The sequence below is a fragment of the Choristoneura fumiferana genome, chromosome Z (genome assembly GCF_025370935.1).
Source record: "Choristoneura fumiferana chromosome Z, NRCan_CFum_1, whole genome shotgun sequence".
Taxonomy (NCBI): Eukaryota; Metazoa; Arthropoda; class Insecta; order Lepidoptera; family Tortricidae; genus Choristoneura; species Choristoneura fumiferana.
In genome coordinates, this window is record NC_133472.1 from 19,352,232 (window position 1) to 19,424,320 (window position 72,089).

Below are 72,089 nucleotides of genomic sequence, written 5' to 3' on the forward strand. Positions count from 1 at the left end.
GTTCTACGGTACCAAGACAGAGACGCAATGTTTCAAAATTCCTGGCAATAATGCATGTGTCAGTTAACACTGGCATCTGACGAGGGTTCACTGATGACAAGTTGATTTTGAACTTTCGTATTTAAAAAGGATGCACCACAATTCAATGCGATACACTTTCAGGACTTTTTTTTATGAATGGCGTTCACAACGAATTTGTTCTTCACTTAACAGTGATAAATCGAAGCATTTTTACATTATTAACTGAGGTCGGTTTGGTTCATAAGGGTTGAAGTGTCTCTTTAAAGAGAAACTCAAGTTGTATCTATCATGTTCGGAAGTTCAGTTCATATGAAACGACGTGACGTTAAAATAAATTACAAATCGGTGATGTTCACTTAGTATAAGTAGTAGTTGTAACAAATTGTTGGAAAACTAAATTCAAGCGACAAATTGAAACAAAGTCGGGGCAAAATCAATCATAAAACCAATTTTCGCTGTTGTTTAGCCATTTTCGAGCGCTTGATCTCAAAGTTTTTTAATTTTTTTACAAATTGTAATGTAACATGCCTTTACCTTCAAGTATCGAATAATGGTACGAAAATACAATTTTATTATTCGGCTTCTGTTTACTTAACTAAGTACTTACTTTTGGACAATCCTATGAATAATGGATGGAAACACATGGTAGGTATAAAATAATGCGAACAAAAAGTTTCGCATCACTTACAAAGTTGGTCGTTCAGCATTTTTGCTGTTTTTTCGAGATTCCTTCAGCCCCGTTGCGAGTTCATTCTACCAGGAAATGATCTTCTGGAATGAGGATATATTCTCGTTAATTTGCGCCATAAATCATCGGAAACGTACAGTTTTTGGCGGGTCGCTTCGGCTGGAGGGCGTCGATTGGACCTTTTTGTCGCTACATTTTAGAAAACGGCACGTATCGAATTTCAAACATTTTTGAACTTTTTTGTTGCACATGGTCGTTGTAATGAATGGCTCAGATGCGGTTTCGATGCGCAAATATGTTCATTGGTAACTAAAGTTTCTGACTGAACTTATTCATACTTATCTATTCCGTTGCCTGAATAAAATAAGTTATCCTCTAATGTTGTGAAGCAGAAAAAAAAAATATTCGAAATTATTGATTTGTTCGATTCGGGGTTTGATGGCATGGCATGGTTGCGGAAGTATTTCCGCGAAATCGTTCCCAAAGCAGAACACAGATAATATTATGATTGTTTTGGGAATATGCCAAGTGGTACCGGATCCGTGACTTATGCCACCCCGGGGAGCACAGGGTGCGCCGGAACTCCGGTGTGTTCGCTGAAGTGTCGGCAGTAGATGTAGTTCATTTTCTGGTGTGTATAAGCATACATACACGGTAGCTTTGAAAAATTGGCTAATGTTTCAAGTAACACAGGTGATATCCTAAAATATCAATTCTACCATTAGAACCTGACTAGTCAGTCAATAAAAAAACGGATAATGGATATAGTCATATCAATAAAAAAACGTGGGAGTCCCATAAAATACATCTTTAAACAGTCATTAAATTTAGTGGCTGAGATATCGGAATTTTATTCCGGTCTTATTGAAATACGAGTATAGGGATAAAAAAATAACAAAAAATGGAACCGACTACAAAACCCTTGAAAATATTTTTTAGGTACCTACTAGCTCGAAGTAGGTGCCTCAGCACGAGCCAGCAGGAATGGAACAATAGTTAGTCGTCTACCTCACCTAATCCATCCTGCTGGGTCGTGCCGAGACACCGACTTCGAGCTAGTAGGTACCTAAAAAAATATTTTCAAGGGTTTTGTAGTCGGTTCCATTTTTGTTATTTTTTTGAAGTCGGTTTTACTTCTTTGTTAAAAAAAATCTTTATTTCTCACTTTTTAGTGATTTGTGGCCAAAGTAAATTTCACAACGATTCCATTAAGCCCAAACACGGCTTAATTACGTTGTTTTATAACAGAGTTCCGTTGCCTACCTTCCGGCTTCAGCATCAGATCAGTTCGAAACAATCATTAACTTAAAGCTTCTTCTTCTTCTAGGTATATTAATCATGATCGTTTATAGACGAGCGAGCATTACTTAGCTTTGACAAGTTCCATTGGTCATCTACACGGTCTTCATCATCAGGTTCAGTTTACCAAATGATACTTTCTGAAAGAAAATGCTTATCTTAATGCTAAAAATGCCAAAATCACCATAGGTGCGCCTATAAATTTTGAGGTTTGCCCTCGATTTCCCTAGGATCCCATCATCAGATCTTGACTTGGTGACAATGGGACCACCTCAGAAGAATATCCTTTCGATTAAAAAAATAATTTTGAAGGTCATGATTAGGCACCGACTTCGAGCTAGTACGTACTTTGAAAAATATTTTCAAGGGTTTTGTAGTCGTTCCATTTTTTTTATTTTTTTGGAGACGGTTTTACTTTTTTTGTTAAAAAATTTCTTTACTTTATTTTATCAAATCGTAAATGTGTAGGTGCCTATGAGATAAATGTGTAAGTAAAAACATATATGTATAACTAAACAAAAAAAATACAGTTACGCTTATAGTTTTGATCAGTGTCACACGGTTACCTCAATAATTAGTGATGAGCAGTGGTCTTCAGGAAATGCCGAGCGGTTCATAGTTCGTGTCCCGTGGGACCCTGCTCGTTAGCCCTGCAGCCACCTGCGCGGCTGCGCCCGCACTCCGCACGTGGACGCTCTACTTCAAACTTTTTGTGCGCCGACGGACAGGATTTCACACTTTCAAGAGTTTTATCTGCTCGATTGTTCACACCTACAAAATTAAACGGTGACTTCGCTAGAAATCTAGTACCTTACTTATTAGCGCTGGCTCTGCGACTTTGTCCACGAAGTAGTTCCCTTGGGTTCTTGTTTTTTTTTTTTAATACAAAACCAACCATGCTCCTGCTAATGAGAGTATCTCCTTAATCAGCACAAAATCACTGGTAATAAAATAACTTTTTCTAAATTTATTTGTTATAACGATAGAATTTCTACAAATTCAAAGGGTATATAAGTATAAAAACAAATAAGGACTGTGCGATTTACTAAACGGACACTAAAAATAGCTCTACTCATTATTTTTTTACACTAGCTGTTGCCCGTGACTCTGTCCGCTTAGAAATATGAAAAATAGTTTACATCATATTATTATTCTCAAACCTACCTACCAAATACACACAAAAAATTTCGTAAAAATCGGTCAAGCCGCTTCGGAGGAGTTTGGTCACAAACATTGCGACACGAGAATTTTATATATTAGATTAGATCACTATGAAATAGTACTGAGAAATGAAATAAAAAAAAAAACATTTATTTATGCTGAAAAAAAAAACACTAGGTATTACGAGTACGGCAAATTTTTCGAACTTTTGGGCGAACTCAACGCGTAAGTGCTTGCACGTCTCTTTTTGTCACTTTTCGACAAACTGCAAATCACATTTTTTTTAAGTCTGTCAATGTTTTAGCTTCTCAGCCATCCTTTCTTAAGACAATTAAGTGACCTTAAGTTATGTACGATTTATTTGTTTTGTGTTTTGTTTTGTTTTTTTCGTACAATACTGTGGCCCAGTAGCGTCCTGTTACGACGGTGGGTTAGGTTAGGACTTTAATCGTTTTTTTTTTGTATCTTGGAGGCGTTTTCAGCAGGCTGCAATACCGTTTCAGGCCATTTCAGATGATGCTCTATCACATATTAGTTTATCAAAATTTTACCCAAGTTGCCGTCGCTTTCAGGCGCCTGAAACATGTTTTCAGTCCGTTTGAGGCCACCCCCTATTCGATGACACCATAACCTTAAAACCCTGAGTGTTTAGTAAAGTTAAGTAACAGTGTGAAAATAAATCCTACTCTTATTCATCGGTGTTAATAGTACATTGTGTCTTAAGGGCGGTAAATAAGGAATTACGAACGAAAGTCTATTAGAAGCCCGCAGTCGAAGACTGAGGGCTTTAATGAGTCGATGTTCGTAATTCTAGTACCGCCCGTGTGACATACAATGTTTTTCATCACATTTGCGAGTGAAATTGTATATTTGTAAAAAAAACTAATATTTTTTCAAAAATTGCCGATACCGCTGATTGTGCTCTTGGCAGCGCTCTGCAGCATGTGCATGGCGTGCGTGTGCAGCGCGCGCACGGAGCAGCAGCACACCATGCTGTAACAAACTTATTTACCGACCTTGGGCTTCATGGCATGAAAATAAGTACTGGCAATGACTCATTTACGTTTTATAGACGCCGAGGAAGCAGTGGCTGCGTTTCAAAAAGCTGTCGAAGAGACCCCTAAGGACAAGTGGACAAAGCACATTTCTCAGTGGGTTCAACACTGTCTTGAAAATGTAAAATAAAACTAATAACCTGTTAGGTTGCTCAGCTTTTGAATTTCTAAGAACTATCAGTTTGACCCTCATAAGTACGAAAAACTGGAATCTCGATGTCATTAAATTCGATTTTATGTTAAGTAAATGTTTATTTTATATAATAACTTGTTGTTATTTATAATAAATAAAGTTTAAATTATGCACATTGATAATTTTTTAATCTCACCCAAAAAGGTTGGTGATCACTGTGGTAAGCGCTAAACGTCAATGTCCGTTTTTCGCCTGTCATAAGAACAAAGTATAACGGAAATTACAAGACTATTGACAGACAGACTATTAGTAAAATCATAACTATTCAACGGTTTATAAAAATAGTGTGAAAGTCGAAGTTTAACTAGGTTTAAGCATGTCCGCTTAGTAAATTGAACAGTCCTTATTATTTACATAGGTCATATCTTGCAAGTTAAATTTGACGCACTTTCACTACTTTCAGTGGTCGTGCGTGGTCGGATTCACTTGAAATTTGGTATACTTATGTAAATCTGGTGGCAGTACAAAAATCTTGTAGACATCCTGATGTTCTGGCAGAATCGTGTCCGCAGGACGGAACTCCTCAAACGGTTAATAGCATCGACTTGAAATTTGGTATGGAAATATTTAATTTGGATGTCAATGCAAGTAGGTACATTAATACAGTCATCAAAAAAGTTTGTATTAAATGACATTGACATTCTAATGGCAGGAGGGAGTGGATTTCAGAAGTGTTTTTAATTTATTCTTTTACTAGCTTTTGCCCGCAGCTTCGCTTCGCTCGCGTGAAATTCGGTTAACGCGCGCTACTCCCACGGGAAAGGTGCATTTTTCCGGGATAAAAGTAGCCTATGTCACTCTCTGGCCCATAAACTATCTCTAAGTATGCCAAAAATCATGTCGATCGGTCGCTCCGTTTCGACGTGAAAGACGGACAAACATACAAACACACACACACGCATTTATAATATTAGTATGGATGGATTTTAAATCAGTTACTAGAGCTATTTTACAATTACAATTTTATAAATCTCAATGGTATAATTCGCCGTGGCACATACTCGTACATATCTCATTAAAATTAGTTAAATATACCAAAATGTCCGCCTTTTTATGCCTTATGTCACCACAAGGAGGCGTATCTCTTTAATACTTTTGTTCTCCAAATACTCATGTCATGCTGAGGCCTATCTCAAAAAGCTGTGAAAAAAGTCGTGACTGAATGGCGTACATTGAGAAACGCCAATGAGTGATTTTTCAACATTACGACTACGGCCTTCCTCCAGGCTTCCGGGAACTCATAGTGTTTCACACTATTATTCAGAAATAGTAGGAAAAGGTCTGGTTCTGGGCAATAGAAAACCTTGCATGAAGGCATAGGTATATCAGCAGTGAAACCGACTGAATGATGGTTTTACGTCCATCCGTCCGTTCCTCCGTCATTCATTTTAACTTCAAATGTACAGATACTAAACTCGACGCATAACCAAGCATAAATTAAAGTATAACATTCGGAAGCAAACGGAATAGCTCCATCCTCACTACACAACGCAGAAATCATCTGCTTGGTCTTTAACTTATTCGCAGCGCAGGCAGGTGTCATAATCTTGATGTAGATAGATCACTAATACACAATGTAAATACTTAATCCTTTTCATCATCGGGTTCTTGCTTTATCATTGTTATTTCATCACATACTTACTTAAATTTCAATCGATCGGTGGGTTATTGTGTGGTTTTATTAAAAAAAAAATCTTTTGCTGTCTTTATTTCCATCTGAGAACCTACGTGCTCGGTCTCCAGCTTTGGGTTTCCGCACATCATGTTGTTAAAACATACGTACTTATTTACTTTTCATCATCCTAACGCTCAAGTTAAAAAAAAAATGTTTTATGAACATGAAACTTTATGTAAGTAATTTCTGAGAGAGTTCAATGTCAAATTACTGATAAGTCCTTTATAAAGGACTTTGGGCGTTAGGAGGTTAATCCATACCAATATTATAAATACTAAAAGCTTTGACTAAAAGTAACCCGTCTTTCTGTATCTCTTCACCTTTAAACTGCTGAACCGACTTCGATGATACTTGGAAGCTTGAGACCCTGGGACGGTAATAGGATAGTTTTTGTGGCTCCGTAGCAAAATTTCGAAAACCAAAATTTCTAAGTACGATATTCCTATAGACAAAACTGCAAAAAAAAAATTATAATGTACAAAATTCCTAAAGATGTCCGATGTTCAGTTGACCCACGGGCCACGATAAAATATATAATGTACAAAACTGCTAGTACATGAAAATCCTATTATAACGACGTTTATCCTACATTCATTTAACCGACGACTTTTAAAATGTCTAATATACAAAATTGCTAGTCCACGATGATTCTAGCGAGCTCCTGTATATGTGTAGTTTGGGCCTTGGCCTCGATGCTGTACTAACAATCTACATATATCTAGTCGAGGCCTAAATTTTTTATCGTGTTCGATCTTTGTGTTTGTAATGATTTTCGAAGAATAGTCATTAGGCTTTTTGTAAGTAGGCACCTATTTTTAACCGACTTCAAAAAAGGAGGAGGATCTATGTTTCAATGTTTGTATTTTGTGTTTTAGGTACATCGATTTTCAAAATATTGTCATTAGATATTTTATTTTATACAAAAAAATATTGATTTTCGAAAAGAAAGTCATTCGATTTATTTTGCATTAGGACCAGCATTTTTAGGAATTTAGTTAATTATACATTTTGATTTTCGGAGTTTAGTCTTTAGGAATACAGTACTTAGGAATATTGATTTTCGAAATTGATCTTATAGCCGTTTTTGTTCCAGAAAAATATATAGTTCCCGCGCGATAGCAATAAACGAATTCTTGGCAGAATTGCCCTGCAAAAGTTAATTTTACATGGCGTTAAGACGTTCTTCTATTGTTACACTTATTAAATGACCATTCTATGCCAAAAATTGGACAAGCATATTTAAAGGGCAAAAACAGACCATATGCAACCGGAATATTAATTGTAACTCGTTTTTACCACGCATCTGCGTACCTACTGTTGCATCTGCTGAACGTATAATGCTTGTTACCTACTGCCGGTGCGACTTCAATTCGAGAAAGAGTTTTTGCATAACATCTTCAAAGGGGATTTGATTGTGCCCGGTTTGCCTTGATAAGATTATTCGCTAACTTTGAAATTTTCCTTACAATAATAAGCTTATTAGGTATGACGATGTAACACCATTAGATGGAATGAGTAATGTTCAAATAATGAAAAAGTAGCTAGGGTGTTGCATGTACTTAAGTAAAGACACTGAAAATTGTCACATACAATGATATTTCGTTACTACTTTGCAAAAATCTCGTACTTAAAATCAATATGTCAACAAAATTGAACCTTAACATTATGATCATAAAGTTCACTCCGAAAAAATATCGATTTTGAGGTACGAGTTTTTTTTTAAATAACATTTATTGCAACTTAGTTTCGGCGAGCGAACAGTATTAGGAATAAATCGATCCACAAGACTTCTATCTCCTTGTAAATTGTCGGTTGGTTTATAAGTATTTGCTAATTAAGGATAATGTTTTAAGAGGCCGTGCTACTATAAAGCTCTTCTTATTTGCTTTCGGTTTCTCTAAACTTAAACAACTACTATTTACTGCTTTGCTATTGTGCTGTTACTATGAATTGTAAGTACCTAATAGCTTCAATTTGCTCCACATTTTATAACAAAAAGCAATACACCTCTTTCTTGGACAGGTAGTTATTTTTTGCAACGTTAAAATAAAGTCACACAGTTCCATGCTTTGGTGAAAGTTTTGTATGAAAATTGTTACCCAGCAAATGCTTACTAAGCGCTTTTTTAGGGTTCCGTAATTTAAAAAGTAAAACGAACCTTTATAGAATCACTTCGTTTTAGAGTAGGAATGCAGTCAAGATCAAGAAGCATGGCCTCATAGCAACATGTAACAAAAACCTGACCAGCGATGCGCCCCACTTTACTTGATCGCCTACTCACTCTAGCTTCGAAAAACCCTACATTGTAGTTGTCTGGAAATACAGATGATTATTTGATTAATCTTGTTGTATGAGCAATGTTTGGCTTTCCATAGCTGAGAACTTAATGTTATACCTATAGAATCTGAGCAACCAAGCTTTGCGCAGATTTTGCAAAATCGGGAGAACGCATTTTCCCACACATGTGAGTCCTAACTAAATAGTTTTGTCTAGCTTTCGGCTCCTTAAACCCCCTTTGAACTGCTGAAATAATTCAAGAGAAACTATTTGGCTGATAGAAAGCAACGCCGTGCCAGATTAATACTTTATTCCAGAAAAGTTCAAAGTTCACGGGATTCGCAAACAAAATTATAGACAGCAGCTAACTAGTATTGTAATACTACCCTACCCTACCCTAGTTGTTGGTTACGGAACCCTTGGTGCGCGTGTTCGATTCGCACTTGGCCTCTTTTTTATTTACCAATATGGCAAAAAATATTTGGACCTTTCTCCGAAATGTCCATGGGGTGAACAAGACCACAAAAGGGGTTCAAATTTCACAAACAGATGCATTTTTTTTCATCTAATGTTAAACGTGGATTCTTTTGAGATTTAAAAAATATATTTATTAAATCTGTTGCAAATGAGCGTTAGCGTTATTACTTAATTAAGTTAGGCCTTTTTAAAAGCTTTTATTTAACCCATTATAGACTAGCGGTACCATATGGGACCATTTATTTGTAAGTTACAAATTCGCAAAATTAGCCAACTTGCGGCGAGTAAAATAGGCTCTTATTGGTGGGATTTAATCTTGGAGACACGACACTGCCTAGAGTTTACCAAAAACAATACTATTGGCATTTGAGTGTAACTCAAGTTTGAAGTTAGTGCATCGCAAATTTCGCGGAAAAATGAAAAATTCAAGTAGGTAAGTTATAATATTTTGCTTACCTACGAATAAATAACCAATATTATTTCAAAATAATTTAATATAGTAGTGTTGTATCTAAATAATTTATTTCAAATAGCACGGCAGGTATAAATAATATAAATACTGTGCATTAAAGTCGCTGGTACCGAACGGGCTTCGTTCCCTAGATGTGATTTTTGAAATAAAGTTGAATTTATTATATGTTTCGTAGTTTTAATTTTTAAGTAAAATTGAGATAATAATTCAATATTATATTGAATGGTTATAAATATAACTTGCCCTGCTTGTTCTTGTTTTTTGTTTGTTTGGGTCTTATATTGCAAGGTTAATTTTGACTCACTTTTAGCTGTCGGATTGACTTCAAATTTGGTATACGTTATGCCTATCCAATTTATTTCATCACAACTCTTGTATAAACATCCACTAGATCGAATCAATAACACATTAATCTACAGCGTGTATTTTTGATACTACTTTAAGGGCAGTTGGTGAAGGCCCTAATTATCACATTTTATTATGTTTTAATAAAAATAGACTTATTATTTTCCTTACAAAATTAATTAGCTCGGAATGTATCACTACGCGATAATACTTTGTTTTTATTCAAAACGTCGCACTTGTTGACGTGACTGCTGTCACAGACACAGAACGCTTCTGTACGAATTACATAGCTGCTCGAAAATATTTCAAAAATTAATTACGCTCTGGTAGTTAATTCTAAATTAACAATTTGTTTTGATATCGGTTCACAGCACTTAAATATTCGTCTGGTTACAGTTTGAGGTAGTATCAAAAATACACGCTGTAGGCTGTATACACAATATGGCTACGTAGTAGGTACTATTATTTATTCTGTGTTACGGCGTGCATAGAGGGTAGGCAGCGCTAGTGTTGCCTGGTGTGCTGCTGCAGGCGCAAACTACCAGCTGCCTGCCCTGGAATTCAATAATACATGTAGAATCATACATGTCACTGCACGCCAATGATACATGTAGGTTAGATGACAATGTAGGTACAGTCAACAAAAAGTATAGTCGGCAAAAAAAGCTTACATTAAATAAAAAAGGTGTTTTATTGTGTGTAAATTATTGTTTAACCCTCCCTTCTAGAGTTCTTACTTTTTCCAAAGTACATAGATATGAATTTCCGCCTTTTCAAGGCGCTGTAGTCCTACAAGGAACTCTTATAGTTTCGCCTTGCCCGCGGCTTAAGTATTAGCTTGGAAACTGTTAGTGCAAGAAAGCTGTCATTTTGCACGAATAGATTTTAATACATAGAGTAAGTTCCCTAAATATAGACCACCGTATCGTTTTTACTCAATAAAACTCAGATTAAGTATTTAAATTAATTTAATAAAATGAACTAAAATCAGTCGAAAAATTTTAAAATACTATAAATCCATACTAATATTATAAATGCGAGTGTGTTTTTGTGTTTGTCCGTCTTTCACGACGTAACGGAGCGACGGATCGACGTGATTTTTGGCATAGAGATGGCAGAGAGAGGGCTTATGGGCCCGAGAGTGACATAGGCTACTTTTTATCCCGGAAAAATGCAGTTCTCGAGGGAACAGCGCGCGATAACAGAATACCACGCGGGTGGAGCCGCGGGCAAAAGCTAGTCAAAAATAAAAATAAAACAATTTTCTAAAAAAAAATGTTTTTAAAAAATTTGGAGAAAATGAACCACTAGGTTTTATATATGTAAAAATGTAAAATTGTAAAATGGTTTATGGTTGTAAATTTGTAAAAAAAAGTAAAAAAATATATTTGTAAACACAAGAATGCTATACATACAACACAGCTGTCTAACATACAAACTAACACAAGTTTTAACTTGCACTGCGACTCCACAAACACACAAAACAACGATAGCGATATATATATATATTGTGCTTATCGATTATAGAATCCGAAAGCTGATAAAATTCGTTGACGTTTTCTCTGTTGGAACCTTTCAGTCTAGCAATAGATGCGCCTGTAGGGCGACAAAATAACAGTCCTCGGTTCAAAAATAATCGTAGCCACGTTTTACCAGTTAACTTTTTTCTTTGGAGAAATTATGAGCCAAATTATTGTTTTCATCAATTTTACTTGCCTTTTTCGGCTTTTAAACCATACATATACTGGGACCAAAATTACCAAAAATTATAATATGGACCACTCAGTCATAATATGGACTACTGGACCATATTTGAAACCTTTGAACTGGTCCAAATTACAAAACGGTATAGAAAAACCGTTAGATTTTTAAAAAATTACATATCACTGACATAGTTATAGATTGCATGCAGAAAAATAATCGATAAAGTGACGTTTCTAGAATATAAAATAGTCAAGGGTTAATAGTCACAAAAAAGTAGTAATAATCTTACAATACTTGTAAAAAAATTGTTATGGCAATAGCCTCAAAATGGCAACAATAGACACAAACGCACATGTAGCTTAGCAGCTATCGAATGAGACTGACGGGGCGCCGGGACTCGGGAGGGAGAAGTATCCAACATAGCGAACTTTGAGCTGATAGTAACGACATCTACCGAAATATTACAGTGGTCCATATTATCAGTCTGATCCACATTTAGTGCACTAGGGGCTGTTTCACCATCCGTTGATTGAATAGAGACTAATCAATGGATGGTGAAACAGCCCCTTACTCTACCTAATATGTTAACCACACCGACAAAGTGGTTAAATAAAATTTTGATAAATATATATAAAGATCCCACACAAGTAAAGTGAGGATGTTTCTTAAGATTAAGGGGGTTTTTCACCATCCATTGATTAGTGTTAACTGCCGGTTAAATGTAATGCCGTCTCTATTTGTTTTGTTCGAATAGGCAGAGACGGCATCACATTTAACCGGCAGTTAACACTAATCAATGGATGGTGAAAGAGCCCCGAAATGTTTTTTTCCAGCCGGTTTCATTTTCATTCCGTGCATTTACGTTCGACATCAAAATGCAATTCTGACAAGAAAATGTGCGCGTATGATGTTTGATGGACGCTCACCTTTAGCTGCCCTTTGTGCTTGCCCTTTAGCACAAGCGCCTTTCCACTGCATTAAATATGTATAAAATCATTTGCTTCTCCGTAATGCGTTCAATATTTGAAAATAAAAAAGGTTACATTAATATCACGTCACGACGAACGTTTAGAAACTTTAACAAAAATATGATTTTGGTTACCTAATATTCCTTAAATATATATAAGATATATTACGTGACGCGATTTATATAAAGCGTCTAGTTTGTAAATAAAATTTTCCACAATTAATAGCCGTTCATTAGGGCTTTTTTATACAAGAGAGGGGACCATGGACACCTGTTAACACAAGGGGTATCACAGGTGCGTTGCCGGTAGAAATGGTGCGTATTTACGTTACCTGGTTTAGATACCAGGATTTCCTTGCAAGTATACCAACCAGGTACCGACCCGATATACTTGCAAGACTTGAAAGTATTTTTCCATTAAAGTATACTGTCCCTTCAAAGTAAGTATTATATATATCTTATATTCATACACATAAGGTTCAGATTGTGCTTATACGTTAAATAAAATACTTTCAAAGTATTTTACGTCTTGATTGGAATATTTTGAATCTTATCTGTATTACAACAAGGTTTAATTTAAACTTGCAAGTGTTCGATTATTAATCCATTAAACTTGGAAGCAAGTATTCGACTCGTTGCGTTGGACAGAAAATACTTTGAAAGTATTTTAATACCTGATTTCTGCACCTGGTATGAGAAGTTGGACGTACTTTTGTTTAAAACTAAACTAAAGTACTTTTGTCTGGTACGCGATTTAGCAAGTATAACCCATCCCTAGTTGCCGGCCCTTTGAGAGACTGATAGGCTCGTTTTTTAAAGATCCCTAAGCTGTACCGCTCCGGAAACACTGTCCCAGGAAGCTATTGCTATTTCTGGGTATTGTATTTCTGACCACTATTAAAGTCTACAGTTTACCCCCGGCTTCGCACGCGTAAACTACTCGATTTGGTAGTTACAATTGAAAATACGGGATTTTACAAAATTCCCCTAGGAAATCTCAAAATTTATATCGTGATCTTCATTGAGGTTGTGTTAAGAACAACTGTAAAAAATTTCATGACATAAACCCAGCGGTTGTTATGTCGAGATTTTATCCCTATCCCGTGGGAATTTCGGAATAAAAAGCAGCCTATGTGTTATTCCAGACGGCCAGCTACCTGCATACATACCCAATTTCATGACTCTAAGCTCAGCGGTTATTATTTCGAGATTTTATCTCCATCCCGTCGGAATATCGGGATAAAAAGTAGCCTATATGTTAATCCAGGGTATATAATATTATACAGTACCTACCTGTACGACAAATTTCATTCAAATCAGTTCAGTAGTTTTTGCATGAAAGAGTAACGAACAGACATCCAAACAAACATCCATCCATACAAACTTTTGCGTTTATAATATTAGTGTGATACGAGATCTATTACTAGCTCCTCGCCCCGGCTCCTCACGGATACAATATTCAAATTAACCCTCCTTTGGGCAGTCGAGTAAAAAGGTCTCAGTGCCGGTAGCCCGTAGTTTGCACAAGCAAAATTTTCAAAAAACTGGCCAAGTTCGAGTCGGACTCGCGCACGAAGGATTCCGTTAGGTTATTGTATAGATAACGGTACGGAATTTTACATTAGACATAACATAATAATATGTTGGGCTTTAATCACTCCTGCTAGCTCGTGCTGAGGCACCGACCGACTTCAGACTGGTAGAAAATTATTTTCATTGTTTTTTGTAGTCGGTTAAATTTTTTGTTATAAAATCTTTTTTTCGCGCTTTTTAGTGTAAATTATCTTATATACAATAGTTTAGTGTCGACTGCTTGTTACCTTTTACGAAAGATTGCTTTTTCCGAGGCAGAGACGTTCATTATTGAGGAGTCCTGGTGCTTCAACACCTGTTCAATGGTAAAATGTTACCATATGCATTACGAGGAGCATAAATTGCTTGCTTATAAGTAAAATTCAACCCGTGAAATACTTGTTATTGAGTAGTAACTCGGATTGTCAACTGTGGTCTACATAATCAGTTCCACTTCACCAAATGATGATTTTCAAGAGCAAATGCACGAGTTACTACTAAATATATCCTATCCAATGTACTACGATATATATACGATATATATATATATATATATATATATATATATGTATTTATAGGTGTCCCTACAAAATTTGAAGAGTTCTTAAGATCCAATCATCAGATCCTGATTCGGTGCTTATGGGACCTAATTGAAGACATTTCTAGACGAACGCAAAAAAATATCGAATTGGTTCATAAACAACGGACTTCTGTGGTAACAAACAAAAAAAATACAACCGAATTGATAACCTCCTCCTTTTTTGAAGTCTGTTAAAAATTTGTGGCCATGCTGCGAATGTTACTATAATTTTCTACTGAGAATATAATCTATTACAACAGCTAACAGTTGATTATGAAAAAACGTGTATGAGAAATTTTGCAACACTTCAAATGTACGCATACGAAATTATCCGCATAATGATTTAAGTATATTACTGGAAAAATCAGCGTTCGGAAATTTTTATACAAGAAAATAAAAATATCGGAAAATCCATCTAACAAATCTCCATTCAAAAGATATTACGAACTAGCGTTTACCCGCGGCTTCTCACGTGTAAATCATTAGATACAGCAGTTGAATTGAAATTCCGGGATTTTATTAAATTCTCGTGGGAATTCCCTAAAATTACATTGTGGTTTTCATTGACGTTATATTACAACAACCATGCCAAATTTCATGACTACACCCAGCGGTTGATATTTCGAGATTTCATCCCTATCCCGTGGGAATATCGGGATAAAAAGTAGCCTATGTGTTATTCCAGATGTCCAGCTATATACGTACCAAATTTCATGACTCTAAGACCGTAAGTTTCAGTGTGAAGAAGTAACAAACATACTCACTCACTCACTCACAAACTTTTCACATTTATAATATTAGTAGGATAGGATTTGAAAATACCAATGCATTTACGTCGACGCGCCCCTTCTTCGCGCGGGTCGTGTGTAGTGTTTTTTTTATTCTACTGGATGGTAAACGAGCAAGTGGGTCTCCTGATGGTAAGAGATCACCATCGCCCATAAACATCTGCAACACCAGGGGAACTGCAGATGCGTTGCCAACCTAGAGGCCTAAGATGGGATACCTCAAGTGCCAGTAATTTCACCGGCTGTCTTACACCGCACCGTACCGTTACAGGCTTGTCTTTCGTTTGGGAAATGGAGCTGAAAAATGTGTGTGAAGTGCTCTAGATTAGAGACCTTTCGGGTTCCGTACCCAAAGGGTAAAAACGGGTCCCTATTACTGAGACTCCACTGTCCGTCTGTCTGCTCTTATTCTAAGTCAATAAAACTCGACTACTTACGTATTATTTTATATTTTACTTCTTACATTATGCATTGATTCTTACTGCATAGTTAAATTCAATTTTATCTCAAGGCACATCATATTTCAATTCAAACTTATTGTCTATAAAATTTTAATAAATGCGGTTTAATCTCATCAGATGCTTAAAAATGTAAACTACCTATAATAATTATTATAAGACAAATATTTCCACTACAATCTAAATAGTTACAAAATAGCAATTGTCATCCACAAAGCACTCGAGCAGAGCTTTGTGAACAAAAACCATTGGTTTGCTACGTGTTATATATTGTACCGTCTAATGAGAATCAATATAGCACTTGCAGCAAACATTATAAAATATTCAATATTCGAAATGTGATCTAAGAATGTTTACCTTTAAAAGTAAAATATTCACATCATTTTATGTCAATAAAGTAGTGGCCATCAATAAAATACTTATGAGTAAGTCAATAAAACGAGGACGGGGAGGAATTTTGGCTAACCAACACAGAAATTCCTCTTTTTAGATACGTCCTTCTGTATTTAGCAAAGACAGTATTGTATTCCTTAATGAGCTGTTGAGCAGCTCATCTATTACCTATCTAAACAGCACCGTCGAATACCCTTGGTGTTCATTTTCGTTTGTCATAACATAATAAAAGATTCATGAATGGTCGAGTTATCACGTCGGTGACAGTACTAGTACTAATTTCTTAGGCATTATAAAGTTGGATGCCGCACTAAACTATTTACTATGGGATAGTGTTTTATATTTTTTATTGGTTGAGAAATATGAATGCTAGCGAATATTTATTTGCGCTACAACCTACAGTGAAAACGTAGAAATAGATTTAGAGGAGGACGATGGTATAGAACTATTCTGAAATTAGCTAAATCAGACTCTCGAGGTGGGTATTCATTGTCAGTCAGCCCGCTGCCTGTCTTCCATGTTTAACCTAGCCCTACTTTCTAAGACAAATACAAATGAACTTTGCTATTATAGGAGAGAGGAGTGGGTTTTACAGGTTACGTGACGCAAAGCATGCGATGCAGCGTGACATCAGTCAATTAAAAAAATACATACACTTGGCGTATTGCATAAGCGGCGCCATAGATCATGGTAATTTCCATTTTTTTCCGTGATTATATGCTTACACCGTTGAACAGGGATTAAATGGAATCTTTTAGAACACCTAAGTAATTCTTCTTATAAATGTTAACGCTGTCGTTACGTTAAAAAAGTAGTATTATAGAATAAGTAAGTACAGTTCGGGGTAGTGTTAGTGTTACATGTAGAGATCGAAGTCGAATCCGTTGCCCCCGCTGAGGTAGTCGTAGAGGTAGACGGCCATTTCGTCGAGCGCGTCGAAGCGTGGGTCGGGCAGCGGCTCGTCGCGCAGCGACCGCGCGCCGCGCGCCGCCCGCGACAGCGACCTGCTGACATGACAGCACCCACCAGACGTTAATAGCGTAAATAGGTAAGAGTAACCTAATGTGCCAAAAAGTAAGCAATAATTAAGTAAGTATATGCAGTAAATACTTGCTTCCCTTTGCTTTGCTTGCTTACTCAATTTCCTGAACTTGGCATTTTGCCTCTTATAGTCATGTCAATTAAGACATGAGAGAATAATCTCAAACAGTTAAAAATACCAAGAATAACCATCGTTATACTATTGTAAAAATGACAATACTAGTACTGTAGGCGCTGTCACATTTCAGCCAACCGGATTTGAAATAGACTAATTTAATAGAGGGGTATACCTAGAGTCATCCACGAAGACGCGTGATTTTGTCAAAATTAGACATTAATGACATTGTAATAAGAACCACGGCACGCGTCATCGTGAATGACTCTACCTATATTTGAGTTTATTCTATGACTTGTTTTGCGCTGTCCACTTTTTAAGCTCATCTGACTCGAACATCTACATGATCATATCGGATGAAATATACGATGTGGATGTATATGTGATGAAATGTATGGTGTATATTTAATATGCGATCATCTGGGTGACCGGGTCTAGCGGTTTTAGTGGTTACCACGATTCGTTTATTTTTTGCTCCCAGAATATTAAGTGAGAATGTAAACAGACTTCTGGTGATGTATAAATTTTAGTTTTTCAAATATGCATCCCGCATTTGAGAAATATTGTACATCTAACCTGAAATCAGTGTCGGTGTCTAACTCGTCTTCGCTAGTAAAACGCTCTCGAATGTCCTTCATGATGCACGCTTCCAATTTTTTGTGCTGTAAATAATATAATTTAGAGCCTCATATTTAATAAAAATATTAGTTAAAAAGTTCATCCACAAGTTAGTAAAAATAGGTAGCTATAAAATAATTGAGTTGGTGAATTTACCTTATAGCAACGGAAGAAAAACATCGGTTTGATCAGTTCCTGAGACAGAGGAGCCACATCTCTTTTAGCGTCGGGCACGCATTGCTGTAACACAAACAATTGAGTAAGTATGAGAGGCATTGTGAATGAACGTTTCTTTTATTTGCTTGAGTCAGTTTTTTTTAAGAACATGTATAAAAAAAATTACAGTATAGATTAGATTAGATTAGATTAGATTATTTATTCATTCAGTATAAAAGTACATCATAGTTTGTACATGTCAAAGTTAGGAGAATTTATACTGAAATTGTCAAGAATACACAAAAGATTAAAACAATTGAATGTCACAAAATGTTGAAATTGAATAAAATAATAATAAAGCAATAAAACAATTCAAATTCAAAATTCATTTTATATCTAATCTATCGTGAAAAACTTGTTAAGTGAACCGACTGTAATATAGATGTTACCGAGAATTTCTGGCAGAACTGTAAGCCGTCCTGGATGTCGCCCTTGAGCTCGGAAGAGACGGGCAGGTTGGCTATGCGCTGCGTGATCTGCTCGTAGTTGGGCTCGAGGTTGTGGTCGATGTAGCCCAGCTCCTGCATCACGCACGTGATGTTGCGCGCGCGGCTCGCGGCCGGTGCGCGCGCGCCTAGCTCCAGCCGGTCGCGCGCGTCCAACTGACGCTGGAACATTATATATGTAGGCCCGCTGAGTAACACGCTCATTGAAACTGACATGAGTTTTTATGGGGGTGTACACGAAAAACAAGGTCGGTATTTCCATGTCGGTAAGTAGTGTCGGTAGGCCGGGCCGATAAATAGTGTCACCCGGCCCGCTGTTCTCCTTTCATCTTATTGCCCACGCCACACGGAGCGGTGTCTATGGGCGACGGTAATCGCTTACCATCAGGGGATCCGTTTGCTTGTTTCCCCCTATTCTTTCTGTTCTTTATGCTTGTCATTTTTCTCTATCTAATCTTGAATTTCAATCCTTTTTAAATTATAACTGTTGTAAAATTATTTTTCCGTTCAATAGTATGAAAAAAAAAAACGTAAATAAGACAAAATAAATATTGTGTTCAAACGCTAGCAATGTATTGTTAAGTACTTACCGACATTCTATTCGAGCCATAGAAGGCTGGTTGCTGGTAATATCCCGGCTGGAATTGTTGTTGTTGGTACGCGTAAGGGTTGTAGGCCGGCATTCCGGGGGGGTAGAACATGCCCGGCGCGCCGTATGGGAACTGGTAGAAGGGCGTCGCCGGGCTGAACGGCCGGAACTGCGGGCTGCCGGGCAGCGCGTACGGCGGCGCCGCGCCCGCCGCCGGCTGCGGGAACTGAGCCTGAAACACATTCCACATTAACGTCGCTCCACCTCCTACTTGTGATCATATTATATTTTCACATGTTGTATCAAGTTATCAATCCTCAGAACTAATTACAAGACGAATAGAAATAAGTTGTATTTCCTTCCAGAGCTGATGCCGCCACATTTTCGCCTCTCCTTAGCAGGACAGCAGGCTTTTCTCCTTAGCTTAGTGGGAATGCTTTTTACCTGTTCTCATTTTATAAGATTTTGGCTCAATAGCAGCAATTACCCATTTTTGAGCAATTAACTAAAGCTGCTTACAGACTGAGCTGGCAAAACAAATGAATGTTTTTTTTATCAGCCATATGGGAGCCTCACGTTTTTGGCTTGCGCGATATTTCTATTTGTCTTATGATTAGTTCTGTGTATCAATAGTAGCGTAGCATGGCACAGGTAAAATTAAATGTGTGATCGAAGCGGTTGAGCTATACAATAGCCAGCTATCGTAGCTGGGTTAGCTAGAACAGGTCCACGTGAAAAAGATGGAACGAAACGTCGATACTGTTTAAAGATAGGTACCTTTTGTAGTAAGTAGTAACAGACTGCGATATGCTAGGTTACCTACTCCAGCTTAGCAATTAATGCTTAGTAAGTACTTTTTACTTTCATTATTATCGTGTCTATTTAGTTTATTTATTCATCCAATACATCATTACATTATAATTTACATAAATGTCAGTTATAAGAATTTGTATTGAAATCGTCAAAGGTAATAAGATTAGTAATAATTATAACAAAATAAAATTCTAAGCATGTCATTATGTGAATGAAAACAATTAAAATAAGGCTGGTTCCCTCAAGGGATCGTCAGACTGAAAACACTGGCCGTGGTCACGAGTAGACTGAAGTATGGGGGTGTCAAGTCTGCCTAGCAGCGCGAGTCCTTCGAACTACCCGCACTTGATCACAAATAGTACCGGCACCTGTATCACGAACTACCCGCACTTGGTCATTTTTATTTGTCAACCCATCCCCACCACCATTGTGCCGGTACTATTTGTGATCAAGTGCGGGTAGTTCGAAGGACGTGTTGGCACATAGAAAGCAGTACAGAAAACACAGCTACTAGGTATATTATAGAGATTTTCCAACGCTCAAGATAAAGGTTTTTTTTTGGTTACTTGTAACTGCAGAAAATCCCTAATCATAAACACTAATGACAAGTACTAAGCACGTGTAAACCTAGCATAAACAAAGTAAGTAATTTATGTACTGCAGCAAACTATTGTCATATTTCTTTTGTCTCATCCTTAAGACGTCGCTCGTGACGACGTAGCTCAGTGGTACTCAGTTACAGGGACCATTTACACGTTAAAATTAAAATGTACTCGTATTTAAAATAATATGAAATTAAATTGATAAGTATCTATTACTTACACCGTGAGGTCTAAAGGCAAGAACTCCTCCTAGCGGTGATCCTTTAAGAGAAAGTGAATCTTGATTCAAATTATCCTGGTTAAGGATAGCGCCATCTGTGGGCTTAGTGATGGTTTGCGAGCTCGGATCCATGGCGAAGCCGGGCGGGAGTTTACCCAACAGCACCGACGAGGGAATGTGCAGGTTTGGCTGCGACTCGTAAGATGGCGGGGCTGAGCATTTTGCATATGCTTCTTTCATTTCTTGTCGAATTTGTTTCACCACTTCCGGGCCAAAACAGCTTTCGTAAATCTAGAACACCAAAATTAATTTAGATATTTAGCTAGATATTACTAGGTGCTTGTAAGATAATCGATTGTTATTCAGTTCAGTTGAAGTCTTTTCTATTACTATCGATTTCTGTTTTGTACGAAAGTGCACAAATCGGATAAGACTCGATAAATACAATTTTATCACTATTTACTTAGAGCCGTTCAATTACATACACACGGTTCAGTGGCATGTGAATACTAGTTCTTACGACAAGGTTGTATAAGAAATCAGTTTCTGGTCTCATTATTTATTTTTCAAATTGAGGATCTTAAGTTTTTTTCTAAACCTTCTATAAATTTTTAGATGTTGATATACCTACATATCATGTATTTATAACCAGGTATCGTTGTCATAGGCATGTTATTATAATTATTTGGTAAAATAGTGTAGGTATTCATGTTTAAACAACTACAATATTTGGACCAAGATAAACAACTAACATAACTAACTACGATGAATCCGAAATTAAATTGCACCTACCTAGAGTAAGTACAGCTACCAAGTCCAATCTTAGACAATGAAGTGGCAGAACCAGACAATATCGTACCTACACGTGCGTAAGGATTTTCAATAATGTAAGTATGATCATTGATCAAGTTATTTTGCTATAGGCACTTACTTAGGTACCTAACTATACATTATTTCCGCTACAGTTATTTAGGTATTTGAGAAACGATAATACTCGTTACAATGAATGTTTTTCAAGTGTCATACCTTCATCATAGCGTATTTCTTGATGAATCTGTCGTCACTGCTTGCCAACACTTGTGCGGTCCAACATATCAAGCAGGTTATGAGGAGCTGCCTCCGAAGCATCTTGAAACTAAAAAATAAATATAATTAAGATTTAACTATTACTCGTCACTAGTATTCTGAAATAATCATAATTTTAAAACCCGTTGTCCTGTTTTGAAGTGTGGAGTTGCAATCAGCTACATGGTTGCAATCATCTTATTGTCACCTGTACCCTGAGTGTAAGTTTTCGGTTACAAAATACGTCTCGATCGCGTTCGCGTTAAAATCTCAATTTATATGGAAAAACGAACAGCGCCTCTAGCGAAACGTTTGCGTTGTTTGTGTTTCCATACAAATTGAGATTTTAACTCGAACGCGATCGAGACGTATTTTTTAACCGAAAACTTACACTAAGGGCACAGAACTACGCATTAACGTCAATTTCTAGTAAATACCATAATAGAAGGGGGGTGAAAATCAAGTTCAAAGATTCAGTTACATTCATTGATACATTAGTAGGTGATCAATCCAAATGAGTCAGTATGGAGAAACCAGAAACGATGAGATATAGAAAAATCGGGGATCGATTCCCAACTTGTAGGCAAACATTTGTTATAATCAAAGTATGAAATGTTAATGATGCGTTTCCTCGCCCATTTTATTTTTACGTTGTTAAAAGTGAACCATCAGGTATCTACTGACATACAAACACAGACACACGTTGCGCAGGCTTCTGTGTGTGTCCGCCTTCTACGTACACTCCACGAGCAGTTGCCGTTTAACCTTTGCAAAAGTGGCTTGACACAGTGATAAGTCTTCTATGAAATTGATTCTATATATACTCGTATACAGTTAAATCTATGGAACACAAACTTAAAAACCGGCCAAACGTGTCGCGCAATGTAGGGTTCCGTACTAATATGCCGCAAATATTTTTTTTGGTGAAGTTTCGATCAACTCTTACCTAATCGTTTACTTGTAAAGCCATATATGTATATATACTTATTATGTATGTTACTAGCTGTTACCCGCGACTCAGTCCACGCAGAATTATAGTTTATCGGCATTTCGCGGGAACTATGCAATTTTCCGGGATAAAAACTAACCTATGTTCTTCTCCAAGACTCAAACTATCTAAATCGGTTCAGTGGTTTAGACATGATGAAGTAACAAACAAACAGACTTACAAAATTTTGCATTTATAATATCTATTAGTGGGATAATTATAATAGCATGTTGATCTCTTAATCTTAATCCGAAAATGAACTTTGTAAAACTGCAATGTTACTAAGAATGTATACCAACTCGTACAGGCAACTTGTAAGTACTTAACTATTTATCTCGCTGTAAAAATGTATACAAAGCTACAAGGGACGTTATAAAAAATAAGTTTCTGTTAAAAAAAAAATCAAGCTTTTTTTGCTGACTGTCGGACTGAAACTTCAAGTCGGTATTTACTACTAACCATTGAGGAGTTCCCTCCTGCGGAGACGATCCTGGCAGGACCACCAAGATGTCACTACCAGATTATTGTATTGTCACCGACTTTATATAAGTAGGTATGCTAATTTCAAGTCAATCGGACCGCTGGAAGTGGGTCAAATTTAGCTTCGAAGATTTGACCCAAACAAATAAATAAGTAAAGAAATAAATAAACAGGGTAAGCTAAAGAAAAGCTTGTAAAAGCAGGTTGGAAAGTAATAATACTCGCAACTGCGAACAAAATTGGCTATTAATGAAAGAATATTAAATAATCCCACTAACATTGCCAATACGTTTAATAATTATTATTATATTAACGTCGCAAATTTAAATTAAGATACTAAAAACGCACAGCGGATACTTAGTATATAAAATTCTATTCTTGGCTCCATCTTATTAGTACGAAATAAGAAAAACCATAAACTCATTCAACGGCTAACTCAACAGGATACGATTATGCAAACAAATATCATAAAAACGTTAAGATCAATAATTTAATCAGTATTGCAGTGCTAAATAAGTTACCTGGCTCATTTTATGTCCCTAACTAATATTATACCATCAAAGATTCTTCTTTCAATTGCTTTTGAAAATAATTATCATTGATTACCTAAGCTAATGCACACAAAAAAAAAACAAAAAACCTAAGACCGAGATCTTTAATACCAGTTAATATCAAAAAATATTTTGAAAAGGCAATGCATAAACCCATAGTAAAAGAGGACAAGTAAGTCCATTCCGACCGACTTATGGTCGACGTCTATTTTTTTAGATTAATTACCTACCGGCAAATAATTTTAGTACGAAAGTTAACTTAAAATTGTCTAATGTCTGTGTCTAGAGAAATCAGTCAGATTCTTTGCCGTTATATTATTATTATTGTTATACTAAGGGTTTTCACGCTATTTCAAGCATCACTGATATCCGTCACTTAAAGTTAGTCGACAAGTGGTGAAACAGGCCCTTAATTTAAAAACATTATTTATAAATTCACCGGAATGGTGATGGCGACTGTATTCGTGTATTTATATTAACTCATGTTAACCTACACATAATCTATAAGTATATGATATTGTTTATATGTAGGTAGGTATCTATTATTTTTGATGTGTCCTTGCACGAAACTATTAAACTACACTTATATACCACTAATTTACAACTATTTATACCTAATACAAAAAATACGTAAGTACGAGTACGCGAACGTAAAAGGGGATCATCCCGCGAAGCGAGCGCAAGACAAGCGAGCTAAAATCGAAACTTACGGCACCGAGGGCAGCGCAGCCTTGACTAAAGAAATAAGAAAACTTAATCCTCCTTAAATTATCAGTGTGTGCGTGCGGCGGGTGCGTGCGTACCGGCGCCAACCGGCGCGCACACATTTAAGCCGCGCGATGTACTTTTGTTCGTAGTGAGCCTACTTGTCCTCTTTTACTATGATAAACCGCACCAGTCAACGGCCATCGGCACAGGTAATAACCAACATTTAATCCACACTAAGTGACTATCACGACAGCGACAATAGGCCACATTTTCTAGGTAAGTGCGGACTGTTGTCGTGGAACCTTAAGTACAATGGTTCAACTCATCATCATCATCAACTGATGTGAGGGATTTCATTTATTCTGTAGAGGAGCTCCTGTCAGCACGTGGTATCCCTGAAAACCTACTACTTGATAACTCTGATGACCTATGGAAAGAACTAGCGCACCGCGTAAACAAACACAGATTCGGTTCATGGTTTAAACTTCAAAGCGTACTTATCGACTATTTAGAGCCCTCAGACTAGAGTACTCCATCACCAGTAAACCAATCAATTTTTGAATTCATATCACAAATGTGATTTCTGGCCAACGAGTTATCGGGGGTGCGTGCGTGCGGTGAACTCCATTGATAATCTGTTGGCTGTAGGTAAAGACATTAATTCCTAGAGTCATGTGGGGTAAACGTACGCAGTGGGTAAGTGTACGCAATCACATACATTTCGGACTGAAGGAGTAAATTTTACATATTATATTATCAACTTCTGTTTGTTTTAAGTATATGGGCCACTACTTTAGACAGTGTCCGAACATAAGTCAAATGGCTTTTTTAAAATGTGATATGTTGTTACCATGAAAACATGTCCCAGACACAAAACAGTCTGAACAGTCTGTTGCTAACAGTCACAAAAGTAAAACTTTCTACAAAAATATTTCAGCATCCGCGGATCGCACAATGGGCAATGTTAGCACCCTGCTAGCTCTACCATCGGCTCCACGCTCAACTGCAACTACTCCAGCTGAAAAATACCAACAGCACCAACAAGCGGCCCCAGGCCAAAAAACGGAGACCTGCACCGGACACATCGGGCATAGAATGGAAATCCTAGTTAGCTTTCATCAGCTTTACAGCGAGCTGCATTACAGCGTTGCGAGTTTTTTTGAAGTTGCTCCGGTGCATACTCTAACAGTTAGTATTTAGTATAGCAGCGTATAAGTCAATCATAAAATTGAGTTTCACATTAGTAACAGAAAATATGCTGATTTGTTGGACTCTGGTGCTGGCATAAATATTCCAGGTAAAAACAGTCATGCCCAGTTTCCAGACGAGGGTTTTAAATAATTCATCTCCTCATAGAATTCGGGGATTTCACAAAATTCTCATGGGAAATATTTTGAATTCCCAAAAACTATATCGCGGTCTTTATTGACGTTGCATTAAAAACAACAGAGCCAAATTTCAAGACTCTAAACCCAGCCGTTTCAGAGTGACGGAGTAACAAACGTACACACGCACACGCATACTCAAAAATATCGCATTTATAATATTAGTAGGAAGTAAATATTCCAGAAAAAGTCGTAAAACCCTTATCTACATTTGTGTTCACTAGGAAAGACTGGATTTTCCAACAAGATTCTGCCCCATCACATAAAGCGAAATCTACACACTGCGTAGTGACTATCAGTTAATACATGATCGTAGCTCAGGGTAGGCAGGTAGGTAGTACCAGTACGAGTAAGTACCTACCTGCGCCTTCGCTTCGGTTCATTAACACTTCTCAGCAGAGTGCGGAGTACACCGTTAGCATTACTTACTTATAGGGAGATGTTGTCTCCCGTAGATTAGTTACAATGTATATTGACTATAGATACTCGTACTTTGACGATTAAATTCACTGCACAAGTGACAGCTCTGAGTAATGTTCTGTTAAATAATGATACCTTATTTATTTATTCGGTTCACGTAGATAATGATTTTGCGAAAGAATTAATGAAATATTATATAAATGTATATCATTATTATCTAGGCCTACTCATAATTTTGTTTACAAAATATTATGTAAGAAATATTAAAATGCGAAACAAGCAAGCCATAGACAACCTGATTGGGCCATTGGGCATTGAGTTCACGGGTATTTTTTAATTATCATGATCGTCATTCCAATAAGTTATATCATCACTGTTAAAAAATCATCGAAAACTGCCAGCACGGAACCTAAAATTGATAATTAGAATATTATCACTGCTTTGTTGATTCATATGATACTAGCTTTTGCCCGCGGCTTCGACCGGGTGGAATTCGGTTATCGCGCGCTGTTCCCTCGGCAACTGTGCATTTTCCGGGATAAAAAGTAGCCCATGTCACTCTCTGACCCATCCCATGAACTATCTCTATGCCAAAAATCACGTCAATCCATCGCTCCGTTTCGACGTGAAAGACGGTGGTGTATATCGGCTGGTCTAAAATTCTTTTGCATACAATTGATTCGTAACATATTTTTTTGCATAACAACGTTTTGTCTAAAGATTGATTTGTCTATACTAAAAACTGGAATTCAAGACCGAAAAATCTACTACAGATATGTCACTATCAAATCTGTCAATGTCGCTTCTGTCATTGTCAAATAAACTTTTCAGGTTTCGCCAACCTTTTCTTTAACAGTGATCACAAAATTCTATATTGCTCTCGTGTCTGACATTTTTTAAAGCGCAAGTTGTCTCCGCGTGGTTTCTGGAATTTTGCTATCAAGTTGCAAAAACTACAATCACCGTACAACGTGAAGAAGAAGAATATATTTGTCTTTAATTTAACTGACATTGGCTCAAGCCTTAAGGCCGCCATTGAGGGGAATAATAATAACCTTTTTTAATATGATCCCTTGTATTGTTAATAAATAAGGACTTCGTGAAAAAAATATTTAATAACTTATTTTCAACTCTCAACTAACATTGAGGCAATTTTATTCTAAGGAACATAAACAGGATAAGGTTGCGTTGTTCTACCACAGTGTAGTCCTGAATATTTATTTTATTCAGTTTTTTCGTATTTGTCGTTATGGCCGCAACAGAATACATTATCTGTGAAAATTTCAACTGCCATGGTTTATGTTATGAGATACAGCTTAATTACAGACGGACAACTGAGTCTTAGTAATAGGTTTTATCCATTGTGTGCGGAACTCTAAAAACAGCGCTCTAGTTAGTCTAGCACTTACATACATACATGATACGAGACAAATGCTCTATGCAAGACATAAGAGGCCTCATATTAAATCACAGGAAAAGAATTTGAAAAGGTTAAATGAAATATTTTTTAACAGTTTTTTCTTTATCCAAACTCCTTATCTCCATCACTAATGCCCGAATTACTATTAGTAATGTCGGAGTCTGATTCTGTTACATGAATAACAAATTTATCCACAACTCCAGTAATTAATCCGTCCAGTTTGCACATCTCATCTTCTACTTTTATGACGTGGTCTATACAAAGCTGCCACCTTTGCGGTGTCACCTCCCGGAGGCCTTCATGAAATAACTCTCTGACCTCTGCCATTTTAAACGTCTTGTTATTTCAAATATTAGTTTGATTTTATCTTAATTGTAAATTATTGCACCAAATGTTATGAATACCTGAAGAAATACAAGCACAATACCAGTTTTTCAACCAAAAATTACGAAATGTTTAAGTTTTTATTCAGGCGTCTAGTATTTATGTAAAAGTAAGTAAACAAAATTACTTCTTTAAATTATAGAATCGAAATAACTAATAAAAATAATATTCTCTCGTGTATTTAAAAAAAAGGAATGTACTATTGTACACAGATTTTATTTCAGTGGCAACATTGTCGTAGATTTTTTGGTCTTGAATTCCAGATTTTAGTATAAAATTTTTTTGGTCAAAATTGTTTTTCATAATATTTTTTGGTCGATAAATTGTTTAGTATACCATTTGTATGGTATAACATTGTTTGGTCGATTGTATTATATGTAGATGTGGAAGTCGTAAGAGGCGACTGATGGTTAAGGTATACCGTAGGCGACAGGCTAGCAAGTAGCAACCTGTCTCTATTGTACCGTTTTTGTCAAAGTTAAAACCTAAAATTGCTAAATTGCCTGCCTGCTTGAATACAGGCGTGATGTGATGATGTTCTTGTGTGTGTATTATATGTATAAAATTGTTATTCCGAATATTGTTACCACTAATTTTATGTCTGGAAAGCAAATATTCATATGGTTTGTGTCCCAATGTAGCCAGGCTGCATTAATTTTGTGTGTGTGCGAATTGTTTTATGTATTATCTAAATCTCTTTATTGTACATAGAACATGAAATTAACAGTTAACAAAAGAAACAGATAATTAGATAATTATGGTTGTTATATTTGGAGTGTGTGGTGTGTTAGCGTGAGTTTATGGGAGGCTGCGTGTCGCGTAGTTCTGTATCGGATGCCAAACTGGATCCACGTAATATCAGCGTCGAGCCACCTGTAGTGACCCGACAAGTGCTGAGTGGACTTTTTTTTCGCATTTGTATTTTATTTTTCATTTATTATTTTTATCTTTTTCATCTTAGCATGAACATGTTTGTACCTAATTCTTACTTACGCGTAATAAGGATGACGTATTCTTATTCTAATATGAATTTAACGACTCTTGAGGCGAAGTCGACGGAGCTCCGCTTCGAGGAGCTCCTATTCCGCCTACTTAAGGCGCTTTGCGCCTTAACAAAATACTAACCTAACCTTAAGCAATTATGATACCTAGGTTTTCTTTATTGCGGAAGGCTCCGCTCCTTAAGCCCCCCTACTGGGGGGCTTCGCCCCCGTCTCTTTTTACTGTTTCTCCTATCCAAGTATCAAATATTCATTTTTTTTCAAAAACCTTCGTAGGATTCAAAATGTTCCTTATTTCACGCTGATAAATTTAGTGCCTAGTATAAAAGTGTGAGCAAAGAAAAAGGTGTAATATTTTGAACAATAGAATGAATTTTAATTCGAAATTTGATTTCCTGATGGCGGTTGCATCTAATATTACCTTAATATAATACACTTACCAACTTTTATAAATACCTTTGGTTTAAATTTCGCAAAAAGTGCTCTAGAAAAAAAAAAGTATGCAAAAAATAAGTATACCATAAAATATTACTTATACCAAACAATTTTGACCAATAGATTTTAAGAAAAAAAAATTTAGACTGCGAAGGGCACCCGAAAGACGGACAAGCATAGAAACACACAAACATACCAACACACATTTTGGCATTTATAATATTAGCATGGATGAATAAAGATATTATTTATTTTAACATGTTCTACGCTTCTTTTTCAGTTGTCTTCCTGACAAAAATTCCATGATCCACACTTTATGATTAACTGTAAAATTAGAATATCAGTTCTTTGAAGCAATCAATTGTCAATTAGGCCAGAAAATAAATGACGTCACAGATTTCCATAAAACCAATAAAGGCAGGATCTCTTTTGGAGAGCTACATAAACATCTTATACTTTCGTGATTTTCACTCATAGTTAAATACCACCAACGGGACTTATCACGCAAAACACACTGTAATGTGGTTGAAACGTCAAGGTAAATATTACTCGCGTGTTTCAGTGATAAGTCCCGTTTGTTGTATTTTAACTATTAGCTTACATAAAGTTTCACACATTTACTAAACATTTGTTAACCGATGTGTTGGCTACTCAACCCAATGGGCAAACCCAAAGCCGTAGAGAAGCCGTTAGATCGTAGAAAAATAACAAATAGGTAAATATCTAAATAACCATTGCCATTGCACTCTTCTTAAACATGCTCAACAGCTAAACATCTCAATTAACGATGTCAGTCGTTATAGCAAAAGAACAAATGGCTTTAAGAGATAACCATGCTTGGGTATCATCCCATTCGATATAAATAAATATCATAAATAAATAAATATCACGGGCCAATTCACACCAATTGACCTCGTCCCAAGGTAAGCTTAGCAAAGCTTGTGTTATAGGTACCTACTAAGCAACGGATAAATATAATTATATAGATAGATACATACTTATATACATATTAAACACCCAAGACCCGAGAACAAACATTCGTATTTTTCATACAAATATCTGCCCCGACACGGGAATCGAATCCGGGACCTCAAGCTTCGTAGTCAGGTTCTCCACTAGGCCATCTGGTCGTCAAATATAGACTGACCAATGATCGTATCTGACCTCCGATAGCTTTATTGCCTGCTTTGGACTAACGCAAAAATTAAAGTGATTTTTTTCTCCGACATCGGGTTTATTAAGCAAACTGTTCTAGTTTTTGTAACATCTCGCCGTACCTACTTAATAACTGTTTTGCGATAAAGGTACCTACCTATATCCGGTTTAAGCTACGTGTTATAAAACTTGAATGTAACCTAACTGTTTATTATGAGTAATACGCACGGGCAGCCTTAAAAGTAGCTGGACCCTTTTACACCTTGTCACTTTAACTAATTTGACTTTTTCAAACAAGATTTTTACGATAAAGTATTAAAGTACCTATTTTATTAAAAACGCATTTGATTGATCTTGAAACACAATGCGATTTTTTATTTAACTTGATAAGTGAAATTATTCATTATTTAGCTTTTTAGTGCTCGAGCAGAATCACCAAGACACTTTTATTTCAGCTATATTTAAAAAATCCGGCGTAGTACCTACTAAATCAGACTCCCGCGCCGCGGAGCGGATGTAGGTAAATACCATGGAGTAGGTACTAGGTACTTAACCGATGTAGGTGAAATGAAGCTGTGCATTTACTGTTTATTTTTATTTTTTCAACTACAGGGTTGAATTTTTATTTTAGTCCGATTTAAATATCTATTTGTGACGTTCCGCGGTCAAAGGTACCTTGCGGTCGATTGGAGTTGCGGGCATTCTAATAATCTGCGATTGTTCAGCTAGCTATCGATAGCAAAAAAGATCATTGTCCTAAGTATTTTACGAAGATATCATCGTCCTAAGTATGTTACGAAGATATCATTTTTTGAAAAATGTATTGGAAAATGTGCAATTTCACGAAACAGACTATTTAAGTTTAGTTACCTCAAAAACTATGTTGCCGATTTAAGTTACATAGTGGGCTACGAAATGTGATTTATTGGGCTTCTGTCCATCAAAATATATAATCCAAGTTCTATAATTGCAAATCAAAACTTGTATATAGACCAATTAAAGGAAATCATGTTTTGCTTTTTTTCTGCATTTTTTCGCAGTAGGTAGTCATGATTTTTAAATATCTGTACTAGAAAACAATTCCTAAAAAAATAAAATAAAATAAATAAAAATCATTTATTATCAGGCGTTTAACGTCCATAGATGTCAATAGGGGATCACGAAATTTGTTAGTAACAAATATTCATATTAAATATATTGACCCGGATAACTCACGTCTTAAATCGAGTTTAGCTCGACATGTTTCGGGCTAATCCGTAGCCCTTCGTCTTCGGAGCAACGCGACTCAGCGGCTGCTGCAACACGCGCGTAAGTCTCACGGTAGTTTCTTGTTCAAAAAAGTAACAAATATTCTTATAAACTATATTAGTAAAGATCATTTTTTTCATTTTGGAAACTAATTTGGTGAATCAACACAACCACTGAAACAATTAATATCAATTGAAAATTAAAAAAAAATTACAATGTACTTATTAAAATAAAATAACAAGCAAAAATTAGAAATCAAATATTTGTTTTAATATTTTCATGCAAAATTACAAAATGACAGAATTTAGTTCTAATGTAATAATCAACATAATTATTTTCGCATAGATAAACAAAACAAAATACTTTCGTTACAATCAAATATAACCATTAACTTCATTATCAGACATGAATTTTTAACTTTTTAGGTCACTTAAAGTTACATCACATTAGTTTTTGTGTCATTCCACAGAATAAGTAATAGTACAAGTAGTCAAACATTTTTGAAAAGTTACCTTATGGAAACAAACATACAACATGCGAGTATAAAATTGGTATCGTTGGATAGGTCTTTTTAAACCACTGCGAGGTTGACTAGACGATTTTTAGATTCAGCGATCTGTTTGCGAAATATTCAACTTTAAACGCAAAATTTCATTAAAATAGGGTGTCCCCCCCCCCTCTAAAATTTAAACTGTGGGGTCGAAAAATTTGAAAAAATCTGTATGGTAGACAGTATATCAAATTTACAAGGAAAACTATAATTATAATTTAGCCATTTAATGGCTAAGATTGCTTGAGAATTATTAGTAATTTAAGAGTAAATACGAGTAGCAGCCTAAGGTTTAAAATATGATACCCTAAACTTGGAAGATTCTGTGCATAAACGAAAACCTTAGAAATTAATTTGATTTTTTCGTAATGGCTACGGAACCCTATCTTGGGCGTGTCCGCCACGCTCTTGGTCGTTTTTTTTACAGAAGTAGACACCACCGCGAACTTGATTTCTGAGACTCACTTCACCACCAATATGTGCATGTAGGCATTTGCGTTTTATAATCAGTAAAGGCTGAATGCCACTGGAACTACTTAAGTATAAATAGTCTGAGTCGGGAAGACTTTCTAAGGGGTCATTATCTTGAGATACTGCCAGTTGGGGACTTGCGCAAAGTATGTCTTGTCTTGGGATTCAGATGGTACAAATTGACTATTTTTTTCAAAAGAGACAGACAGGGAACGATGCGTAAATGTTAGTGCGAGTAGTGCAGATGCGAGCCAGCAAAGTCAAACTATAGACGGAGGTACCTAGGAGTAGAAATGACAAAAGCGAAGCATGTTTAAACATATAATGGTCATTATGTCTTTAAGCTCACTTATAATGAAAATAAAAACAGGTAAGTAAAGAATTCTTAGATCTTATATTTTCTGAAATAGTAATAAAAAAACGGTGTTTTTAACACACTTTTACGAAACATTTAATATCTCCGAAACTAAGAACCGCCATAAGGTACCTTTTACCACAGAACGTCACATTTATCTATCTCTGTCGTACCAATCAATATAAAAACGGATAAGTACGTATGCGCACGTTATTTGCAATGCATGGATCAACGTCTCTAACTTAATTATCAGAGATCTGTTGGTGCTTATAGATAAACTAGTTTGTCTGTAAGCCCTTACGGCCACCATTAGAAGTTATTGAACAAGTTATCCATTATATTTTTTTTATATGCAATTACGTGTAGAAGTGGAGCCCATCGGCAAAGGTCATTGCTCCTCCGCGGCCTTGCTACAGGTATGCGCGCACGCAGCCTCCCCGCATCTGCCATCGGCAGTGTTATTGCGTAATGAATTGTTCATACACAAATGTTTAAGTGATAAAAAATATATCAGATCAAGTTCATCAATTTCACGGTACATAAATATATTTATTTAATAAGATATTACTCGACGTGTAGGTAAATGTGTTTAGTATTGGTACACATGTTTTCAATCTTTTGCAATCATATTCTATGCACTGACAAAAGAAAAACCTTTACAATAAAACATCTTGAAGCGGATATGCAGCACTTGATTTGTTGCTCATCTACTAGGCAAAATCTGATAATCGGAAATAGTTTGAGACCCTGGGAAGGACATAGCATAATTTTTATCCCAGAAAATTGTATAGTTCCCGCAGGAGCACGATTAACGAGGATATATTGGCAGACGAAGTCGCGGGCGACAACTAGCATGATATAGGTATAAAGGCTGTTTATTTAATGAATCAAGCAAACAGAAAGGTTTATCGCCATTTCTGCCGTAGCGACTCACTAAGGGTAATTAACAACAACACAACACCACTTAGGAATAATGCACACGTCACAGACACAAGTTAAAGTTACGACTATTTTAGAACTGCCACCCGAGCCCTGATGGTAGTTTATACTTTTCCTTGATCAAAAGGTACCTACGTTGATCAGGGATAGTATAGCGTTCAATGGAGAGATTATTCCCTACGTACAATCGAATAGAACAAACACACAAACAATAGTTATTTGTGTGTTCAAACAAAAAATTATCAAGATATAACTCGTAACGTCACTCCGTGGGGACACTTATTACATTAACTAAATAAAAAATACGTGTTCAAACAAAAAATGATGAAGATATAACTCGTAACGTCACTCCGTGGGGTCACTTCTTACATTACCTAACTAAATAAAAAATACGTGTTCAACATTTTCCAATAATGTAACTGACGGGCTAAATAGAGTAAATAAACTAAAATAATTTCTTTGCGCACCCGCGACCTTATGATAGCTAAGTTTTATGCAAGATATGAGTGTTCATGCATAAATAAACTAAATAGAGTAATGTTTTTATACCAAAGAAACTATCCAATTATAAAAGATGAAAATGAAATTGATTTCCGTTGGAATAAGAATAATATTTCGTTTTATTGTTTTATTTTTCAAGGTAGGTAGGTAGGTAGGTTCCCGGGTGGTGTCGGGTTAGAATTATACCTCTCCATTTCTTCCATGTATGTCGTAAGAGGCGACAAAGGATATAGGTTAAGGTAAACCGTAAGCGACAGGTAATTGCTAAAAGTGGCTCCGAAGCGGTAACGTTTTGTGTGCTCTGCCTACCCCATTTGGGAATACAGGCGTGATGTTTGTGTGTGTGTGTGTGTAAATAAAAAGGTAAGGAAAGGGACAATGGCCTTTTGGCGACTTAGGTCTATTAGGAAAAAAAGACTAGGTCGACTTAGGTCTATCAGGAAAAATAAAGGTAGGTATAAAAATTACAAATTTATACAATTAAATTGTCGAAGGCTTTTATGCCGAGATATAGAAATGACGCTATTTACAAATGTCAATGTGTAAAAATGTCTATAACCCAGAAAGTATAAGTATAGAAATGCCAATATTTAAAAATGTTAACATTATTTTGGCAAGATTATGAATATTATGATCCAGAACGTCTAAGTATCAAAAATTTCAACAATCTCTTACCACCAAACCAAACCACCATCAAATGTTCTAAATGATAATGGATAGTATTTAAACGCGTGACTGTAAATTAAAGTTGAACAAAATAATTAATTTTGGTTGTATTACTAAGTGAGCGACTGACTGCGAGTGACGAGAAATCAACAGAACAGCAACTTACGAACATTAATTTGAGTTACTTAAAATACAAAATGAGAAGCTTCCCATGACTGAAGTAAACTGATATTTATATGTCGTCATTTTTATACTTAGGTAACAAACATCTTCGACTTTTTTTTGGATATCGGCATTTTTATACTTAGCTAATAATACATCTCTCCAATTTTCTTTCTTGACAATCACGCTTGATCATTTCACGTTCTAGTGAATATGATTAAAACTTATATCATACTCGTCAAACTAAACAACATTAGTTCAGCGACTTTTAAAAATAATTAGTTTTCTAATTTTTATTACACTTTTAAGTTTATTCGAAGAAGCAATGTAAGCAATGCAAAATGCTTAATGTTTGTAGCGTGACAAGCGATGTCAGTTGTGTTCTAGGATGGCGTACATTGATAGCAGTATTTAATTTGTATGAAAAAAGGAAAATTCAAAGACTCCATTGTTTTTAAAAGTCGCCGAACTAATTTTGTTCAGTTTGACGAGGACGATCTAAGTTTCAATTTTTTGCTCTTATTACAGGTTACAGGCCACACCCGGTACTATAAATGCAAACATGATTATGTTTGTTGCTTTGTTAGACTTTCATGCTTCAAGTACTCAACTGATCGTGATTAAATTTTGTATGGAGATCCCAAGAACAAAATGGTAAAAGAAATGTGAATAAATATTACCCATATGACCCGACATGCTCTTTATTACAGGTTTTTATTCCTGATTTATATACCTATAGTTAGTTGCCGCATGCGCGCAGGAATCGAATCCTTTGCAGACAAAGTCGTTGGCAACAGCTAGACTTTATAAATAAAAATGAATCGCCAGGTAGGTACTACGAGTATATCAATTGAACACAAGAAGAGCATCGTCAAACTTGACAGCGTCGAAGATTGCCTTCGTAATGCCAATTATTTAAAAATGCTTATAAAAACTATGATAAGCAGCCTGTTTTTATACGAACATGACTAACAGTTAAAAATACGTGAGTTCGCTGACTAGAAGAACAAAATCAGCTGATAAAATGTTATTCAATCAAACTTTCAACTTTTGATTCAATATCCCTTGAAAGTTGTAAATTTTTTCATTGAATGTTTGATTAATTATTTCAGAATTGCTGATGTCAAGCGCAATTTTTCGTAATTACTTTCAGACCGTCATCGTTGGTAGTTCTCTTGCACCAAATGGCTGAGCAAGCCCGCTTCTGTGGGCGCAAACGCCGAATTACCGGATTTTTTTAGCGCAGCGTAATGTTCCGAAATCAATCTACGTTAAAAATATGTTGCGCTCTGTCGTTTTTTGGCAAACCTGTGCTTGTAATTTTGATTTATGACCACGTTGCGCATCGTAAGTTTAAATGAGATAGAATAGGGTTGATGCAACTCCCAGAATGGATATTCTAAATTCGATCAAATCAATATTTTAATTTAAATTACGGAAGCCTATTTTGATTGGACTATTAGGATAAAAGTTAAGATATCTTATTTTATTGTGGTGTCAACTAAAATCTGCCACAGGTTGCAATTTAATCCGTTAGTCGGAAATAATAGCGTAAACAGTGAAACAGTTAACGTTGTCTAAATTTACATCCGCCATAGCAAGGTATTTATTAAAACGTGAGAAACGGTGTGAGTAAGTTCAAGTCAAATTGCTGTAACCGTTACATTGTTACAACGTAGTTGGACTCAGTGGCCGTATCTCCATTATCACAGTTGGTTACGTATTATGTTCTAACAATGATTTATAATTCTGAACAGTTGAACAAGCGTATTAACGTAATTGATAGGCATGATGAAGTTAGGTATTGTAAATTGTCTGAAAAACACCAGGGGCGAGTTCTCGCGTTACTGCACGTCGAGTTCTAATGTAAAATGAGATGCTTTTAAAGACTCCTCTGGTGAAATGCAGTTTGATAATGCTTTTCACCAGAAAGGAGTCTGGAACATAACTTGGACGTTTTTTCGCTAAAGTTCACACATTTAAGGTATGCAAATAGTTTATAAAAGTTTATGATATTAAAGGTTGAGTTTATTAAAGCTGATATATAAGGCAATTTCTCTTTGAAAAACAGTAGAAAAAAACCTATCACCAATACCAGTGCGCAACATGTAAAACTAAGTTAAGGTAGCTATGTACAAATAATCGAAATCCAAACTTTTTTCAAATACAAATCACGCGGTGGGTGATTGACTTCTCGAATTCTCGACAGATAATTATTGTGTGAATACATTCCCGCTTGAAAAAACCGTTTACAATCGTAAAACGTGATCTTCTGTTTATAATGATGTGAAGGAAATTGTTATCCATCCAAGACTCTACTTGATGCACTTACAATTACCATTACCAGATATGGATGGATTTGTTTTATTTTATGGATGTTTAAGATATACTTATGCAGATGCAATAGATATGCAATGATTATGAGATGTAAATATTTTTGGGGCTGGTTGCTGTAGCGGTGCTAACTGATTTTTTGCATTGCATTACATACAAATGTTTTGATCCGTAATATCATAGAAATTCAAAAGCTATTAACACTGAATGCACTAATACAGAAGCTTATTGGTCAATATGCCATTCTATGTAGACTTCTGTAAGAAGTGCATGAGTGGATCACATAAGCGCCATTTCGTTTTATTTTGGGTACCAAATAGTTTGTGATTTTTATTTTGTTCACATTAAAATTATTCTGCGTAGACTTCGGATTTCGCTACCCTCAGAAAATGGTTATTCTTCAATGTTGTAATCCGGATGATGGTTTATGTACGTGCAAAATTTAATTCATAACGATTTATTTAAGTTAAGCTATTATTTTTAACTTAAAAGGAGGATTCGACACTATTTTTAAAACATAAGTTGAAAATAAATAACTTTGAATTTTGAATAGTTTGCTCGAGTCTGATTGTCGAACAATCAAACAAACGTACCGAAAACTTTATAAGCTTGCACATTTATTACATACTAGCTTTTGCCCGCGGCTTCGCTCGCGTTAAATTTGGGGTAACAAAGATTTACTATTCTACGATCCAAATGCGAGTTTTAATTGATTTTTTGAAGAATTATTATGGAAATAAATATACAGACAGACGTTATTTTAGACAGATGGTGAAAGTGCAAATTTTCGAATGCAAAAATCAACCTACCTAAATTATACTTCGTACATACTTTGAACCCCCTGGCTTCACATCTTCAGTTGTGGAATTTTAGAAAACCTACGTGTTCCTTTTGCCCGCGGCTTCGTGCGCGCTATAAGATAATTCCCGCGGAATAAGGATAAGTCAATTCTATAGAAAGCTACAATGTCTGTGATACAATTGAAACAGACTTCTTTTGCCTAAGAAAATTGCAAAGTTCCCGCGGGAAAGATATAACTCTTTAGATCGATTGAAAAAAAAACCTTCACTTCAAAGCAAAAAGCAAAAAGCTTTCACAGTTCTTGACTAACTTTCGCTACCTACTTTTTTATTGGAAAAATGCAAAATTCCCATTTTCAAAAGAGATAGAAATAAGTGACTACATTTACCTACACCAATTTTTTTTTCACTAATAAAAAGTTACACTGTTTTTGGCTTGACTTGACTGACATGCGCTACTTCGCGCGAAATTATAAAGTTCCCGCGGGAAAGATCTCTTTAAATCGATTGAAAAACATCCTTCATTTCAAAGCAAAAACATGAGTAACTGTTTTGATCTATTTTAAAATGTTCTATTAACTATTGAAAAAAAATCTCAAATTTCGTATCGGTGCTGTCAACCTTTGAGGAGTTCTCTTAATTAGGAGCAGACGCAGACGACCCTGGCCGCAGCATCAGGTGGTATCTATGATATAAACGCATAGTCCTTAAAATTAAACAATCATGCAAAGTTTCTTGTGTGTGCCAGTAACTTTTGAAGAGTTCCCTCCTACGGAAACGATCCTGGCCGTACATCCAAGACGTCACTGCCAGATTATTGTGTTGTCACCAGAATAACATAATATTTTAATCTAGTCTTATTACTTGTGCGTTTTTTGCTTGAGTTATTATATAAAATTCTCTGTATTTGTTTTATCCCGTGAGAATTCCGGAAAATTTTGCAACTGTTTTTACCTATTAGTATTACCGACCTGCATGGCAAATTAAAAGTCTCTGCGGTTTATATTTACGGAGTTAGGGCCACTTTGAAACGAAAATATTATTATTATTATCAGCCTATTCTGCCTGTCCCAAATATCAAAACGTCCTTTTTTAGTGCGCGTCTACACATATTAAGGAATATATATTCCAAAAATCAAGTACTTATGTGTATTTCAAGTGTGGAGTTTCGAAGGAAAAACTCTCTTTCTCTTGTACAAATATCCATCTCCCTTTTTACCCCGTCAGCGGTGAAATTTAAAAAAATAGTTAATCACGTATTCTCCTAATCCTATTCGAGAGTCGTTCACTTAGTTTAAGAATCATAACTTCAAAAAGGGGTAGAATTATTAAAAAATGTGATGCTTGTTCTTTTATTTGATTTGAAGAAAGATTTCTCCATATTTCGTAATCCTAAATTAAAAGAGTAACGTTTTCCTTATACAAATTTTCATTCCCCTTTTTACCCCCTTAGGGTTGAAATTTTCAAAAGTGGTGAATCACGTATTCTCTTAATTCTGTTCAAGAGTTATTCACTTAATTACAGAACCATAATTTCAAAAATAAAAATCTCACGCCAACTTCCATCCCCCTTTTAAACTCTTTAGGGGTAGAATTATCAAAAAATGTAAAATATGAGAAATGCGTTAGTTAAAACGTGTTCTTTTATTTCTCTTCCCTTCAATGTTCATTAAGTTTCATAAATCTAACCCTAAAATAAAAGTTTTCTTTTACCCCCCCCCCCTTCCCCTTTTTCACCTCCATAGTTTCCAAAACCAATTATATTTGTGTTCTTTCATTTGTCTTTAAAACTACACGCACATTCATCATATTACTACATTCAAATAACATTTTTCCGTACTAACTTCCTCCCCCCTTTTTACCCCCTCAGAGGTAGATTTTCCAAAAACAGTGAAACACGTGTTTGTTTATTTCTGTTTCAGAACCATTTCACAAAGTTTTATAATGATATCTTCAATAAGAAAAATTTTCCCATACACCCTTTCATCCCCTCTTTTTACCCTTTAAGAGTAGAATTTTCAAAAATGGCGAAATACGTGTTCTCTTATATATTTTGAATAAAGTTTTTCCCAAATTTCGTAGTCTCTACTTTAGAAATAGCAATTTTGCATACTAACGTTCTCCCCCCCTTTTCACGAATTTAAAAAAATCCTTTCTTATCTCGTGTACATGTCATAAAAGGAACCTCTGTGCAAAATTTCAGCTTTCGAGGTTCAAGGGTTTGGGCTGGGCGTTGATGAGTCAGTAATTAATGTATCGGACTCTCATTTTTATATACGAGTATGTAAATTTTAACGTGAAATATGTAATTATGAATATAATAACAATCAGACATGTCCCGATCCCATTGTGCATTGTGGGTAGCTAAAATTGTCATTTTTTTTTAGTTATAAGTATGTATGTGTAGTTACTAACCCCTTCTTAAATTTATTTACTAATATAGTTATTATGTGTTTAGTTACATGAAATAAATGATTTGAATTGAATTGAATTATTAAAGATAGATACAAAGGGTACGAGTACTCGCAGAGCATAAATTTGTAAATATTAAATATGCGAAAATTAACTAAAATATTTACTTACCAAATATTAAGTAAATTCGCAAAGGTATTTAAGAAGTGAACTCTTGTTTTCGTTGCCTATTTTATTTGTGATGCCACTGCTACGCAAGAGCCTTCTCTTTCATTTCGCCAATAAATTGTTTTCCGCAAAACTTAAACGTTTTTCTGACAAGGTTTTTGGACTTATAAATTTAAATAAACACACGTTGAATATAACGTGAAAACAGATAAATTGTATAAACGCCTCCAGGTATACGCGACAAATATCCAGACATTCTTTTTACGAATGAACTATTCACACTTTTTTTCCCGACCGCCATTGTAGGAAGGGAATTGAATTTATTAGAATCCATGCATGCATATAAATTTAGCACTGGCCCATGCCAACCCGAACAACTCCGAACTCCGGCTAACCCAAACATACATAATATGCTAAATAATAATAAAAAAACATAGACATGTACTAAATGTACTAAAATTTTGTAATACACATATAGCCAACACGATGATTAAGTTAAGTTAGAGTACCTATATTATGTAATATAATGTCTTTATCTATTAGCGCGAATATCGTGCAATCGGTTCAAATAATGCAAGAAACTTACCGTGAGTGCAGAACGGCGGTCACTGGCAAAAGCACTGGGTGCGCTGGCGCAGGTACCCGTACCCGATGCGCACGTGAGGAGCAATGACTTGGACGCTCGCACTTGACCTTGCGGGAAGCGAGTAGATGCGATTCAGCTGCCCGTACTCGTTTTATACTCAGCTTGCGCCATGACACACAGCGGTGAAGCTCGGGTAGCTTTTAAACTAGATTTATTAGTGGTCGTCATATACAGCCAATTTCAAAAACCGTGCATCGATGTAGATGTAAACATAGCAGTTTGGTACGCTAGTATCTACTTGAAGTTAAAACAACGTCTCATTGAACAATATATCAAGGCTATGACGTCATCATTTTGTTATTTAGGACTTTTTCAGAATCCTATTTCATGATGCAGATTGTACCTAAATATATATCTAATATAGGGTCATTGCGCTGGTTTGCCGTCCAGTTCCTCTTTTCGTTCATTTGACTGAGCTGCTACAAACACGTGCATAAAATTGAAACCCGAACGAACCTCCCCGTGCAAGTTTGGACTTGTTGCGATCCATAATGTCTAAGTACTTATCATAACAGTTTAACCAACATGAAATTGTTATTTGACAAGTAGGGGCTTCAAAAATATACGTTAGTGGGCACCTCACATCCGTGCTCTGCTGAAAAAAAAATTGTCGATGGGAAAAGTTCGCGGTAAGTTTAAGTTAAATTACAGTTTTAGCTACTTTACTTAATGTTTTTGGCGCGTATGTCTATTTAAAAGCATAATAAACGTAATTGTAAGTGTTTATTACAGCTTTTTTGATAAATTTAGTGGACTAATACCAACATACTACCAATTTTTCAAAGTATTTGGTTTTCGTCCACGTGGACGGAAACCCAAGCAGCTAGGTAAATATTTGTTAAGGTCATTTTACTTCAACAGACTTATAAAATACAGAATATGTTCTCTTAATATGATCTTTATTACTATTAGATTAGACATTTTTGTTTCCGTCCACTTCTTTGTCAGTGTTGCGTGAATAAAGAAATATTTAAAAAACGCGGACGTAAACTAAAAATAGCTTTATATGTTGTTTTAGTTTTCGTCCATGAACGAGAACTGGGGTAGACGAAAATAAAAAATAGCTATTGATCTTTTGCATTACTTTTCGTCCATAGCCTGGTTATTTGTGAGTAGGCTTGTGGAGCAGGGTTAATTTTTCGTACCATAAAATGAGGGTAGGTCAGACATAATGCACCCTTTTTTAGGGTTCCCTACGCAAAGGGTACCACGGAACCCTATTACTGAGAACCCCTGTCCGTTTGTCTGTCCGTCCGTCTGTCACAGGGCTCTATTTCTTGAGCCGTAATAGTTAGGCACATGAAATTTTCACTATATTTCTATCACAACAAATACTAAAAATAGAATAAAAGAAATAGAGGGGCTCCCATACAACAAACGCCATTTTTTTTACCGTTTTTTGCTCGATATTAATAACGGCAACAGGTAGACACTTGAAATATTCACAGAATATTTAGTTCTATAATCACTTTAAAAATAAATAATTGAATTAAAATTAAATAAATATTTAAGGGGGACTCCCATACAACAAACTTGTTATTTTGCCTTTTTTTTCTAATGCCTAATATTGTACAGATTTTTCTTAATTTTGTCTTCAGCCAGTAAAGTTTCTGTTAGTTGACTTTTGCCCGAGACCAATGCAGTATGTTTTGCTTTATTATTAGATTAATACTCCACATTTTTTTTATAAATTTGTTGTAAATATTTTTTAATTTTTTAATAAAGTTGTTGTTCCATTATATTTTTGTTGTTTAGTTGTTGTTAGGTTAGGTTTATTTTCTTTTTAAATTGTCGCTTCACGACATTTTGGCGCCCAACAAAAAAAAGCTCTCCTTCTCTTTTTCTTCACTTTTTCTGCGCCTTGTCTCTTTCCTTTTGTTTTGTTTGCTTTCTCTTTCGTTCTCTATATCTTATTATTTATTCATCCTTTTCATACCTTCCAAATTCTAAAACAAAACTTTATCTAGTTTTTCCTACTTATCTGGCTAATATTTAGACCTCCATTTAACACTCCACTTACATACATCACCTTAATTTTTTTTTAATTCTAGGAAACAAAGAGGTATTAATTTTATTAAACTTTTTATTTCTTATAATTAACTTTGCACTGAAATATAACAATGGAAAGGGTTATTAGGTACGAATTCCTTAACAAGGCCGAGCTTGAATACGAAGTTAAGATTAGATGTGAGGAACCAGCTAATACTGTTTTGCTACTAAAAAAACAGGTCCTACGTTTAGTTGCAGATTCTCACTCTGAGGATATTCTGACTTCTCCAATTCCGATTGAGGATGACTTGTCTCAAATTGGTTCTACTTTGACCTACTTGGACTGTAAAATTGAAAAATTTTTGCAAGGTGAAACCAAATACTTAAGACTAATTGAAACTTATATTAATCATGTCTTTTTCAGATTAGAACGAATTGATACCGACTTATATCCAGACTTTAAAGCTATTTTTGATACTTTGAAAATGAAGTTTGACGCTATTACTAAGCAATTCGAATCCTTGACTCCACCTTCAACTTCAAATGACTCTCCTTCACTTGACCCCCCTATTTGCCCGACTGCTATGGAACCTCCCCTTGTTTCTCAAACTTCTGTTCAGTTCCATACCCCATACCCTTCACCACCACAACCTCTTCCTCCAACCAACGTCTTCAAAGATCTTAAAAGACACACCTTCAATGGTAAAAGCTGTCCAAGATCTTTTCTTCAGAAACTTGAAGAATATTGCTTAGCCCGTGGCTTGTCCAAAGACTTGTTGATTTCACAAGCATTTGAAATTTTCACTGACAATGCTCTTCATTGGTTCAGATTTAAATATAATCAGAATCCAAACTTAACTTGGAATGAACTTTCGTCTTTACTAATCAAAGACTTTGGTGGTTTTGACTACGATCATAAACTTCTAGAAGCGATCAGGAATCGGACTCAAGGTCGTGATGAACCTATCGTCATCTATATTTCCATCATGTCTGGAATGATCTCTCGTCTTTCGAAGAAACTTTCTGAAATAGAACAATTGGTATGACCCAATATTTGAAAACATATAATAACTCGAAAACCATTTGGAGAAATAGGCTTTGTGAAGCGTTTTCAGAAATCAGATCCCAAAAATGAGATAAACTGAATTAAATAAACAAAATTTAAGTAATGACCCTCTTTTAACCCCTGCAGTTTCTCGTCACAAAAGCAGTTTTAAAGCAGGCCTACACTAAGCAAATTGACAGTTTTGAAATGTTGCTGTCCTGCTTATAATAGCAAAGAGTGACAAAGATAGAACTTTAATCACATGATGCTCACCCGGCTTTAAACAGTTGTCATTTATCGTAAAGTCCGAAATGTATACGAGTATTTGCAATGTATATTTATTTTTATTCGATCACCAAAATAATAGATCTGTCACCTAATTAAATAGATCAGTTCCTTAATTCGATGCTTCTGCCTATTCTACTAAGGCAGGTTTGGTTAGGTACGACGATGAGCGAAGCGAGGAGGAGTGTTAGGTGGAACTGCGACCCTCAGTGCGCGAGCCGAGCGAGCGAAGCGAGCGTGCTGCCGCAACGACCGGCGAAGTGCCAGAACCGAACATTTTTTGCTAACACTTGTATGATGAATATAAATGTTTGTAGTTGGTACTTGATTCTTGGATGTTTGTATGTAAATATTATAAATGAAACAGATACAAAATTCAGATCTATTGTCAAGAAGACATTAATATCCAAGGCGTATTATAAAGTTAATGATTATATCATGGACAGGGATATTTGGAAATAATTCCGATCCGCATTAGCGATCCCTTCAAATAGCGAACCTACTGTGTTAAAAATAAAGTTGTGTTAAATACTTGTGATGTATAGATATCATTAAATAATATTGCAAATCTGTTTAAAAAAATATATACCTCGTTGAGTTTCTTGCCGGATTCTTCTCAACAGAGGTTTTACCGAACCGGTGGTAGATTTTTTTTTGACATTCATAAGTGCTTGTTATAGCCTAAATTGAATAAAGATATTTTGACTTTGACTTTGACTTTATGTTATATCTACCCGTTCTTTAGCACCCATAGAACAACTTTTGCTTAGTTTGGGCACAGAATATATAATAGTACTGACGTACAGAACGGCCACGCTCCGCCCCGCACCGGTTCGAGTTACCCCACCCCTCAAGCGCAGATTGCAGGAAAACCGCAGGAAAGCAGTCGGGTGCGCACTGCGCAACGCGATGTATGTCGGTCGCATCGTCGCACGGCACTAAGTTCGGGAGCAATAACTTTGCGAAATGGTGATATACTGTGCATTGTATGGGTGCTTGTCAACAGCCAAAGATAAGAAAAGGAGTTTGTTTCGATTTCCGAAGGACGAAAAAAGGTAGGTAAAGTACCTAACTAACTTTAATTAGTAACATGTACAATGTACTTAGGTATTAGGTAACTGAGGAAAAAACCAATACCTAGGTTTAAAAGTGTGTACCTATAATGTATAAATAGACATCTTATATTAGTAGCAGGTAGGTATTTGTAAAATTGATTTGTTAATTCTCTCCTATCAATAGACCAATATATATCTTATCTACACACACTATACTAATTATTTAACAAATTGTCTAAAAGTATCGCGATTAATACATGAAATAACTAATTAGGTACCGAATAATTCGTTCAAGTTTGTAGTCATATATTTATTGTAATGTAAAATAATAATGCTTAAATACATAGACAGACACATTTTAAGTAGGTTTAAATAAAAATATATGATTAACGATTACATTTATTTACACATCTAAGCCTTACCTACATACCCTATAGTATTAGGGTTTTGCGATAGCCAGCCCTGTGTGTCTTGTCTTACGCACACATTGACGCGTGTACAGACGTCGTCGTGCCTATGTAGATTCAAGAACGCGTATTTTGTATGGCGTGGCCGCCCTGTGGTTTGGGGCTGGGTCAATAATTGGTGTAGGTAATTTGTGAGAAGATATTATTCTTATTTCATTCATTGTATATCATTATCGTCAAATTTCAGTTCAATTATTTGATGATCAATATTATTTTCCAGTGATTATAATTAATTTTTAAATAGTTCCTTTTTTTATTTAAATCATTTTAAGTTATTGTTAGAAAGTACTGTTTAATAAATGGTATTTTAAATAAATTATTTGGTGATTCAGTTTTAGTGACACATCTATTATTTTTGAAACCCATTAATATAATTATTTAATGATCAATATTATTTCAGAGATATTTTGAAATAATCTTTAGGAAACCGCTTTAATATTATTTGGTGATTCAATTTAGGTGACAGATCTACTAGCAAATATTATTGATTAGGTCGCCGATAGCGCATTTATTAGGTGATCAATAAAATCATACCCATATTAATCTAAAGTAGATTATATAAGCTTTAAAAACAAATATGAAGCATTTTCGTAAGGGTACTTCAAGATGAACTAAAAGAATTTCCTTGCTCACCCGCGACCTAGCGATAGCTAAGCTTATGCAAAATATGCGTGTTCATGCAGTTCCTCCACCTCCACACTGTAAGAACACACACAAATCACACAAACCCATCTATCACCACCACCACACTACACTGACGCGTTTCGAACTCAACCAGAGCTCATTTTCAGAGTGACACAACCGTACACCATGCTACCAGTTGTTAGACTAACGAACCACAACCACCGTTTTAATTTGTCACTGTAACTCCCCAAGTACCCTCATATGTTTTATGAAACAAAACAAAACTACCCACAAATTATTAATAAATTTTTAACCGTCCTTCAAAACTACCTTGATTTTTATTTATTTACTGTCAAGGCATTTTTTATTAACTACCATTGCTGAAATTAGATCCAAGCCGTAGCAAGGGAGATAAAACTAAATTTACCTGCTCATTAATAATAGACCCCATACTGTTGTATCTAATTATCTCCATGCATTCTAAAACATCGAGACGAAACCCCTTGCCACAATAATGTAACACCTCATACGAATCTGAGTCCGATAAAGAATGATTTAGATCCAACAAATGTTTGGCAAAATTCGACTTATCGGGATGCTTATTCCTATATGCCGAAATTTATACTTTTTATTTTTAAATTTTTCACTTTACGTATTTACTGAAAAATTGTCAGCGCTGTAGTACCTACGCATATCTACAGCAGCAAAATGCTGAGTCAAGTTACTTTTCGACATTTTCAAATATTCTTTCTTATGTACTTAGTAAGTTCTACTTTTGATGTCAAATAAAGTTATAAATAAATATGACTTTGACTACGTAAATCTAACAATTTGCTAACTAAAAATAGTATCGTGATTAGTTTTAAATGATAAATAACATAACGGATAACTCACGTCTGAAATCGAGTTTAGCTGGACAGTTTCGGGCTAATCCGTAACCCTACTTGCAGCAGCCGCCGAGTCGCGTTGCTCCCAGAAGAAGGGTTACGAATTAGCCCGAAACAGGTCGAGCTAAAAACGATTTCAGAGGTGAGTTATCCGTTATGTTCTCATTCAAAATGAGTGAGTCATACGCTAATTTCATGTTCAAAATCGTTATTAGTCTTTGCCGAATGAGATAAATATCTAAGGTTCCATATTTTATCACCTATTTAGATGATGTAGGTAGGTATGTAATTATAGTATACAGGGCGTCCCACGGCTATGCCACATGGAGGGAAAATACCTTAAATATTGTACATGGAACGTTTTACTGAAAGAAGACATTATTTTAATTTAAAAAACAATTTAAACTGCATTCATAGATTTTTAAATAATTACATGGTTGAACCGGGAAGTGAACCCGCTACACGAGAAAAAAATTTAGGCTGGACAGAGTATTGTGTTGTCACCGAATTTACATAAGTAATTATTTTTTTCAGCTCCATCTAATACTAGGTAATACTAGGAAGTCTTGCTAGGTGGTCAAGCCTTTATTCGAGTGACGAACGCCAAATTAATGCTGATTTGCAGAAAAGTTGGGATAATTTTTGCAAGCGTATTTATGATTCCCTTTTGGTGGACGCTTCGGGTGCTGATGCGGCTCGTCTGAGAGCTGTTGCTAGACCAGAGTCGCGGGCGTGGTTACATGCTGGCCGCCTCCTCAGTTGGACACTCTGCTCGAAAATAACTCTTTGAGGATAGCAGTAGCACTTCGTTTAGGCGGCAAAGTTTGTGAAGTGCACCGTTGTGTGGTATCAGGTATGTAGGATGATGGTGAAGGAGGATGGGCATCATGGTTTGAGCTGCCAGAGGTGTGCGGGTCGTTTCCTAGGCACCTCGCTATTTACTAACGACATACCTAATGCGGGATGTGTGCTCGAATCGAACTTCCGGTACTTAGTAAGGTGGACTGAAAGCGGGCGGACGGTATCACATTAGTTCCTTGGCGGAAAATGCGTTGTCTTTTCTGGGACGCAACGTGTGTAAGCACTTACGCTGCGTCTCATTTGAAACAAACTTTGCGGGTGTGGTTCTGCGGCTAAAATGCTGCGAAGTTAACCATGCGAAGTACTGCCTCGGAGCCGGTGTACGATTTTGTGCCGGTTGTGGTGAAGACAGCGGGGCCCTGGGGTTCGGAGTGTGTTGGGTCGTCGTCTCAGAGATAGGGGGTGCGATCACCGGTCTGGATCGGGGCTGGTTCAACCTGGTGTCCATTGCGGTACAGAGGGGCAATGCAGCCAGTATAATGGGAACTTTTGAACCGGGCACGATGCCTGCAGAATAATTATATATATTTTGTTAATTTAATTACAGTGTTTAGTTTCATTTAATTTAATTTTATTGATTAATTTAATTTAATTTAAATTTTGTATTTTGACATCTATTGCTATCTGACATAAAAAAATGATATAAAAAAAAAGCTTTTAGGTACTTAAAAATAATGGTCCAACTTAATCATTGACTTGTAATTATGATCTTTATACATAGTTGCCGGTTCAGAGAAATGTGTAATACTTATACTTTGTAATAATAGTGTAGCACTACCTAAGCTTCTGTTAAGTCTAAAGATAACTTTAAGAATTTAATAGACAAGATATTTGTGTATTGGAATAAAATGTACTTCAAACCGTTTTTAAATCTTAAGACGTAGAATATACATATACATAACCCTGTCATTTGCCAATTCGAATCTATCAAATCGTCAAAGACTGTTCTAAAGTTAAGGTTAAGTTTTCGTTCTTTAGTTTATTTATTTAAACAATGAATTTTTACATAAAAATAAAAAACACATAAAATTAACTAAAACGGGCTTCCTCTTCCAAAGGCAGCGCAGCGCGGGGCATTGTACCTAAGACGCTAGCGGCGTTGCCTCGTTGCACTGCAAGGCTCAGTCTTTGGGCGAAGAAAAAGCCTGCTCTTTGGTCGCCAGATATGCCGATTAGTTTGTCCGACACTTCTTTCATAATTTTTTTTGTGTCGGACGACCAAGGCCTCAAGGTTTCGACCGCAAGTGCCGCAAAAAAGTAGTTGTCCTTAAGAAAGGCATATTTGCGGCACTTGACGGTTTGGGCATCGTCTGCAGCTGTCCCTGGCTTCCGCACAGACCGTTGGACGTGGGACGGGGCTAACGTATCCACGCATGTAACATCCCACGCCAACGGCAGCCCCAGACGCCACGGCACCAACGTACAACCGTCGGGCCTCTTCCCGTCCGCAGCAGAAAGACCTGTAGGCTCTAGGGTCGCGGGGATGGACGCGGAGCCGAGAGCTCGACGGACGAGATCGTTGAGTGTCGCGTGTCTGTAGGAACGGCCGGCACTAAGTTGGCAATGTAGGCCGTGGCGGCCGAGAGCGTCAGCCGAGCCACCGCAGCGACAGCAAAGATGAGGTTCGCAGGTCCTGAGGCCCAGGCGAAGGCACATCGCGACTCGCAACGATCCCGGGTCTAGCAGCGATCCTATGTTCCGAGAAGGGAGAGCCTGAAGCCAGTGTCCCGACTCTGCTTCCGAAACTGCCAATAATCGGGCCCGCTCGAAGTGGTTACTGCAATTCTCAATTAAATTTTTGTGGATAGCTTTTACTTTCAAGAGGTCCCAGGCGGCTTGACTATTTTTTTCGGTGATCAAACTTTCCCCAAGGTTGCTGGCTATCCATGCCAACTCTGCGTCCGCCAAGCCTGACACCACAACATCAGCGGGATTGGTAATGTTAAGGATACCACTGATGAGGGTGGGAGTACACTGAGAGAGGGAGGATGAAAGGAAGGCAGGGAGAGCCAGGTCGCTTGTCGTACGAATCCCTAGACCACCATATTTGATCGGTAAAGTCGCCTGGGTCCAACTTGTTGCGAGTATGTGAAATATTAAGGATTTTGCAGGTAGTTTCTTTTAAAACAATATCAATAGATGAGGTCAAGTTGGGAAATTTCTAAACAGAGCAGCAACGCAAGATGTATAAAAATTTTGGTGAAAACAGGCACAACCGCAGAATGTAAATTGCTACATGAGGGCTAATTTTGAAAAGTAGGTCAGAAGAGTTATGGAAATTGATTAATTTCGAATTTATAATTGAGGGAATAGCACCCTCGAAAATTGGTGCGCCAAGTAAAGTAAGAGAGTCGCGAGTGAGTATAGAGATATTAGGCGTGACATTGTTAAGGCTATTAGCTATGCCGGCCCGAGTGTCGGCAGAAAGTTTCTCTGAGATAAAAGCTTCACACTTGTCGTAATTTAAGGAGAGGCCTATCTCAGAGAAAAGACTGATGATGAGGTTTAGATCGTTTAATACTGAAGATGCTTTTCCACCTATAGTGCCATCATCAAGATACCAAAGATTGAGTTTTGAAGTGAGCTGTGTGATAATGGGGTTGATTGCGAGGCTGAAAATAACAGGGCCGAGGGGGTCCCCTTGCTGGCAGCCAACGGCAGAAGCGATTTCAGTGTTCCCGAACATTAGTTTTGATGGAGTACCACTGCCAGAGATAGTCGAAAATCTCAGGAAGTTCTCGTACAATCTCTTCTAAAAGGGTACCCCTGTCGATCGAGTTAAAGGCATTTTTTACATCCAATTTCAGGAGAACGTCATATTCATTTTTCTCGAGAAATGAGCGAGTTGCGTGCACGGCAGCTTCACATCCGCCTCTGACACCGAAACCAAGTTGTTTAGGCTTAAATTTGTCAGTAAGGCGGAGGTGAAACTCACGGCAGCAAAGTTTTGAAGCCAAACGGCGCAATGAGCTACCAACAGCTATGGGCCGGATTCCGCCGTCTTTTTTTCTTTAAAGCGATTAAATTGGCACCATAGAGGGTTGGTGCGATTTCGCTGCAAATTTTCCCCGACAGCATTAAGTTGATAAGAGCAGTCAGCTCTTTAAGTAAAGTGTCCCCCGCATCACTCATTAAAGGGCTAGTTAGGTCCTTTAAGTGCTGTGGACTTAGCCCGTCCAGGCCTCCGGCAGAGCCGTTGGGAAAAGAGCGGATCGTTTCTAAAGTAGCTGATTCTGTGACCTGTAGAGGCTGTTGTACTGATGAGGAGAGTGCAGAGTAATGTAATGAGGTGGATGAACTGGGATGTTTATTTTGGAGGGCCGAAAGTACGTCTGCAGAGTGACAAGCCAAGGTGTCGCTTGAAAAAAGCAGTTTGGATGCGCTTCTTACATTGCCATCAGAAATTTTATTTTCGATTGCCCTTATCTTGTGATTTGAGTTAAAATTACATCTAATCGCGATTGGCTCGGGATCAGGAGGTACAACAGGATGATGAAGATTTTCTTTTATAATTGCAGATAGAGAACGGTTCGATTTATCACGTGGGATATGACAATTTTTGTAGACAAAAACTACCTTGGCAAATGCACTCTGACAAACTTCGGGCTACCGCTACACGCGCTCCCTTTGGTAATCTCTTGGCTACTTTGATGTGCGATTTCAGGAAGGCCAATCGAGCAGATAAACTAGCCGAGGAAGCAGTTGCGGAACTAGGACCAAGTATGGAAGAGGAAGCCCCAAGTAAGTCAGCATTAGCACCAGATGTTCCGGCGGAGAAACTTTGTGCGAGGTTTCCAGCTGTACGAGGTGCATCTGTCCTTGGAATATGCGTCTTGCTCAAGTGAATTTGGAGTCCTCTGTTATCTTTATAAAGCTTTCTGTCATCACATATTGGGCATTCAGTTGGTTGTGGCGATGCAAAGGACATCATTATAAAAAAACATAAACAACCATTTTGTAAAGAAATAATAAAATTCTTGAAATTAGTGACATGTTGACGCAGTTTTCACCCCGGTAACCGATGGCGAAGCACGAAGGAATGCTTGTGGAGGTTGTGGAGTCTCGAAGGCCGTGTTCTCTATGCGTTCTAGCTGTCACTTTTATACAAGTTTGTCCTCTGGACCCGAAATGGATTTTTTGGCTGGGAAGTACCACCAAAAACGATGAAAAACCTTCACACCTTGGCTATTCGTCGACAAAAAGTTTATCCTTATCCTTATAATTTCCAAATAAATAATATTTTTTCAGATTTCGTCAAAAAGTTTTGACATTGACATTTCAATATCATGATGACATTCTTTAGTTCGATACACGGCACAACCGAATGTCATGGTAGGTTCACGGACCACCCGGTTTAATGTGAGCTCCCTCAACCTGCGGCCCTTAACGAAAACTTAAAAAAAGAAGCAGCCGCTAGTAAACCTGACTGAACTGGACATGTTCGCATGGCGCTTGATTCTTGCATGTATACATACCTACCTATCTAAGTTTACCGTAGCTTTAGTTTACATACTTATATGTAAGCCATACGATATAGGTAGCAATAGAGAGACAGATCTAACCTCAGCAGCATAAACTTGCCCGATGACAAGTATACCAGATAGGTTATAAGGAAAACATATAGGTATACATATTTATTACCTACATGGAAAACAGAAATATTTTCTTTATATGCTTATATTTTATAGTTATACAAACTTTTTAGTATTTTACGTGTATGCAGTCTGTATATTCATTCGATGTAAATTCATTTATTCGTTTTTTCGATGGCGAGCTCTGAACTTCAGCGGCGAGAAATAATTCTGGTCAAACACACAGAAAACCCTAGTTAAGGGTACAGGACACAAGAAAAACCACCACTGTCTGTTATGTTTTGAAAATGTTTGAACGTTTTCGCTTTTTAGCGATAAGACCGCCTATTTCCTACCTGAGTTTTTTTATTTTTATTTTTGTAATGTCTCTATACTGCTTTTGGTGATCAATAAAGAATATTTGTATTGTATTGTTTGACGCACAGTGTTTTCACTCCCCCATTAGTGATTGCTAGCAATTTTTAAATTTTACGTTTTTTCACGAATTTTCTTCGATATAAATGATAATTTCTTAATAATATTTTGACTTAATTTATCTCATACTTACTGCAATATTGTTCTTTTTGAAGCCAGTGAGACTATTGTATATCATTAATAACGAATATGTTATTATAACATAAAAATAATTTAATAGGATCAAATAAAGCCGAATATGGGCAATCAGGAGAAAAAATCCGTGTAATTTTGAAAATTGGTACAGCAGCCTTGCAGCATCCAGATAAACATACTAAAAGTCCTCATAATGGTGGGTGGTGTGCAAAGGGTGTAAGGGGGGGTTGAAGGTGCCTTTTTTCAGGTTTTTCCTCACATCTCGAATATTTGTACAAATAGCATTATGATTACTTCGGACAAAAGTTTTTACATTAAATTTTCTACAAATTTGATCATATTCATTTTTGCTCTACGATCAATACTTTAGGAGTTACAGAATGTTTAAGTTAACAAGGAGATGAAAAATAGACAAGTTTTCGTGTGCTCGGCCTACCCTATTTGGGAATACAGGCGTGATGTTTGTGTGTGTGTGTGTGTGTGTGTGTGTGTGTGTGTGTGTGTGTGTGTCATTTTACTTTAGAGATATTCTGGAAGTACAAAAGGAGCAAAAGGCTTCCACAATTTATCTTCAAGTTTACGAGATACAATAAAAATAGGTAAGTATATCGACGAAAACGAAAATAATCAAAAAAAATATTTTCAGGAGTATTCGACAATAATTTTGATGAGACAATTGACGAATGGATAAGATTGACTGATGACTTAAGTGTCATCGACATTGAGGTAGATGACGAGGCTTGCCCGCTTTTTTTACACTTTATTTGTTAAGGTTAATCGCCGCATAAAACACTATCAAAATTATACTTTAACTAGCCAAAGAAACAGAAATAGCAAAATGAGACATTGTCTACATCCGCCATGTTCGAATGCTACAAATCGAATCTCTACATTTCTTTTATTATTGCACAAAAATGTCATTTTTTCCTAATCTACGTATGTTCTCCATCTAATATTAAAAGTATGAAAAAAATAGATGGAAATTCAACACACTTTTTGCATCATTGAATCTTGTCACAACATTTTTTTTGTCTTTTCGGTGGACATTACTTTCAATTCTGACTAAAATTAAGGAATGGAACGTAAAATTGAACGCATCCATTATCGCACTATCCCTGTTAGCGGCCATTTTGCCGTGACTGCGTGCGCAGAAGACGTTATTGTTTGTGTTAAGAAAAATATTAAGTAGCGTCAAAGTTGAGTTCTTTCCTTCATGAAACATTTTGAATGACTAGTTAAACAATTAAACTTTTCTCAAACTTGACATGAAATATTGACGTTGTGTTACAAATAATAGGCCGAGAAGTATCGCGCTGCAGACGCTGCGGCTCGCCTGCCTGCCCGCGGTCACTCTAGCGGTCTGCAAAGAGATTTCATACAACTTTGCAGGCCGCTGGCCGACAAGGCGACCGTCTTTTGTTTCAACGCGTGCTCTCCGGCACGGCCCACGCCAACAGCACCCGCTCCCCAGCAGCCAGCGCGACACGCGCGCACGCAACAGGGCGACCAGACTAGCGTCCCGCCATGCTTGATTTCTTGTTTTTTTATTTTATTTCATGTCATGTTTAAGAAAAGCATTATACAAGCCTCGGCCGAAACGTGGGGTTACCGGCCTCGCATCTCTATCCGGCCTTGCTCGGCTCGGCCGCCTATATCTGCTTGGCCGGCAACCCCCTACTTCCCGGCCTCTACTAGTAATGTACTATTATAAATATACCTTGGCTTTTAACATCATCTATAAACGCCGGGTGGTGTCAATGATTTTGCGAAAAAAGTCCGTTCGGTGGACGTCTTTTTGGAAGGTTTTCTTGTATTGTGGTTTATTTTGTTATTTTAACTTCTAACACTGCTTCTGATTACTGGTGTTTTTATCAGTAAAGGACTAATGACTTATTTATGTCTCATTTCTGCTTGATTTTTAGGGTTTCGTATCCAAAGGGTGCCAACGGAACCCTATTATTGAGACTCCGCTGTCTGTCTGTCTGTCCGTCTGCCACAGGTCTCTATCTCTTGAGCCGTAATAGCTAGGCACTTGAAATTTTCACACAGTGGCCGCGACAACAACAAATACTAAAAATAAAATTAATTTACAAATGAAAGGGAGTCGTCATACAAGAAACGTGTTTCATTCGCGGTTTTTGATTGCTAGGCTGCCAAGACGACGGCAGTCAGTTGCGTACTACTTACGTACTAGTTACGGACTACTTATAAATTTGCGATTTTATTAGTGCTATTTTATAAAACCTTCGATAATTATAATAATTGTCTCTAAGACCGTGCTTTATTTTTTTGTGCAGCATTAAGACTAAATAAAAATTTATGATCCACAAACCTCCGACACACATTACACACACTTCACTTTTCGATCAGATTTGAATGACTGCAGTGTACCAATGATTTCATTCTGAATTATGTTAAGTCATCCACATGTTTATTCTTAGCTACCAAAATTGCTCGCTCACTCAATCATTTATTGTTTTTGTGGTTTGCAATGATGTTTAGGAATACTTTGTTGATGAGTTCGTCTTTCAATTAGACAAAGTTACAGAAATTCGGAGGAAATGAAATCAATCCGCTCGATTCGTCGACAGATACCATTACCGATAGACAGCAATAATAATGTTCAGAGAAATCTTCAGAAGATGTATCATTCCGTTCAGCAATGCAACTCTCATGTTTGTTGTCAGCTGAAGTTTCGAGCGATCAGCTGTAATAAGAGCTGCAATCGTATCGAAACGCTGCTCGATTCAAATCTGTACTTGAAAAATTTCTTCTTGCGCTTCGAAAATGATCTAAGTAGTTGTTGATCTCTGAGGTTTGCTCGACGATTTCGTATTGCCAACCGAGCCGCTTCACGGGCTGCCTCGCTTTGCTCTTGTGATTAAGAAGCACGAAGTCGAGCCATACTATCGCGGCGCTCTTAACGTGCAATTTCTTGTTCTTCTTCAGTGGTTTCATTCGCAATGTTTCGAATCCATATTCCATTACGAATTTGTTGGGAATGATTAGATTCTTCTTGGTTACGGCATTTTTGCACGTCATGGTCTATGCAGTAATTCTATTACAGATTCTTATGTCAACTTATAAGGCCTTCCGGTGCATTAGAATCTAAGCTCAAATTACCCTATTGCACAGTATAACCCAATGTCAAAAACACATATTACTTAAAAATAAGTCATATGAAGAGCGAATTCTAGAACTAGATCTGCCAAAATTAGAAGAGCGAAGAAAACGAGGCGACCTTATAGAGACATATAAAATTTTGCATGGTCACTACAATGCTCCAAGCATCAAAAACCTTTTTAAGGTTAGTGAAAATACTCGTTTGAGGGGACATTCCTTGAGACTGATTAAGCAACCAAGTGCAAGCAACCCTAGGAAACATTTGTTACCCTATCGTGTTGTTAACTCGTGGCATGCTCTCCCAGAACTTGTGATAAGTGCACCTTCAGTGAACAGTTTTAAAAATAGACTAGACCAAAGAAGAGAGACTAAAAACACAAGTGCAGTGATGTACACGCATCAGCTCTAAGAGCTGCTAGTGTATTATTTCAATAATAATAATAATAATAACGGTCTAATAGCGAAGAGTCTCGACCAACATCTCAAGAGACTCTCGCTAGATGGCTGGATCAAGGGCCAGATACAGAAGGCGGTACTTCTGGACACGGCACGCATCGTCCGGAGGTTCCTCACTCTGCGGCCCTGAACACCGGTAGCTTGGGCCCTACCCCGTTACCGGCGGCAAACTAGGTTAGGTTTTTATAATATTTTTATTTTGTATGTACTTTTCTGTATTTTACTTTTTAGAGCTATTATAAAAACCTAAACCTAAGAATGAAAGAAAAATAAAGAACATAATAATATTACCATGTAAATATAAATTCAAAATAACCTTATGTCTAAATACCACAGTCCCAAAAAACTCTAAAACCTTAAAACCGAAACGAACTTATCTTGATTATGCACTAATACCGAGATCTCCTACTGTCATTAAAGGCTGAAGCTCAAAACGAATTATTCTCATAATGTACTAGTCTTGGAATACACCATTCTCAAAATACAATAATCACATAACACGCTAGTCCCAAAATACCCTAAATGTGTCTGTGTAGTGGTTATTCCTGACAAGTTGATTTAACTGCAATAGACTAGAACCTGAGCATTGATGACGGATATCAGAACATGGCTGAAATTAGTACCTCAAATAATCAGTTGTAGCCACGGTTGTAGCCACGAAAAACATAGGAGCAATAATCCTGTAGAGTTAAATATCCTAATGCCGCATAGGCCTACTCTGATTCGTTTTCTTTATCGGTTAAAAAAAAGAGTCAATATACCAAGACACTCGTATCAATAATGTTCTTTTCAGCATAAAAAATGAATAACAAAAAGACCATGCAGATTTTTTTTTAATCAACAGGAGACATTTTGTTTAAGTTTTTATGATAAGTTAATAAGACCCCAAGGCAATTTTACTAATTTTATTACTTTACCGCTGTGTCACAAACACTGAAGTTAATGTATATAAGGCTCAATGAATTTATTTTCATAAATACACCATTGTGCTTCATTTGAGACCCTACCTAGTTGTACCTGTTAAGAAATTTTATTTAATGTGAATTTAAAGAGTGACATTGATTATTGTATATTTAAGAAATTTTAAAAAACAGAACTCAAATGTGAGGCTTTCGTTGTATGCTGCCTACACACCGGCCCAGCGAACGCTAACGAAGGATATACGGCGACGGCGTTGGCTACCGCACGCTCGTTGGCCTTCGATGGTACGTCACGTAATCACGTTACGCGTTACTGCCACGCTTCGGATCGCCGGCACACGCCAACGAACGATCGTTGGTTGGCGTTCGCTAAGTCGTCCAGACAAGACCAACGAAGGCTAGCGAAAGCTTATTCTGTCCCCTTGTCCTGTTACCATATCCTGTTAATTTAATGTGTTTTTATATACAGTACAAAGTTTAACAATAAGTATAATCCTTTCGTTGGCGTTCGTTGGGCCGGTGTGTACCCAGTATTAGTCCGCCCGCCTCGTCTCATTTGAAGTAAGCTTTTGTTACAGTCACGGATTTTAACTGTTAGGCTACTGTGTGAAGTTCTTTAAATTTGAATTTAGGGTGTTTTGAGATTTAGTGTGTTTTGATAGTATTTTATTTGAAGAACGGTGTGTTTTGGGATTAGTTTGTTTTGAGCTTCAACCTTTATGACATTAGTATTGGAATAGGTTGTATTATGCCTATTTTGATATATATAAAAAATATTAACGTATGTCATATTTGGTTTATATTCGATTTGTTGACAAGTTGTTATTTCACTTTTCTTCTTTCCACGTTGATTCATTTATTCATCTTTTGTCGGTCATCGTTCATCCACCATTACCTCTCATATTTCGTTTTCTAGATTTTTTTTACCGTACAACGGCAAAAACTACTAGACACTGGCAAAATTGTCCTCCAATGGACAGAGCCAAATTTTTTATAAAGAAACAACAACAATCTTTCCACGTTGTGGAAAGCAGCAATCGAAGATAATAACATTCATCGTTATTTGGATGTACTGTGTAGATGCGACCTAGAGCGTCTGAGGCAAATAAATTTAGGTGCCGTTCAACTGGTGTTCCTAGTTTCCGACGCTGAAACGATTTCGATGATGCGTTCCATGTGTAATAGCGTGGCATATCAGCATACAGCAATGTGTGAGCGAAAACATCTGTTTGACAAACTGAGAAGAATACTTGTTAATGTGGTCGATGGTGGACGTGCCGCTCTATCCGCCGCGTTCTCTTGATTATAAATACACTCGTTGTCCATTTTCGAAATGAACTGCCAAATGGACTACTGCAGGGTGTTTTTTGTGGATTGCAAATGAATATATGCGCCAAATAGCTTCATTGCTGCTTACATAGCGACCCATTTGATACTGAGAAACTTCATCATTTGCATTTTTTACATTGAAGATGGCCATGTCGCTACCTTTGTTAACATATTTGCATATGTACTTTATGGACTGGACGGAGTTACAATATTCGACATTGATGTGAGCTTTAAAAGCTTTGGACAATATTGGCGAGTACGGCACAATCCAACGGTTGTCTACTTCATAATCTTGTCCTTTTTCCTTAATAACTACCGATCGCCCACCGTCTGCAACTAATCGCCGACGATACAATGGGTAACCGTCATTTCCCGTAATGGTTTCAGCAATCAGGTCTCTCGGGAATCGCTTGGAGCACATGCCGTCCTCCATACAAAGTGAGTTGTTGTTGAAAATTCCGCAAAGTCCATGTATCATGTGCTTAGTCACTACTGCATGTAAGTAATTTTGGGTCAACTGTTTCACCGGGAATCTCAGCTGAAATTATGGAATCAATTTCATCTGGTCTTATTTTGTCAACTAACCAAACGAATATACATGTGTGAATGTGGCAAACCACGCTTTTGCCACTCAACAGAGTACATCCAACAACGAATGGCCAAGTTCGTTGTTGGATGTACACACGATGCTTTGTGATGAAATTCAGAGATTTGACATGTGGTAGAGCATTACTATAACTACTTGCTGGCTGCAGTATAAATGGGCCGGCTCGACCGGGTTAGTACCGTACTCCCACAGAATACCGGCGTGAAATAGTAGTTTTGCTACTGTGTTTCGTACGGTGAGTGGAAGATCCGGAGGCCCAACTCCCGCCCCCCTTTTACTCCGCTCCCCCCTTCTCCCCTTCTATATCCCCCTCCACTTTCGGCTGGCAACGCACCCGCAGTCCTAATTATGCTGTAGGTGTCCATGGGTGGCGGTGATCGCTTACCATCAGGTGACCCGCATGCTCGTGTGTCAGCTATTTGATTAAAAAAAAAAAATTTTTGTTTAAAAACTCTGGCAGTGATGTCATGTCTATGAAGTCGTGTTTGGCTGGGTAGCAATATCTCTTGATTTCAATCCATTGTGGGTTAGGTACATACAGGTGAATGTAATGAACAGGTCTAGGCGGCCATATTGTCTAACATACGACATCGCATTTTGCGCGTATTCTTGCATGTGGCCGGTAAAATTGTTATTCTACCAACATTATTTACGTTGCCATCGACATTAATAGCATCACGAAGATGAATGTATTCTTCAGATCGAAGCTGCTGTTGGTTCAAACGGATGTAAGTCAATCGTTCACTCTGAATTATGACGTACATATCAACTGCAAACTGATGAAAAAGCCGTTGACACATCAATATCAAAATGTGATTTACTTCACCTTTACGGATCATGAGTCTGTATGAATAAAAAATCATGGCTCTAACTTTTTTGCTGGTTTCAGCACCTGGAATCATAAATGATTAACAATTATATAGATATACATAATTTCAAAATATTATTTAATATTGTTTAATCTAGTTACCCGTTACTTGATTAACCATTTTGATATTAAAATGGTATCCGTCTTCTCCTTGCCAGAATATTACTGGATATTGTAACGCGTCATCTCATAAGTCCTATGCGTTTCAGACACACGTTTCAATTCATTGTTCCGACGATGAAGTACGATATCTCTAGACTGCAAATTTTCTCCAACAACGACAACAGCCACTTCGTCGATTGTTGGTGAGTTAAACCTCCTAGCGTGCTCACCAGCAGGTGTTTTGTCAGCTCTAACGACGATATTATGGCTATCTGATGGCATGCGATCCAATGCAATTTTGAACATTTGACTAAATCATTGTTCTGATGAAGAAAGGTTTGCAATTCTTGGACAATAGTTCGCTTCACTGTTGGGTTATGAGCACAACGCCTATCAACTTCCGCATCGTGATTGCCCATAAAATAAATTTGCAAAAATTGATGATCCGCATCTGGTAGAGGCAGCAGCGCTCCCAGTAGGTGATAAATTTGTCCTTGTATCTGGAATTGTTAATGGTCTTGTAAAATTAATTGTGATGCAAATACGAATTGGAATTTTATAAATCAAAATATGGTATACTACCTTAAAAGTGGGCATGAAACTGTTCTGTACAATATACGTTACGCCAAACGACGTCATTTGGAAGCAATTGTCTTTCAGCTTGAGTGACGCAAATCAATCATGAAGCGAAGTGTCGATTATGTGAATTGATCATTTTGCGAGATGTCTAAATTGTAAAATATACAATTTTCTCTAATGGAATTGCTTGAATAGTACCAAAATAAGAGGTTTTTACGATTACAAAGCGGTTTGTAATGACGTCACAGCAAACATTGGTTAGATATTGTAACGAATATACTTATCCGAATGGAAAACGAACGAAATTAGTATCTAAAATTAACCTATATTGTATGATTTTGTGATGAAAAATCGAGGTATTAGTGGCCTTTTAATAACAGCAACCGTTTCAGGGAAACTTGAATGCTTTACACTTTATTCTTCGACTATATATTATATATTGTTTATTTGTTCGTTTTTCTGTATTGTTTTTCTATTTCTTTTCGTGTCAGGAAAATGAAGAGCGTTTCTTTCAAATTATTTTTTTTGATCTTGGCTTCTTTCTTAAGCAGTGATATAAATAGAAATAAAGATGGTTTTGATTGGATTTTTGTATTTATGCGGTGATGCCAGCCCTCGACACCATTGGTAGTTCGGTTTTTTTGATTATAGAAACTTAAAATATCGGTCGTGATACTACACATCCATTGCTTATTGCAATAGTCAAGGAATTATTGGCTGATCGCGGAGCCATTTCAATAATGGAAAAAAGGGCATCGGGAATCAATCTTGGAGGCAACAAAGGCAAGAAAGTGCAAAATTGTGTGATTTTGCAGCATTCTGCATTTTCTTCAATTTCCAATTTCTTACTCATTTTAAAAACAGCATTACTAAAATGGTAGTAACATCCACTGACTTGTATAGACGGAAACACTTCCTTTATGCAAGCACTAGGTACAGCCATTTCGTAATCACATTTATAAGAAACCAAGTTTAAACGAACTGTTCTTTAAGTATCGAAAAGGTTCAATTTTAGGACCAACCGAGTACCTACTCTATGTTAATGATATGTGTAACCTATTCCGGCGCGGCTCTGTGTACCAGTTTGCTGACGACACATGCATTGTGTCAGCGCACAGAGATGCAGAAGTGGCACAGACTATAATGCAACAGGAATTCGATCTGATGTGTAAGTGGGCACACGACGTAGGTCTATCTATTTACTATCAGAAAACTAAGCTCATGCATGTACATTCTCCTTACCTGAAAACTAAATTTTACCCAAAAATTGTAGCACACGAACACCAATGTATGCACAAACAGCCCCCACATTGTAACTGTAATCCACTTGAATTAGTAGAACAACATACCTACCTGGGCCTCAAGATTGATCAAAGATTCAACTGGCGTCCTCATGTGAACCATGTGTGCAACAGGCTAAGAGCAATACTTTCAAAAATATCTGTACTTAAAAATAAACTACCCTACAATACGCTAAGATTGTTGTATCTATCTATGGCAGATTCAATAATAAGCTACGGTATCACGACCTATGGCAAAACATATAAAACTTACCTCCTAGACATCTATAATTTACAAATAAGAATTCTAAAAAATATTGTTCCTCTGAAAATTAAATATAAATATAAAGATAATTATGGACAGGGATATTTGGAAATAATTCCGATCCGCATTAGCGATCCCTTCAAATAGCGAACCTACTGTGTTAAAAATAAAGTTGTGTTAAATACTTGTGATGAAAAACACATACATGTCATTTAATAATATTGTAAATCTGTTTTAAAAAAATATATATATACCTCGTTGAGTTTCTTGCCGGATTCTTCTCAGCAGAGGTTTTTCCGAACCGGTGGTAGTTTTTTTTTGACATTCATAAGTGCTTGTTGTAGCCTAAATTGAATAAAGATATTTTGACTTTGACTTTGACTTTGACTATGGTCAACTATTTCAATACTGCAAAGTGATGAATGTATTCAATAAAATAAAGCAAGCCATAATAAGTGAAAATATTGATAAAATAGGATTACTAGAAAAACAGCGTAACAGGCCAAATAACTTACGCCATATACCCAACCGCCCGCTATATCGGGTCCCCAAACAATGTAATGAATATGGCAGAAGAGTCTGGAAGTGCATCCTTCCCCAACTATTAAACAATTTACCGTTGACAATTGCGAAAAAACTAGAAAGTAATAACAGTAAACAAATTAAAAGCGCGATTAAAAGATATTTTATGAAAGATATATTTAAGAGGGAAGGGACGGACGTGCACTCAGACTTAGGTTATATGTAAGATAAAGCAAAAACTGCATGCATGAAAAATAATGAATTATATTATATAAGAAATTAAATATCTACTCGCATGTATACTTAGACTAATTACGCGTGAGCAACTCAGTCTTTCGCTAATCGAGGCCACGCAAAATCCTTAAAATTAGGATTAAGGACTCTTTAATTATTGTAAAATGCTCTTTGTTCTTTTGCTTGAAATAAACAGCTTAAATTTTATTTTTTTTTTTTTTTTAAAAGAACCTCCTATATGTGGTTTGTCTTTTGTTTGGAAGGAGAGCATTATCTAACGGTACAAAATTTACCGTGTCTTCGTTTCGAGCAATGTCAGCGTGCAGAGTGTACATTCTGCACTATCGCCGTAAAAAAATATTCATTTCGTGGAAATACTCTTTTATGACCTCGCGAGGCAGGGTTGAGAAAATAATAATTCGGTCAGATAATAATAATAATAATAATAAATTTATTTGTACATAAGCATGTTACAGTTCACTATACAATAATTAGGTTTGTACATGAGAGTCTTTATAGAGTATTCAGCAATTCTGTCCCCTAAACTAGGTAGAAAATACCTGTATCTTAGGGGCATGAATTGCATTCATCATACAAAAAGAACTCTTCCACTAAATTTTGTGGCAATTTGATATGTTTCGAATCTGTCCCTTTGGAATTAACAATATTCAAATAACTGTTTCGGGCTCTATGAAGACTGTCTTTTACCGATTCAAATTTTGGAATTTCATAGTCTTTTAAGTTATGACTGTGAATATTCTTCTCATAATTTTTTTTCTTCTCATAAATTTTGACTTCTTTTTTGCAGGTATCGACAATTGCACTTATTTGATTTCGCGTATAATCATTGGAACAACGCCAATTTGACGTACCTGACTTATTTTGTAAACAAAAATTGTACCTATAACCTCCATGCAACAGGACACGTTAATTTTTGGGCTTTTTATAAATTTAATTTCACCGTTATCCATTTTTTACATCACAAGCAAATAATGACAGTACCAAGAGATGACATTGCCTTATATTTATTATTAGTCATAATTAGAAGGAAATATAACCGGCCTGTTGAATAGTTTTGTATTAAAGAGGAAATATTTTTCTAAGGATTTCGTATTTTGAACATGAAACTACCGTGAGACTCACTCATTTTAAATGATATTGTAACGGATAGCTCACGTCTTAAACCGAGTTTAGCTCGACATGTTTCAGGCTATTTCGTAGCCCTTCTTCTCAGAAGGCCTTGAGAAACAGAGTCCCTGCTAATCCCCTATTTTATGAGTCTTTTAAAATTAACATTCAGGACAACCCGCAGCTGAGTGACGCTCAACGGATACATTACCTCGCGTGGGTAAGCTAAGCGGCACAGCAGCAGTGTTTGCGGGTATTGTACCTAACGCTGAAAATTATCCGCAAATATGGAAGGCTCTTGTTACTAAGTACCAGGACAAGAGGACTTTGGGTACAATGTATCTAAATAAAATTTTGAACCTGAAGCAAGTTTTCAATACGGCTGTTCAACTGAACAAATTCATCGAACGTTTTTCGACATCCATTAGTGCTTTGAAGCAGCTCGATATAGCTGACTTGGCGGATTTTATTTTTATACATTTTGCGCAGAAACGGTTAGACCCGCAATTGGTTCAGGCATTTGAACTTCATGTTCAAAACAACGATATGCCACGTTGTTCCGACTTAGTGGAATATATAAGGCATCAGGTTAAAGTATTAGAACGTACTACCACGGTCTCATCGCGTTCGGCTGCCTATAGTAGCGCCGCTAGTACGTCACAATCGAATAATTTTCATAATAAATCACTGATCCATTTTCAAAATGCCGTAACTAACAGTGAGTTAAGTTTGAACTCCAAGTGTTTAGTATGCAACGGTACTAATCATTTTAACATGTATGAATGTCCGCAATTTAAAGCCATGCCAGTTAAGGTGAGGTACGACTACGTAAAAAATAATAAATATTGTACAAATTGCTTAAGTTACAAGCACACTAATTCTCGCTGTAATTCATCATTGCGGTGCAAGTTATGCAACCAAAAGAATCACTCATTGATACATTTTGACTCGGTCAAAAATAACGATTCTTTAACTGTTGTTAATATAGGAGAGCCTTTGCTGTCAGCGCAGTCGTCTTCGTTGCAGCCGCCCGCTGCCGTACTGCCCTGCGTGCAGTGCGCCTGTAACTCAGTCGCCCTGCGTGCAACAGTCTTCCATGCAACCGCCCTGCGTGCAGCCAACTTGCGGACACCTGCAATTGCCGCAACTGCCGCCACAGCAACCGCCTCTAGCCCAGCCGCGCCCGCCGGCAGGCTCAGCCTTCGCTGGTGATTCTGTCACAGACCAGACGCAGTTAGCTACGCAAGGGAGTGAAGTTGTTTTATCAACTACAAAGGTTCATGCCATGACGAATGAGGGCTACCCCTTAATTATAAGATGTATACTGGATAGCGCATCTCAAAATCATTAGATTACAACCGCATGCTGTAAGAAGCTCAAATTAAATATTAACATACTGATGTATTCAACTATTAAAACTGTGGGCTCATTAGCCACAAATGTTCGCGGTTATGTCTAACTTACGGACTAATTTTCTGTAGTTATTTAATTTTAATATAATGTAATTAATTAATTATTTAACAAATTAGCAATGACCTTCATTTGACATTGGTGTAAATTGCGTGACCGGTCCAAGTCGTACTTTATGCTGTGTGGTTAGAACTCTTCACAATTTGATGAGTTTGAGTTTGATTTGGATCGGCAATCTGACATCTGACACTGACAGTGCCGGCAAAGTGTCATTACTGTAAATTGACATTCTTGTTTGTTTTGCGACGAATATTGTATTGAGCTGAATCAAGTAAAGTACCCTGGCTGTGTTTATACCAGATTCTGATGATCTTCTCTGAATGAATTGTACCTTTGGTTAAACCGGACGCCGTTCTTTCTGCACTTACGACGACTTACACTTCTCTCTTTGAGAACAACTTTGTTTGGCCCCGGACACCGATCTTTCTGCACTTACGACGACTTGCACTTTTCTCTTTGAGAATAACTTTATTTGGCCCCGGACACCAATATTTATGCACTTACGACAACCTACGGTTCCCTTTGAAAACAACTTGGCTTGGTCCCGGATACCGATCGTTCTGCACGTAAATATCACGGGACAATTCACACCAATTGACCTAGTCCCAAAGTAAGCAGACGATGAACGCGAACGCTTTCCTCAAGCGGCTAGGCTAATGTTGCTGCTCGGGAGCTTTGTATGGACGATTTGACCACATCAGTTGCCACGTTAGAGGAAGGAATACGGCTTTCAAAGGAACTGATAAAAAAATTCAATGCGGGAGGATTTAAATTGGTAAAATGGGCTAGTAATTCCGCAGAGATGTTGGCCAACGTGCTTATACTTTCTACGGTCGCTCGTTTATTTGACATTCTAGGTTTAGTAGCACCAGTGATACTCTGTGCAAAGTTATTGATTCAGGAGTTATGGCTTGCTTAAGTAAGATGGGATGATGAACCTTCCGAATCAATTGTGAATCAATTCACCCAAATTAAGGACGAATTGCCTCTTCTTGAAAGATTAACAATACCCCGCCATTTGAGTGTTACAAAAGGTTGCAAAGATAATTTATTGGCATTCGGTGATGCCAGTGAAAAGGCTTATGGCTGCGTCATATATCTACATGTAACGCAATCAAATGGGGATGTGGATATCAACATTGTAGTAGCTAAGTCAAGTTGCTCCGCTTAAAACCATATCATTAGCTCGACTTGAGTAATGTGCGGCTCTTCTGCTTTCTGAGTTATTAAAACACGTTCATAATTCTTACAATGATCGCTATAAAATCGATAATGTCTTTGCGTTTTCAGACTCAACGATCGCGTTATCGTGGATTCTTTCCTCACCGCACCGCTGGCAACAATTTGTTGCTAATAGGGTTAACAAGATCCACAAGAATATCTCACCTGGTCGCTTTTTTCACATCAATGGTGGCGAGAACCCTAGCGATTGTGTATCTCGAGGTTTACTACCGTCGCAAATAATAGACCATGCGCTGTGGTGGCGAGGCCTTTCGTGGGCATTGTTTCCAATTGAAGGACGGCCCGTTATACCTTTCACCCCATCAAAAGGAGAAGACATGCCGGAACTTAAAGGAACTGTAAATTTAGCTCCAACTTCATCTGAAGTGACATCACCGCTGTACGAGCTTACGTTAAGAGTTTACTCTCTCCGGCTTTGAGAAAATTAAATATCTTCTTAGATGGAGATCTACTTCGAGTGGGAGGACGCTTAAATAATGCAGACACCCCTTATCAAAATCGACATCCCATTCTTCTCCCACATCGAGATCACGTGGTTGATTTAATTATAGATTATCTGCATCGGACTAATTGTCATACCCGCGGATCGCTGCTTATATCATTGCTCAGACAGCGTTATTGGATCTTGGAAGATCGTAGTGTCATTCGTCAGAGGACGCGCAAATAAAATTTCCGTTTTAAATGCGCACCTTCGAACCCTGCTCCTGTTATGGCGGATCTTCCTCAGTCTCGCGTACAAGAAGCCAAAGCTTTTACTCATACAGGGTTGGATTACGCTGGTCCTTTTAACGTAACCCTGGCTCGTCATCGCGGTATTCGGAGTCAGAAGGCCTACATCTGTTTATTCGTCTGTTTAGTGACAAAAGCCATACATATTGAGATAGTCTCAGAGTTGAGCACCGATGCATTTCTGGATGCATTTAAACGCTTCATAGCCAGACGTGGAACAATTTCTTGTCTCTGTTCTGACAATGCAACTTCATAGGTGCAAAACGACAGTTAGGAGAACTATACGACTTCCTTAGTTCTAGGGAGTTACAAGATAACTTTCAAACTGAGTTAAATATTCATAGAATCAGCTGGAAAATGATTCCCCCTCGCGCTCCTCATTTCGGAGGTTTATGGGAGTCCAATATAAAGGCCACGAAATCTCATTTGTATCGCGTGATTGGTGTGCAACAATCACGCGATACACAGTCATGATCAGTTTGAATCACTGTTGAATTCAAGGCCTCTATGTGTTTTATCGGATGAGCCTGAGCCAACAGCGTTGACTCCAGCGCATTTTCTGATGTCATAGCCGATTCAACATTTGCCTGCGTACCCTATAGATACCGACAGAAGTAATTTGCGTGACCGAAAACAACTGCTAGATCAGTTAGTACAGTCGTATTGGAAATGATGGCATCTGCATTACCTACATACGCTGCAAGTTAAGCAGAAATGGAACACGCCAGAATTGCCTGTGGCTATTGGCACTGTGGTACTCGTGCACCAGAATGATTTGCCTCCGCTTCGCTGGCCCTTGGGGGTGATACAGGAGGTTTTCCCGGGTAAATTTTTTGGGTTGCGTCCGTCCGCACCCAAAATGGGGGCATATTTAGACGCCCTGTTATAAAACTGTGTCCTTTGCCGACACAGTGAAAACTTTATTTTATCGCATTCAAGTGGCCCAATAAGTTTGCCAAGTTATTTTACAAGTTATGTGTTCGCTTTTGGTTTCCTTCTGACGTTTAGTATATTAGTTTTATTTAATATCGCATCTTAGTTACATATGTAAGTTATTTATATTAGTTGCTGTCATCACATATATATCATTCTTCTGGCACAATTTAAGTCTTTGATTGTTGAAAACCACAGGTTCTAAGGGCCGGGGGAATGGTTGCGCCGTATTGCCGTGTGCAAGGAGGTGGACAAGCCTAGGCAACGCTGACCGGAAACCTCTGATGCCACGCGGTATTCTTTCATTGTCATCTTGTCGTATGTCTGTCAAATCGCTCGACACGCAACTAACTCATAATAAAAAAGTTAAATCCTCAATAGTCTGCTAGGATTGAGTGATAATAAAGACGGCGACGTGCACTGCCTTCAAGATCATCATCGCAATCCCGTGACCAGTCAGAAGGTCGGCGGCGAACTTGGGTAAGTCCACCTTCCTTCGCCAGTCATCATCTCTATCTTCAAATAAATTATTAATTTGAAAATCGTTGACAATATTTGAGATCCGTTGATCTAATAATATTGACCTTTTATGCCTATTTTTCGCACTGATGTATAAACATTTCTGCTGAATCTTGAAATCGGCATATCTAGCCTATCGTTTTATGATCGAAATAAAGTAAAATAAATCTCTTCGTTTACTTGAAATTCGCATACGTAGTCGGTTATGCCAGGACTCGACCAAATTTATGGTTCGGTGCCGTTCTTTCCAGCAGCTGATGTAATCCACGTATTAATAATTTCAATTTTGGATCTGATGGGGTTTTTAATTATTGCTAACCCAGCCTCTTGCAGAAATTCTTTTGGTAACAAGGCTAACGATGAACACACTGCAACGCCCCGCTTTAGTAACTTATAAATTTAATTCACTTGCTTTTCGTACTTTCGTAGCATAATTTGGCGTAAATGAAACATAGCATCATTTTACTGGGGAAAACGGTTATGTTTTCTTAAGAGCATTGATAGCCGCTAACTCATAGTCAACATGAAAATTTTCTGGATTAATAATGTAAGTTTTTAAAACTTAAATGCTCTTTCATAGGTCTCTTGTTTTTTATTGGGTATGAGACAAAACACCAAAGGCACGACATTGGTTTCAGTTGTCGAGCTACCAACATCTGCATACTCGTACTTCATGTCTGCCATACAGTTGCTTAAAGGGTTCTGGGATCTGTTTAAACACTCCATCGCAAAAAATTCAGTGCAAGTTAATATTGTCTCCCGAGCATAAGGGGTCATAAAAATTAAAATTTTATCAGATGTACCATCTTCAAAAACAATAAAATTTTCACGTTATTTTTCGGGTATGGTTACGTCTTCTAATTTTTTTAATGTACTTTTTGCGATACCAAATTGCTTATATCTAGCATTGTATAGCATGTTTTTGATATCATATCATCTACATAATATTATTCTGAATTTTCACTTTTCAGGTGGTCCATGGATACAATCTTCATAGATTGCTCTTACTGGACCAAATTCAGTAGACACTCTTTTCTTGCATGCACCAATTGCATGCGAAATAGCGTTTGACGCGTGATCAGCTTCACAAAAATGTTGGGTCTGCCTGACCACGGCCGCTTCACTTGCATCTAAAGTAATACTATCTCGACAGGTACTTCTATTTTTACACCACCACCATGTTGTACCGTTTTGGTTTTTATTTCCGAAATTATATCGGTAGCCATTCTTCAAAATTACACGTTTTGATCTTTCTGACGTTATAAATTGAAACTGCCCCTCAGACGCTATTCATAACACTGGAAGAGATGTAGAAAAACCTGAAGCTGAAAACATTGAACTTCCACATATTGAAGGTATTCCGAATTCTGGGGAGAGTAAACTAAATGGACATGGTGACA

General features: G+C 37.0%; 1 protein-coding gene across 2 annotated transcripts; it reads right to left on the bottom strand.

The window, feature by feature from the left end:
- Nucleotides 1–16,948: 16,948 nt before the first annotated feature.
- On the bottom strand, nucleotides 16,949–42,166 carry LOC141430790 (uncharacterized). Of its 2 annotated transcripts, none has more exons than XM_074091655.1 (8): nucleotides 41,970–42,166; nucleotides 21,812–21,920; nucleotides 20,786–21,076; nucleotides 19,152–19,382; nucleotides 18,505–18,723; nucleotides 18,056–18,139; nucleotides 17,858–17,943; nucleotides 16,949–17,132 (listed from the first exon to the last, which is right to left on the bottom strand). In XM_074091655.1, the coding sequence occupies exons 2-8, from the start codon at nucleotides 21,911–21,913 to the stop codon at nucleotides 16,982–16,984; spliced, it is 1,164 nt and encodes a 387-aa protein (XP_073947756.1). In that variant the 5' UTR covers nucleotides 21,914–21,920; nucleotides 41,970–42,166; the 3' UTR covers nucleotides 16,949–16,981. The 2 variants fall into 2 exon arrangements, with proteins under 2 accessions (XP_073947756.1, XP_073947749.1); XM_074091648.1 differs by having other exon boundaries at nucleotides 16,949–17,129; nucleotides 41,970–42,109.
- Between the last annotated feature and the right edge of the window lie 29,923 nt (nucleotides 42,167–72,089).

Excerpts from the sequence above, each read along its gene's own strand:
- LOC141430790 (XM_074091655.1), bottom strand. The coding sequence starts at position 21,913 with ATGCTTCGGAGGCAGCTCCTCATAACCTGCTTGATATGTTGGACCGCA. Across the intron at positions 21,077-21,811 it reads AGAAATACGCTATGATGAAG|ATTTACGAAAGCTGTTTTGG; the intron begins GTATGACACTTG and ends TTGGTGTTCTAG. Across the intron at positions 17,944-18,055 it reads TTTTCTTCCGTTGCTATAAG|CACAAAAAATTGGAAGCGTG; the intron begins GTAAATTCACCA and ends TATTATTTACAG.